The sequence below is a fragment of the Pituophis catenifer genome, unplaced genomic scaffold, assembly GCF_029215685.1.
Source record: "Pituophis catenifer annectens isolate HBS135680 unplaced genomic scaffold, rPitCat1.0.hap2 SCAF_16, whole genome shotgun sequence".
NCBI lineage: Eukaryota > Metazoa > Chordata > Lepidosauria > Squamata > Colubridae > Pituophis > Pituophis catenifer.
The window spans coordinates 4593800-4665606 of record NW_027256896.1 but is presented as its reverse complement, the minus strand read 5'-3'; the positions used below and the strand labels follow the sequence as shown (position 1 = coordinate 4665606).

The 71807-nt window shown below is 45.7% G+C and overlaps 2 protein-coding genes across 2 annotated transcripts in view; one reads left to right on the top strand and one right to left on the bottom strand.

Moving 5' to 3' along the window:
- Nucleotides 1–6292, bottom strand: part of LMF1 (lipase maturation factor 1) — a 149170-nt gene extending 142878 nt beyond the window's left edge. Inside the window, exon 1 of the mRNA XM_070955091.1 lies at nt 6133–6292. Coding sequence (XP_070811192.1) covers nt 6133–6292 — 160 coding nt within the window. The remainder of the gene's footprint in view (nt 1–6132) is intronic.
- Nucleotides 6293–16239: 9947 nt separating this feature from the next.
- Nucleotides 16240–53556, top strand: SOX8 (SRY-box transcription factor 8). Its single transcript, XM_070954889.1, has 3 exons — nt 16240–16670; nt 47417–47655; nt 52710–53556. Exons 1-3 carry the CDS (start codon nt 16240–16242, stop codon nt 53447–53449), a joined length of 1410 nt encoding a protein of 469 aa, XP_070810990.1. The 3' UTR covers nt 53450–53556.
- The last annotated feature ends 18251 nt before the right edge of the window (nt 53557–71807 follow it).

Genomic DNA, 71807 nt, shown 5'->3' with positions numbered 1-71807 from the left:
AAAGGCTTGATTTAAATCAACTCGATTTTACTATCTTACGATAGATTTTTACCCCAAAAGTTTTTTATTCAAATAAATTCGATAAAAATCAAAAAAATCCGATTTAAATAAAAAAAAATCTGATTTTTTTTTACTTTTTTAAAAAAATCATTGATTTTTATCCACCCTGGTCAGCGCACAACATATGTACAATGAGATTGGTTGAGTTCCCTCAGTGCACACACTCCCAATGCAGTGGTGGGTTGCCCCCAGTTCGCACCGGTTCTATAGAACTGATAGTAAAACCAGCGGGAGACCCTGCCCACCGACCCCGACGTCACCAAAACGCTTCTGCACATGCGCAGAAGAGCACGCGCACAGCCCCGCTGCGAACTAGTAGTAAAGGTAAGTAGAATCCACCTCTGCCCCAACGCAATACAACTCACAGTGAAGACAGAAAATCCCTAACCCAATAAATCATATTAACAAAAAAACATTTTTTCTTAATTTGATTTATATGCCGTCCTTCTCCGGAGACTCAGGGCGGCTTACAATGCGTTAAGCAATAGCCTTCATACTTTTGTATATTTATACAAAGTCAGCTTATTGCCCCCACAAACTGGGTCCTCAATTTACCTACCTTAGAAAGGATGGAAGGCTGAGTCAACCTTGAGCCTGGTGAGATTCGAACTTACAGTAATTGCAGACAGCTGGTGTTAATCACAATGCTCACAGTGAAGACAGAAAATCCCTAACCCAATAAATCATATTAACAAAAAAAAATAATTGTTTCCCATTTTTATCCCAAGAATCACACACACACACACACACACATATGGCAATTTGCAATAGCTGACAGGTGCAATAGCTGACAGGCTAACATCACCCCCCACTGATAAGCAAGCTAGGAGGGAGGAAACAGTAGGAATCAAGCTTCCATCATCCAGCATGACGACAGCAAAAACAACACAGCTGATTACAAGAGGGAGATTGCTGGAAGGGGCTATTACACGGGCAAGGGCTAAATTGATTAATGGCATATAAAGGCAGAGTTCTCTGTAATGGTAGTTTAATACTCTGACGATGTCAGCAGATAGCTGACGACAGCTTAGTTAAATAAAATTTTAATTCTTTAAAAATTTTAAAATCTTAAGTTCCGGAGTTCGCAGTATGTCTGTTTCTTTTTTTACTAATATACCTGGAACTCATATTTTTAGAATAGTTTGTAATATATATATTATATAGATATATATACCCAGCGACAACACATCACACAAGCCATTTAATGGGCTCCATCCCACTCTGGGTTCCCCAGACCTGCTGGCAGAACGATGTTTTCAGTGCCTTCCGGAAGAGTATTAGAGTGGAGGGCCATTCTAATCTCTGGGGAGATGATGTTCCAGAGAGAGGGAGCCACCACGGAGAAGGCCCTTCTTCTGGGTCCCACCAGGTGTTATCTCCCTAGGGGATGAGATCCGCAACATTCCTTGCCTCCCTGCTCAGGTGGGAATACCGGCAAGAGAAGATCCCTCAGATAACCTGGTCCAAAGCCATGAAGGGCTTTAAAGGTGACAACTAGCACCTTGAATTACACTGGGAAGTAAATCAGCAACCAATGCAGCTCCCGCAGGAGAGGTAATCCATGTGCACACCGAGGTCTACACAAAATCATGTGAGCTGCTGCATTTTGCACCAACTGGAGTTTCTGGATGCTCTTCAAGGGCAGCCCCATGTAGAGTGTGTTACAATAGTCAAGGCAGGGAGTGACTAGGGTAGTGATGATGAACCTTTTTGTCATTGCATGCCGAAAGTGCGAATGTGTGCAGGCAACAGCACGTGCACGTGTCTACATCCATAATGCAATGAGCACAGGAAACCCCCCCTGCCCCTACCCCACGTGCATGCACGCGAGACCCCTGCGTCCCTCAGCCCCCCTGCACATGCATGCGCGATCCCCCCACGCTCCCCCCACAAATGTACGTGTGACACCCCCCCCTGCCCTGTTTTGGGCCTAGCAGGCCTCCCTGCAGCCTCCTGGGACCAAAAATAGGCTGTGGCCTGTTTTTGGTTCCAGGAGGCTGCAGGGAGGCCTGCTAAACCCAAAACAGGGCAGGGGTGTGTGGCAATCCCCTCTGCAGCCCATTTTTGGTCCCAGGAGGCTCAGGGAGGCCTGCTAGGCCCGAAACAGGGCAGGGGGGTGCGGCAACCCCCTCTGCAGCCTCTTTTTGGTCCCAGGAGGCTCCAGGGAGGCCTGCTAGGCCTGAAACGGGCCACGGAGGGGCCTGCACTCCCCCCGCGTATGCGAGCGTGACCCCTCGCCCCCTGCACATGCGTGCACATCTCCCGCATGCGCCCCGTCCCCCGCACATGCATGGCAGAGACCCAAAAATCAGCTGGCCAGCGGGAGGCACACACGCATGCTGGGTGGAGCTAAACTGGGCGATGGCTCGCATGCCCGCAGAGAGGTGGCACGCGTGCCATAGGTTTGCCATCACGGGACTAGGGCATGAGTGCAGTTAAATAAGAGAGACTGGCCAAAGCAGTTTAAGTTGCTTCCTAGGTGGAATGATTACAAAAGTAACTTATTGGGGTCAACAGCCATAGGAATTTCCACACCAAAGTGACACAAAATGGGGAAAAAATGCAACATATTCAGACACAGAACATAATAAACAACTAAAATAATCCACTTAGCCTGCAGCCCACTGTTTACAAGTTTTCATGGCTGAAAACAAACCTAGCTTTTGTTTCTATAAGATCTTTATATTTGTGGAAAACAGCAACAGTTACCACTGCGAAGTCTGTAAGCGTATTTTAACAAGTGCCACAAGCCTTAAATCTGTATAAAACTTACACAATGAAAGGGATCCCACTTAAACAAGTCAGGTTATTTTTATTCAGGTGTATATACAGGTTGTCAACTTAACAATCATTCATTTAATCACCATTTAAAGTTACAATGGTATTGAAAAAACGTTATTTATGACCGGTCCTTGAACTTATGACCATCACAATGATCCAAACTTGTGTACAGTGATTGGCTTAACGGTAGCAAAAAGGGCCATAAAACTGGGCATGATTCATTTAATTGCCTTGCTTAGTAACATTAATTCTGGCCCTAATTGTCGTATGTTAAGGACTCCCTGTACTGTACTATGTTTGGTCACCGTTGTGCTCAATTTTCTGTGTTTCACAACTTTGGCAATTCTCCTGGACTTGCTGGCTGGGGAATTCCAGAAGTTTAAGTCCTCACATCGTAAAGCTGGCAAATTTGAGAAACATTGATTTAAAGCGAACAGCACCCAAATGTAGTAAGAGGCTGGGGGTTCATGGGAATACGGTGAAATCTCCACCAGGGTTATTCCCCTGAGCCAAAACTGCGGATAGCTAGATTTGCTGCTAATGCTCAGGGAGCCATCGAGACTCATATATAAGAACATGGATTGCTGCAAGAAAACAACAACAACACAGAGCACCTTGTTGGTGCACAAAAGTTGTTGTTAAAAACTGCTACAGTTTTGGCCCCCCAAAAAAGATGCCTTACAACCAGCTGATCATGGCAGAGCTTGGCAGGGTTGCCAGTTTGGCATTCAAGTGCAATCTTGCACTTCCTGGTAGCACTGTCTGGATTCAACCCTTATGCTAAGCCATGATTACTGAATGAAGTATAACTGGCTGGTTTGAGGTCACCTGCAACTCTTACATCCTGCAGTGGCTAATCCTGATCAACCCTTCAAGGCAGACCAGACCGCAACACCCAAGGCATGATGTACTGTATTGTATTGTATTGTATTGTATTGTATTGTGTATTGTATTGTATTGTATTGTATCATATAGTATTGTATTGTACTGTACTGTATTGTACTGTATTGTATTATTATATTAATTATATTGTATTGTATTGTATTATTATATTACATTTATTATATTACATTACATTATATTACATATATTACATACTATATTGTTTATATCATATTTTATATTATATATTATTTTAAATTACATTATAATTATGTATAGTATAGTAATAGTATAATATAGTATAGCATAATATAGAATAGTATAGTATAGTATGTAGTGTAGTATATTGCAGTATATTGTAATATAGTATATCTATACATTATAATACTATAATATATATAATATACATAATATATATAATATTATTTATTTATTTATTGAAGAATTTTTTATGGCTGCCCACTCACTCTCTGGGCAGAGCTTACAAAAAATAAAAACTCTGAAAAACGCACCATTGGGACAACCATGACCTGGATGACGGAGAATCTCTACAGACTTTTAGATTTAGTCTTTAGATTTAGTCTTCTGAGCTTTCAGATTCGTGCTGGAGCCCATCCTCAAGAAACTTCTGTATGCCTGTCCCAAAGGTGCTTTTTTTCAGGAGGCAACTGGACTTTCTTGTTTTTTCTTTTGAAGACGTTTCGCTCCTAATCCGAGAAGCTTCTTCAGCTCTGGTAGGATACTGAGGAATGGAAGAATTTATATTCCTTGCAGATAGCTGGTCATTTGGGACAACCATTTGGCACAATCCAGGTCATGGGACAACCATGACCTGAGAATCTCTACAGACTTTTAGCTATGCAATTTGGGATGAACACCCTTTGAATGGTGTGGGAGTAGGAATGGATTTTCAGAGGAGAAATTGCAGACTACAGGGACCATTTGCACCACTCAGGTGACCCTGAGGACACAGATAAACCTCCAAATGGCCTCAATGACTCTCTAAAAGGATGCAAACGACCAGCTGTCTGCAAGGAACATAAATCCTTCCGTTCCCCATCATCCTGTCAGAGCTGAAGAAGCTTCTTGGATGAGAAGCGAAACGTCTTCAACAGAAAAAACAAGAAAGTCCAAGAAGAGGTCCTACCTGTCAACGACTTCTTCAGCTTCAACCGCAATAATGCACGGGCAAACAATAAATACAAGCTTAAGGTAAACTACTTCAAACTCGACTGCAGAAAATACGACTTCAACAAGAGAGTGGTCAATGCTTGGAATGCACTACCTGACTCTGTTGTTACATCCTCAAACCCCCCAAAACTTCACCCTTAGTCTACTGTGGACCTCATCCCATTCCTATGAGGTCTGTAATGGGGCATGCATAACCAGCGTGACTACCGTCCCTGTCCTAATATCCCCATTTATATGTTTATATGCTATGTTTATACTTATACTTGTTTTCTCATACATGCTTGACAAACGAAAGACAGAAAGAAAGACAGAAAGAAAGAAAGAAAGAAAAGAAAGAAAGAAAGAAAGAGGGAGGGAGGGAGGGAGGGAGGGAGAAAGAGAAGATAGGAGGAAGAAGGAAGGAAGGGAGGGAGGGAGAGAGAGAGAGAAGATAGGAGGGAGGGAGGGAGGAAGGCTTAATTTACAAAGATAGGTCCTTCAATTTCATCAACCCCCCCAAAAAAAAAGAAAGAAAGAAAGAAAGAAGAGGGAGGGAGAGAAAGAGAGAGAATATAGGAGGGATGGGAGAAGGAAGAGAGAGAGCGAGAGAGAAGATAGGAGAGAGGGAGGGAGGAAGAAAGGAAGGAAGGCTTAATTTACAAAGATAGGTCCTTAAATTTCATCAAACCCCAAAAATCAAGAAAGAAAGAAAGAGAGAGAGAGAGAGAGAAAGAAAGAAAGAAAGAAAGAAAGAAAGAAAGAAAGAAAGAAAGAAAGAAAGAAAGAAAGAAAGAAAGAAAGAAAGAAATAAAGAAAGAAAGAAAGAAAAGTCCAATTGCCTGAAAGTCCAAAGTAACTCTGGGACTCCAGTGATGGAGAGCCCCCCACAGCTTCTGGAGGCAAGCTTGGCCAATGAGCTGCTGCACCAGGACTCCCCAGCCAAGTGGGGGCGGGGGGGGGGGGCTGCCATCCATTCCAAACCCCATAATCCCCAGCCCACATTGGCTCCAATTTAGGAGAGCCAAGAGTGGCCAGACTGAGCCTTCAACCTAAGTGGAGAGGCGCTTCCTCCGTCCCGGGAGGGAAGCCAGTAACGGGGAAAGGGGGGGGGTTGCAGTTGAGGGTGGGGAGGAGGCTGGGCTGCAAGAGGGGCGCCGGGGAGGGGGGGGGACGGAGGGGGGAGGAGGGGCAACCCCTGCCCGCCCCCCACCCACCCACCCACCCATGCCGGGCACTTACAGTAAATGAAGGCGGTGGCGCGCAGCAGCACCAGCCGCGTCAGCCAGAAGGTGCCGGGGCGCAAAGAAGGCGCCGGTGGGGCGCGCGGCTCCCGCGGGTCGGGGGCGTCTCCCGCCGGGCCCCCCCGCCGCCGCCTCAATTCCCCCGCGCTCGCAGCCATGCCTCCTGGTCTGGCCGAGGGGCGCATGCGCGCCGAGGGGAACGGCCACGGAGCGCGCGCTCATTGGCGGAGGCGCGCGCCAGCCAGAGCTGTCCGGGCTGGCGAGGGTGGGGGGGGCGTGGGGAGGGGGAGAAGGAGAGGAGGGGGCGCGCGACGGCCCTGCGCTCCTTTTTTTCTCTCTTTCCACTCCACGCCCCCCCGCCCGTAAGCATTGCTTCGCCCGGGCTTCCCAGGCTCGGTCCACGAGCAGGCGAGCTGCTTCCCCACGCCCGTGTGTGTCTCTTGCAAGGCTCGCTTTGCAACGGGGTTGGGGGGGGAAGGAGAAGCCCGAGCCGGGATCCGGAGGGCGCACGGTGGGAGAGATGGGGAAAGCATTACAGTAGTGGCCCAAATTAATCATAAGTTAATAAATAAATTGTTATTTTATTAAATTAATACATTTAATTTATAAAATTAATAAATTTTATAATCAAGGAGAGATTCAACCTGGAAATAATAAGAACATTTCTGACTGTGAGAACAGTCAATCAATGGAACAGAAGTTGCCTTCGGAAGTTGTGGGAGCTTCATCACTGGAGGCTTTCAAGAAGAGCCTTGGTAGTACAGTGGTCTAAGCACCCTGTTATTAACACAGCTGCCTGCAATTTCTGCTGGTTCGAATCTCTCCAAGGCTCAAGGTCGACTCAGCCTTCCGTCCTTTCTAAGGTAGGTGAAATGAGGACCCAGATTGTGGGGGCAATAAGCTGACTTTGTATAAATATACAAAAGGATGAAGGCTATTGCTTAACGCATTGTAAGCCGCCCTGAGTCTCCGGAGAAGGGCAGCATATAAATCAAATAAAAAATTTAAAAAAAAGAGTTTGGACTGTCATCTCTCAGAAATGGTGTAGGGTCTCCTGCTTGGGTGGGGGGTTGGACTAGAAGATGACCTACAAGGTCCCTTCCAACTCTGTTAATCTGAAATGAGTTGCCCTTGTGGAGAGCCACATTTTGCGCAGTGCAGGGACCTCTTGCCAAATGCATGGCCGTTTTCAAAGGCAGATGGATGCGGCTAAGTCAGCAGGGGAGCATGGGACCTGGAGTTGAACCGGTAAAACAGAGCAATGTGCTCCGATCACGCAGAGAGGGACTTTTCCTTTCAACTGAAAGTCCTGAATGAAAGGTTTATAGCATGCTTCAAACACTTTTTCTTAAATGCCACCTTCCTTATTTGCTTAAGCCAATCGTGTAAAAGTCACATCGTGGCATACAGGCAGAGTGACCTTGGGGTCAACCAAATTCTGCCAAGCATCTAGCCCACAAATTTCCTCTTTTCTGTGGAAGGCAAGGGGCTTTTTCCAGCTTCAGCGGAACAATCTCAAGGAAATAATTTTAAAGGGTTGGAGGGGGTTTTATTAATAGAAAAATCTCCAGTTTCTCAAAGTTTGGTGTGATGCTGAAACTGATGATCTAGAAATTGGGGGGTTCGGGGTTCTAGTCCTCCCTTAAGTGTGAAAGGCAGCAGAGTGACTTTGGACCACCAGTCCAAACCTGACTCGGAGGGTTGTTATTTTGGGGAAAGTAGGAAGGGGGAAGAGCATTAAGTACCTTACTTTGAGTTGTACAAATAAAGGTGGGATAAAAATGAAATTTAGGTAGTCTTTAACTTACCTGTCTTGGGACAAGAACTTCCGTTTAACAGATTTAACAGATTAACAGAGTCGGAAGGGACCTTGAAGGTCATCTAGTCCACCCCACCTCACCCCACTCCCGCCCAAGCAAGAGACCCAACACCATTTCTGGAAATTTATTTATTTATTCATTCATTGATCACATTTTTAAACAGCTCATCTCCCTCACAGAGCATTATACTAAGCAAGATGGCTGTTCAGTGAATGGTGCCCAATGTTGTGACAATTTTTTGCCGTGGTTGTTAAGTGAATCACTGCAGTTGTTAAGATAATTTGTCAGCTTCCCCCAGTGACTTTGGCTGTTGGAAGGTCAGAAATAGCAATCCCAGGACCATGAGACAATACAACAATTGTGAATGTGTGACAATTGCCAAGCTCCTGAACTATAGGGTTGCTGCAAAGGTTTGGAAATGAGACGGTCAGTTGGATGTCACTTTTTCCAGTGCTGTTGTATGGATGGAATGGAATGGAATGGAATGGAATGGAATGGAATAGACCCGATTCTATCTCCTAGAGAGTCTCTGGAGGCTGGGTACAGCAAAAAAGTCACTTCCTGTCCAACCAGGAGTTGGGAAATGGGCCGTTTCAGGCCTCCCAAGGGCCTCCGAGAGGATGGGGAAGGCTGTTTTTGCCCTCCCCAGATGCAGAGGATCTGGAGCCAGGTGAGAAAGAAAAATGGGCCTTCCCCACCCCCACCCCCCCCTCAGGCCCTCCACAGGCAGGAAACAGCCTGTTTCCCTGCTTCTGATGGGTCCAGAAGGCCTGAAAATCAGCTGACCACTGCGCGCATGTGCGCCAGAGTTGAGCTGGCATGCCCACTGATATGGCTACATAGGTTCGCCATCAGTGGAATAGGGAATGGGAATGGGAGGGAACAGAACAGAATGAGCTGGAAGGGACCTTGGAGGTCTTCTAGTCCAGCCCCCTGCTCAAGCAGGAGAATTTATACCATTTTTTAGACAAGTAACTGGTAGTGTCTTCCTGAAAACATAATTTTATGCTGGTTCTTGTTTTGTTTTTATAGTATTTAGTTGCTGTCCTTTTCTCTAGCATATCAATAAACTTAAGGAAATTTGTGTCAGAATCAGAGATCGTCTGAAGAATGTTTTTTTTTTTTAATTTGATTTACATGCCGTCCTTCTCCGGAGACTCAGGATGGCTTCAATGCGTTAAGCAATAGCCTTCATACTTTTGTATATTTATACAAAGTCAGCTTATTGCCCCCACAACTGGATCCTCAATTTACCTACCTTAGAAAGGATGGAAGGCTGAGTCAACCTTGAGCCTGGTGAGATTCGAACCTGCAGTAATTGCAGACAGCTTGTGTTAATGCTTTTAGTCTGCTGAGCTACCAGGCCCATGGGCACCTTTGTGTACCTGTGGGCACCGAAATGGCCCAGATAGATACCTGTTTTTCTTCCAGGCTCTGGTTCTCAGAAGATTCTTTGAATTAAAATATAATAACTGTCTTGCTGCAAAATAGGAGAGGTATAATTGGCTGCTAAACCTGATTGGGAACCCTACCCCCCAAAGTGTCTATGGAGATTCTCAGTCATCGGGGTCTTGGTTGTCCCAAAGGTGCTTTTTCAAGAGGCAACTGGACTTTCTGGACTTTACCGGAAAAGTCCAGTTGCCTCTTGAAAAAGCACCTTTGGGCCTCCCCCCCCTCAAAGGCCTTCCGGTTCTTAAAAATGGGGGGCCCAACTCAAAAGGAAACTCAAGATGCGACCGGAGATTCAAAGGTACAGCTCATCTGCCTGGAACCCGCACTGCATATCGGACATGAATACAATTGAGCGTGTCCAGAAATATTTCACAAGAGTCCTCCACCTCTCCACTCGCAACAAAATACCTTAGGCCACCAGACTTGAAATTCTGGGCTTAGAAAATTTAGAACTACGCCGCCTTCGGTCTGACCTAAGCCCGTGATGGTGAACCTATGCCACGCGTGCCACAGGTGCCATGCAGAGCCCTCTCTGTGGGCACGGCAGCAGTCAACCCAGCCCAGCTCCAATGCGCATGCGTGCGCACTTTCCACCGACCCACTGGTTTTTGGGTGTCTGCCACGCATGCAGGGGAGGTGCAGGTTGGCGCAGGAGGCTTTCCAGGCCCAAAATGGGGTGCAGGGGGACCTCAGGCAGTGCTCCCATGCCCCGTTTTGGCTCCCAGGTTGCTGGACGCTTTCCAGGTGCAAGCCTCTTGCACCAACCTGGAAGCCAAAATGGGGTGGGGGTGGGGGGCATGTGCAGGGGACATGTGCATATATGTGGGGGTGGGGCTCATGTGCAGGGGGGGCGCTCCCATTGCATTTTGGGGGTTCGGGCACACACACGTGCGCATGCTTTGGGCACTCGGCACCAAAAAGGTTAACCATCCCTGACCTAAGCATAGCTCATAAAATCATCTGCTACAATGTCCTACCTGTCAATGACTACTTCAGCTTCAACCACAAGAATACATGAGCACACAATAGATGCAAACTTAAAGTGCACCGCTCCAAACTCGATTGCAGAAAATAGGACTTCAGTAACAGAGTGGTCAATGCCTGGAATGCACTACCTGACTCTGTGGTTTCATCCCAAAACCCCCAAAATTTTAACCTTAGACTGTCTACTGTTGACCTCACCCCATTCCTAAGAGGTCTGTAAGGGGCGTGCATAAAAGCAGCAGCATTCCTTCCATCCCTGTCCTAATGTTCCCTTTAATTGTATTGATTGACTGTATGACTATAGCCTTGTTGCTTGTATCCTTACGATTTATATTGATATTGTTTCCTGATTGCTTATTTGTTCCCTATGACTATCATTAAGTGTTGTACCTTATGATTCTTGATGAACATCTTTTCTTTTATGTACACTGAGAGCATATGCACCAAGACAAATTCCTAGTGTGGCCAATCACACTTGGCCAATAAAGAATTCTATTCTATTCTATTCTATTCTATTCTATTCTATTCTATTCTATTCTATTCTATTCTATTCTATGTATTCAATTCATGCTTATACTTATATATATTATCTAATACGTACTCAACAAATAAATAAAATAAATAAAATAAGTAAAATAAATAAAATAAATAAAATAAATAAAATAAATAAAATAAATAAAATAAATAAAATAAATAAAATAAATAATAAATAAATAGCAGAGATTGCGGCTAGGGAGAGGTAGGACAAGCAAAGGGCTTCTTTGCAAGAGAGATGCGTTGGGAAACAGACCCCCGCTTCCTTCCTTGGGGTTCTATAGCGCGCTCACTCTAAGTGGGAGTTTAGGATCGCTGCCGCGCCGCGCTGGATTTGCCAATACGAGCCTCAGGTTGGTAGCCCCGAGAGAAACGGCGGCAACGAGCCTCCTTGCCTTCGCTTTCTACCCTCTCCGCAACCCACGCGCGGCTTAGTTGACTCGTTCTTGGTTCGCGACCAGCCCGGCCCCGCCCCGCCCCTTGCGGGTTTCTATGCCCTAAGCGAGGCACGGATGCTGAAGAGGAAAGGAAGCCGGCTGCGTTCCCACAATACGTTTATTTCAGAGGCCGAATTAATCACTCGGGTTAGAAAGACACGCAACTTTCTTTCAGCGAGTTTCGCCCAACCACTTCCTCCCCCAGCGAGGCAAAGGTAGCCCCCACCCCCAAACTTGTGCGAAGGCAGCTATTGGGGTCTCTCCCAGTGGTGAAATCCAAAGTTTTTTACTACCGGTTCTGTGGGCGTGGCTTGGTGGGCATGGCCGGGGAAGGATACTGCAAATTCTCCATTTCCACCCCACTCTAGGGGAAGGATACTGCAAAATCCCCATTCCCTCCCCACTCCTGGGGGAAGGATATTGCAAAATCTCCATTCCCACCCCACTCTGGGGCCAGCCAGAGGTGGCATTTGCCTGTTCTCCGAACTACTCAAAATTTCCACTACCGGTTCTCCAGAACCTGTCAGAACCTGCTGGATTTCACCCCTGGTCTCTCCCCATCCGCAAAAAAATATTTGCTACAACGAACTGGGGCACCACTTGGACTGGGAAAAAGATAGCCGGGTGGAAATTGCATGCCATTGTCATTTTTCCATGGTGTGGGAAGCTGGGTTCACACAAGACGGGTACCTCGCTGTTTCCTAATCGAGCACACGCGTACCCCGTTCAGGTTGCCAAGGCCAAACCCATATTTGCCAGGTAGCTTTTGAACCGTCACGATAAACACGCGGGCTTAAATGTGGTCAGTTTGTGTCTCGGGCGTTCTAGGAGCAGCCAGGCGCGTCAGGTGCGGCAAAAGATTTTCTGCATCACCAGGCTCAAGGTTGACTCAGCCTTCCATCCTTTCTAAGGTAGGTAAATTGAGGACCCAGTTTGTGGGGACAATAAGTTGACTTTGTATAAAATATACAAAAGTATGAAGGCTATTGCTTAACTCATTGTAAGCCGCCCTGAGTCTCCGGAGAAGGGCGGCATATAAATCAAAATAAAATAAAATAAAATAATAAATCTTTTCATTCTGCAAGGGAGTTTCTTGCCTTGCGGAAACTCTGCCGGGATCTTAACTTGGGTGCCCACTGAGGCAAAAATCGCCTGCTTTCCATCACTGGAACTTTTTTTTTAAAGAAAAGACGAGACAGTCACTTACATGAAATAGTATATAGGTTCTCCTGCTTGAGCAAGGGGCTAGACTAGAAGACCTCCAAGGTCCCTTCCAGGCAGCTCTACTCTATTCTAAACCGGTACATCCGTGCTAAGCTAACATTGTGGCGTGGGAGGCCTATTTAATAGATCGTGGCTCGATAAGGCGAGCCGACGAAGCTTCTGCAGAAATGGAAAACAGATCACAGGTTGAGCCTTGCCTTTTCTGTCCCCCTCCCTCCCCCGTTGGGTTCGCTGTCCCCAGATCTCTCCCTTCCCCTGTCAGTCTTTGGGCTGATGATGTCTGGGGGGGGAGGGGGCAGAAGCTGACTTTGCCCCCCCCACACCCACACATCTCCCCCCGTCCCAGTCTGGGCACCCCTTCAACCGGCCTGGCTCGGCACTTAGGTGCGCTTTGCTAAACCACGGTTTGTACACTAAATCCAAACGGGCTTGGATTGTGCGCAATGTTGCTGTGGTTTAATAGCGGGGCGTAAGAAGCTAGTTAGCCTAAAATCCCGGAGCCCTTAAGGTAGTCTCCCTTACAGGTAGACTACCCCATTCCAAGGCCGTTCCATTTCTCCTTCCAAAGAGGCGCCCGCCCTTCGTTTTACAGACCGCAAATCCCTACAGCCCCCACAGCCTTTGGGGGTGGGGGTGGGGGGTCAGAAAATTACTGAATATCGATAAATGCGTCTTGCTTCGAGGGAGAAAAAAAAAGTCAGGTATTATCCAATTCCTACATAACGAGCCTCCGTTTAGCGACCGAGGGGAATGAGGTGAAATATGGGGGATGAGTATTCACACCAGGAATTCCACCCACCTTCCTCGGCTTCCCAGAAGGTCTTTAATCGTGCTCGGAAACCGTACCAACGGCGGAAAGCGGAGCTCCGCGCCCTTGCTTGGCCCTTTGCTGCCAGGACCGAGGCTGATGTTGGACGAACGTAGTTTATGCCAGAGTAAACCTGGAGCGCAGCCTCCTGGGGCTGAACGAGGTCCCAGTCCGAGCCCTCCCTCCCCTCCCCTCCCCTTCCCCCCTCTCCCCCGAAAATCAGCCTCCTCTGCCAGCCAAACCAGACCTACCTGCACTCGCAAAAAACAACAACAACAACCCGAAGAGATACTGCATTCCCACAACATCCCTAACCGGGCGCTAGCTAATGACTTCTTCCCTTTGGCTCGAGGGCGTTTAGTCAAGGGCTCAGTGGCTAAGACACTGAGCTTCTGGGTCGAAGCGTTCGGTGGTTCGAATCCCTAGTACAAGGTCCCCTGCGTGAGCGGGGGGGGGGGGGGGTTGGACTAGATGACCTCTGAAGTCCCTTCCAACTCTGTTACTGGTATCCTGCGAATCCAAACAAATGATTAAGTTGGTTAATGGGCGGGGAGGGGGGGTAAGTGGGTGGTGGCAGTGGTGAAAACCAATTATTTTACTACCGGTTCTGTGGGCGTGGCTTGATGGGTGCGGTGTGGCTTGGTGGGGCTGGCAGGAAGGAAGAATACTGCAAAACCCCATTCCCACCCCACCCTGGGGCCAGCCAGAAGTGGTATTTGCCGGTTCTCCAAACTGCTCAAAATTTCCGCTACCGGTTCTCCAGAACCTGTCAGGACCTGCTGGATTTCACTCCTGGGTGGTGGGAACGTAGCAGAAGAACATTGAGGTTCCGAATCCCTTGTTACGGTTGGGCCCACCCCACCCAACTCCGATCGAGTAAGGAGATCCCCTGGTTTATTCCCACCCCAGGCTAAAGTGGCGAGTTTTGTGATTCAGCGGGTTTTGTGCGAACCAAGGAAAATTGGGAGAGCGCGGTCAGCCAAGTCTACTTAAGCGGGAGTCAGGGTGTCGTGGGAATATTAGAGCCTCGGTTGAGTAAATGTAATTACCCTTCGTTGCTCAGCGCCGTAATCACATCCCCGGCCTTTACTCGGATCCAAATTGCTGTGGACCGAGCTGGTCGTCTTTCTCTAATTTGACAGTGGCAGTAAAGCAATTGCCATTTGCAGAGATGAGTTCTCTGCAATTGGCAAGGGAAGGGGAGAATCTCCGGGGAAGGGCGAGGGTCGCCGGGCCCTGAAGCGACTCAGGAGGCCTCACTGGACCCTGTGAGTGTAAGGACGATTGGGGTTTCCTTGTTGATTTCCCTGAATTAGTCAGACACACCGTTCTGTCCAGTGGTGGGTTTCAAAATTTTTTACTGCCAGTTCTGTGGGTGTGGCTTGGTGGGCGTGGCAGCGGAAGGATACTGTAAAATCTCCATTCCCTTCCCACTCCAGGGGAAGGTTACTGCAAAATCCCCATTTCCTCCCGATTAGATGGGACTCAGGAGGCAGAGAATAGATGGGGGCAGGGGCAGTCAGAATTTTTACTACCGGTTCTCCGAACTACTCAAAATTTCCACTACCGGTTCTCCAGAACTGGTCAGAACTTGCTGAAACCCACCTCTGATTCTGTCCCATTGGGGAAGCTCCAGGCCAACTCAGGCCAATCCAGGTCCAATTCTAGATGTACAAAGCAAACCTGGGAAAGAATTTGATTGGCCACCGGGTGGATCCCATGCCGCCTTAGGTAGACTTCGGGAACCCCATCCGATCTAGCAAAGCTCTTTAACAGAGGATGTATGCCCATGCTCCATGGAAGTACGGGTGTTGATCCAGCATGTCTGGACAGCACAACATTGGAAAGAGGGGGTCTAGTAAATTTACTCCCCAAATAAGTACTAAGGTACTTTATACTGTACTCCCAGATTTTATACTCACAGTTCCTCCCCCCACCCCCACCCCAATTTCCTACCCAGGCAATCTGCAAGCAAATCCTCTGCCAACTTTCCACCCTCGGATTTTATTTTATATTTTATAAAATATATTTTATACAATAGAATAGAATTTTTTATTGGCCAAGTGTGATTGGACACACAAGGAATTTGTCTTTGGTGCATATGCTCTCAGTGTACATAAAAAAAAAAGATACGTTCTGTCAAGAATCATAAGGTACAACACTTAATGATAGTCATAGGGTACAAATAAGCAATCAGGAAACAATATCAATATAAATCGTAAGGATCCAAGCAACAAAATTACAGTCATACAGTCATAAGTGGAAGGAGATGGGTGGTGGGAACGATGAGAAGATTATATATTTTATATATATATTTATTTTTTATTGTTATTTTATTTTAAAATTCTATTGTATCTTATTTCATTTTTTTGTTTTCTATTTTGTTTTTATTTTATTTTTTTATTCGAATTTTATTTTTTTATTCGAATTTTATTTTATTATTTTATTTATTTTAAATTCCCGGGTCGCTTTAAGAAGCGGGGTGGGGAGGAGAGAGAGAGGGGAGGAAGAGCCGAAGCCCCGCCTTTTATGTAGAGTAGCCCGTTCTCAGCTGGCCAATAGAAAAGAGGGAAGAGGCGGAGTTGGCTCGCCCCGCCGGGGAAGCAAAAAAAGTCGCTGGCCGCGGCGAGTCGAAGCGTTTGGATCGAGCGGCGCGTTGGGGCAAGTTGCGCGCTCCGGCGACGGCGCGTTGGGTTCGCCTGGACGCTCGGCAGAAGAGGCGGCGCTGGGCGCTCGGGAGCCGGGCAGCGGGAGAAGGCGCCCACCCGGTGGCTGAGCCCGGATCTCCGACTGCGCTGGTGCTGCTGCCCGGCGGCGTCCCCCCGCTCGCCCTGCCCGCGCCGCCAATGCTCAACATGAGCGAGGAGCAGACCAAAGCCCTGGAGGCGCCGGGCAGCCCAGCCGGCACCGCCAGCTCCCTCTCGCACGTGGATTCGGATTCCGACTCGCCTTCCTCCCCAGCCGGCTCAGAAGGTCCGTCGCCGACTTCTTCGGCGGCTGCGGCAGCGCCGCGATCTTCCAAGGGCGAACCCGGCGACGTGGACGAGCGCTTCCCCGCCTGCATCCGGGACGCCGTCTCGCAGGTGCTGAAGGGCTACGATTGGAGCCTGGTGCCCATGCCGGTGCGGGGCAACGGGGCGCTGAAAGCCAAGCCCCACGTCAAGCGGCCCATGAACGCCTTCATGGTTTGGGCGCAAGCGGCGCGCAGGAAGCTGGCCGACCAGTACCCGCATCTGCACAACGCCGAGCTCAGCAAGACGCTGGGCAAACTCTGGCGGTGAGTGGCCGGGCGCGGATCCTACCTACCCCACCCCCGGGAAGGGGCGGCTGACCGGGCAGCCCTTGGATAGGATCGGGAGGGCGAGCGGCTGCGGGCCCCGGGAAGGGCGGATCGGCTCGGTTGGTGGATCTCCGCTGCTTTCCCAGGGATCAGGGCTGTCTTTTTATAATTGATTGATTGATTGATTTTTTTATAAACCTATCACATCAATGCGTGAACAGTGTGGCATCTGAGTGTCATACATTCCAATACAAATAAAACTAGTAAAATTAGTCATAGTTATTACATCGGGACTATCTTAAGGCATGGGCCTTGATGGGGGCCCCCCACGAGCATAGGGGCCCCAGACTCACCTGTGCAGGTTAACCCTTCCATGCACTTTGTGTCGTATAAATACAGCAACTGTATTATGGCTTAACTGAGTCTGATTGCGTTTTTCAAGCCTCGTGCATGTATTGTTCCGATGTTGATCGTGTTCATTAGTTTGTTCCTGCTGCACGGCATGTTTTTGAAATGTTGCAACACCGATTTTGTTGGAAGTGCCGATCAAATAAATATATGACCGTTTACATTTTTATTCCGGTGAGGAGTTGTCCTAGGGGCCCCAGGACACTGCTTTGCACCGAGGGCCCATAATGCTATTAAGACGTTAACCCTGTCCAGGGTTGCTATTTAATGCCTGATACAGACGACGATTTCTCCCACTTGGAGACTCGACTTGCCGGTTGCGTGTTTAGGTTGCGGGAGCCCCGAGAGGGATTGCAGTCGGTCCGGTTGGGCGCTTTGTGCTTTCGCTGCTGTTCCGGGACTTTCTCCAGCCGAAACTTGCAAGCGTTAAAGAATCGGAGCTTAATCCACCGAGGATGCCTTGGACCAAATTCTTTGGTCGTTGGCTTGCAAACAAGCCGTGTGTATGTATGGTCGGCTGTGGACGATGGGAGCTCCTTCCCCATCTGTTGGGAAGCCCATGCGTCGGGAGGAGTGGCCCGAGGGGGATTTCAAACCTTGGGTTCAAGAAGAGGAAGAAGTGGCGTTTGGGTCGAGTTGTCGAGATGAGCAGCCTGGGGGAGGTGATCGGATTTTATTTTTATTTTATTTTTTTGTCTGAATAAAATTGAAAACCGATTCGGCTTTAATTGGTTGTCTATCTGCGGCCAATTCCTGGCCCGTTGGGTGTCGGTTTGAGGAAGGCGGGGAGCTGCGTGTTTGGAAAGCTGAAAAATTAGGATTAGCTCCCTTGGATTTCAGTGGACACCATGTTGGAGGTCAGACAGGGACGAGGGTTATGTAGTCCAGGCATAAGTGTGTATGCAGAATCTGGCTCTTACGGTGGGCTTTCCAAATATTGGCTTACAACATCCAAGCCTGGACATGTTCTGACTTTTCAGGGCTACTGTGTGTGTGTGTGTGGGGGGGCTGCTAAAGTCTCTGAGCCCCCCCCCTTTCTCTTTGGGGGTTAAATCCTGAATTTAAGGAACACATGGAGAGAATCAGAAGTGCAGCCAGGGTAATGAAGGACAGCTGGAAGGAAATGAAGGGTCAAATCAGGGACATTCCTTGAAGTTCAAAGGGATTTACTTTAAGGCCCCTCCCCCCATATTCCCCTGATCTGAGCCTTTGAGGCTGCTGGGGTGTACCTGTTAGAAAGGTGGCTGTTTCAAGCCTTGGTGTCCCCCCTTGGTGTCTAAAATGCTTGAATGGCGTCTGATTTTCTAAAGCTGGAAACACGGTGCATTGTAAAACGAGACGGGAAGGGTTCTTTCTTTTCCTTTTTCTTTCTTTTTAGCCTTATTAAAGCATCACCCTAGTGCCAAATTCCTAGAATATTTCAGTATCCCGCCTTTTTACAGTAACAGAGTTGGAAGGGACCCTGGAGGTCATCTAGTCCAACCCCCTGCTCATGCAAGGAAACCTGTACTAGGGATTCGAACCGCCCGAACTGCCGACTTTTCTGATCGACAAGCTCAGTGTCTTAGCCACTGTTCTGGCTGGGGAGATACGAATAGATGTCCACTAAGTTAGAGTCAGTTTGGTACTGTATACAGCAGAGGTCTTCAAACTTGGCAGCTTTAAGACTTGTGGACTTCAAGTCCCAGAATTCTCCAGCCAGTATAACTGGCTGGAGAATTCTGGGAGTTAAAGTCCACAAGTCTTAAAGCTGCCAAGTTTGAAGACCTCTGGTATACAGAGACCCTTGTTCCCGGTCTCTTCCCAGCTTGTTGCCAATCAAGTGACAGTGTGAATAAACATCGGTTTTATTTTATGGGGAAAGAAGAGCCTGAACTCCTCAAAAGTGACCTACGTGTCACAAGGCGTAAAATGTCGTATGAAAGAGATGTGACAACCTACGCTCTTAGTCACAGGAATTAAAGCACCACACACGAATCGGTTTGCGGCGCCTTAGAGACGAACGATTTTATGATCCTTTTGAGTTCTTCTGGCTCATCCTTCTTCTCCATCGCTTTTTAAAACAACTCTTTTCTTGCTGCCTCTGGCGGGGTGTGTGTGTGTGTGACCCAGTGGCCGGTTGTCAGTTTTACTTAGAGAAAAAGGATACTTTAATGTCCAACGTATTTATTGTGGCAAAAGTTTGCATGGACTAGAACTCGATGCCCCCAGAAACTGACGCCTGGCTGCAATTCCCCCCCCCCCAGGTGCCACAAGACTTCCTTTGTTTTGCTGGAGCTAGCTGAGAGCAGCTGCCCCTCTGGAATTTTCTATTAGCTTGGCTTCTAAGGTTTGCTGCGAACCTTCCTTGCTCTTGAGTTACAGGGAAGCCCGGTTGAGATTTTAAGTAGCACATTGGAACAGATCTCTGTAGGCAGAAAAAGGCCTATGTTTACCATTGCCTGGTTTGTACTTTGCAGGGAAAGGAATACCGGCTGACCTATGAAAACCGGTTTTCAGCCGGTATTCTTTGCCTGCAAAGTACAAACCAAAATGTGTGTGTGTGTGTGTGTGTGTGTGTGTATTTCTATTGATATAAGTTTTTAGAAACTCATCCTTTTCCTAAACCTGGCAACTCAGTCAGAAATTACCCTATTTTCCAGAGTATAAGACGCACCTTTTTCCCCCCTAAAAGGAGGTGGAAATGTTGGTGCATCTTATACACCGAACACAGCTAGTTTTGGCCTCCCAAAGCCCTGCTTCGGGACAAGGAACAAATGTGCTTTCATAATAATTCAATGCAAGAATCCTATTTTTGCAAAAAAACAGGCCCGTTTTCCACCCAATTTTTGCAAAAACAGCATTTTTTGCCCTCCCCCAGCCCCCAGGAGCACTCAGCAAGCCTCCCAAACCCACTGCACACCCCCGTTTTTTGCCAGTTTTTGCAAAAAACGGTGCATGCAGAGGGTTTGGGAGGCCTGCAGAGTGCTCCTGGGGGCTGGGGAGGGCAAAAACTTTTTTTCCCTTACTTACCTCTTCGAAATCTTGGTGTGTCTTATACACCGGTGCGTCTTATAGTCCGAAAGATACGGTAGATTTGAGTTTCCAGGTTTAGACAAGTGATAATGAGCTAAAACTATCCCTAATAAACGAATGGGATAGTTAGAACTGTCGTTTTGTTGTGTTTTGTTTTCATTTAATTTTTTATTTTATTTTTGCTACATATAGAAAGAGTAACGGTTTCAATGTCTATATAAGCAGTGTGTTGTCTGGTTACAGTTAATTTGAGCAATCTTCATAATATTCATTAGTAGTAATCATATAATAACAGTGTTTCCTCTTCATCATATTGATACTTATTAATAATTAATACTAATTAATATTTATAATAACCATATCATACTAACTAAGGCCTCATGTTAAAGTTAGCCCTTCTCCTTTAAACGTTCTAACTTCTGTTTCTATTAGTTAAAAATTGATAAGACAAATCCCATATTTCAAAATATTCCGTATCTTCCTTCTCTTTAATTTCAAGTGTTCATCTATCCGTTTCTGCAGTTTTTAGTATTTTATTTTATTTTTAATTTTTGGTGCAGAACTGTCATTTTGGTGCAGTTCAGTATGCTTCAGTTCAATGACAACGCTGTTCTTTTTAGTTCTTGGGCCACTGTCACTCAAACACCCTTAAAATTAAAAAGTCAGAGGCCTTCGTTATCTTCACTTTTTGAAACAACTTTTTCAAACCCGGAAAGAAACGATTTTGTTTTTACACACTAAATGGCTTCCCTTGGATAGGAATAATGGCTGTTGTTGTTTTTTTCCTGTCCCCCAGTAGAGGTATTTTACTGTTTTAGTGTTCTTTGAAAATGGATTATTTCCAAGCCACCTAGGAAACCTCTTAGCACAGAGCAGATTCAAAATTAATAAATATATAGGGGGTATGCCACCTGTTTTTCCCTAGGCCCAAGGTTTGTGGTCAATAATTTTTAATTGCTTTAATTTATTTTTTACTGGCTTTTGCTACCGTTGGGGTGTGTGTGTGTGTGTGTGTGTGTGTAATTTATTTATATGTGTTTTGTTTTTAGTTTTGTTTTTAGTTTTTAACTTTGCGGACCGCCCAGAGCCGCATATATAAGATGGACGGCTACATAAACGAAGCGAACAAACTGGAAGATTAAAAGAATGTTATTATTTGGCATCAGGATAGGACAGATCATGGGATTACTGTATCTCTGTCCACTCTCCTCATTTCCTTTGGTCTCGAACAAGCATGTTGCAGGACTCCAGCTCTGGTGGGGTTTTTTTCATGCTCTGTTTATGGAGCATGATGTGCCATGGCATCCATATGGCTTGCTTGCACGCTGCAGTTCAAGCCTGCCACGGCTTGGCGTCTTGTCTGAACCCAGCCAATATTTCCATAAAGCAGTGTTTCTCAACCTTGGAAGCTTGAAGATGGGTGGACTTTAACTCCCGGAATCCCCCAGCCAGCGCTGCTGGCTGGGGGATTCCGGGAGTTGAAGTCCACCCATCTTCAAGCTACCAAGGTTGAGAAACACTGCCATAAAGCATCCCCCGTCCCCTGTTATTATGCATGCATTATATCTCGCCTGACTCGGAGCAAAGCAGGAGGCCACCCAGCGAGTTCACTATTCGGAGGATATTTTATTCAGGCATTCCTTGCCTCGCAGCTCCCTCCTAGAGATGGTTTGATTCATGATCCTCTTTTTTCTGGAAGGCACAGAATTTGCAGAATTTTTTTGCTCCCTCTGGAGGAAATTCCAGGCTCCCCCCCCCAATTAATTCTCTGCATGGAAGTACAGGTCATGCTTGACTTAAGACCACAACCGAGCCCCAAATCTCTGTCGCTAAGCGAGACGTTTGTCAAGCGAGTTTTGCCCCATGTTACGACCTTCCTTGGCGTCATTGTTAAGTGAGTCATTGCAGTTGTTATGTTAGGAACATGGGTTCTTCGGTCAATCTGGCTGCCGCATTAACTTTGTCAGAAGGTCACAAAAGGGAGTCAATCACCTTGACCCTTGAGACACTGCGACCGTCCTAAAGATGAGTCGGTGGCCAAGTGTCCGGATTTTGATCACGTGACCATGGGGACAGTGGTGGGAGTCAAGTAATTTAAAACCGGTTCTCTGCCCTAATGATTTCTTCCAACAACCAGTTTACCAAACTGCTCAGAAAGTTTACAACCGGTTCTCCCGAAGTGGTGCGAACCGGCTGAATCCCATCACTGCATGGGGACCATCCTGCACTGGTTCTAAGTGCGCAATAAAGTCACTTTTTTTCAGTGCAGTTGTAACTTTGAACAGCCGCTGTAAATCGGGGACCATCTGTACAGGCGTGTATTTGCCTCGAGCAGGATAGAGAAGATTAGAATCAGAATAGAGCTGGAAGGGGCCTTGGAGGTCTTCTAGTCCAGCCCCCTGCTCTAGCAGGAGACATTTCAACATTTCAGACAAGTGACTGTCCAGTCTCTTCTTAAAAACATCCCATAATGGAAAAGAAAAGGAAGGGAAGGGAAGGGAAGGGAAGGGAAGGGAAGGGAAGGGAAGGGAAGGGAAGGGAGGGAGGAAGGAAGGAAGGAAGGAAGGAAGGAAGGAAGGAAGGAAGGAAGGAAGGAAGGAAGGATATCAGAGTTGGAAGGGACCCTGGAGGTCTTCTAGTCCAGCCCCCTGCTCAAGCAGGAGACCCTATACAATTTCAAACAAGTGGCTGTCCAGTCTCATCTTAAAAACATCCAGTGATGGAGCAACCACAATGTCTGAAGGCAAGTTGTTTCACTGATTAATTCTCCTCACTGTTAGGAAATCTCTCCTCAATTCAAGGCTGTTTCTCTCCTTGATCAGTTTCCATCCGTTGCTTCTTGTCCTGCCCTCTGGTGCTTTGGAAAATAAGTTGACCACCTCCTCTTTGTGGAAACCTCTCAAATACTGGAAGACAGCTATTGTATCCCTCCCTGGTCTTTCTTTTCTCTAGACTAGCCAAACAACAAATCCTGCAATCGTTCTTAGTTGCTCTTCTTTGCACTTTTCCCCAAGTCTCAACTTTCTTTTTTGTAATGTGGTGGATGCAAACTGGATGCAGTATTCCAGGTGTGGCCTTACCAAGGCTTTATAAAGTGGTACTAATAGAGTGGCTGTTGCTTCTTTTACCACCAGTTCACGAAGCCCCTTGCCCTGCACGTGTGAATTCAGGCAGGTCATCCCGGTTTGCAGTTTTCTCTTCCAACCCTGGCTTGTGATTTCCAGTGAAGCTGGGTTGCTGCACGATCAGCAATGACCTTATCCATATACACTATACGCCATCGCTTGTTGAACGAGTCACACCGGTTTTTACAATCTGCGGTCGAGAACATATGAGAAGCAGGGGTGAAATGCTCCCGGTTCGGATTGGATTGCCCAATCTGGTAGTGATGGAGGCGGGTGGTTTGGAGAACCAGTAGCAAAAATCCCTGCCCCCCCCATGTCCAGCTGAGCTGCGCGATCATCAGAGGCTTTTTTTTTTTTTTACTTTTAAAAGAATTTTTTCTACAACCTCTTTGGCCGAAAAGTATTTTTTACAGAGGCTTTTAAAAGCATTTTTTCTACAACCTCTTCAGCCGTAAAAAAAAAAAAAAAAAAATGCTTTTAAAAGGCTCTGACGATCCCAGCTGAGTTGCCTGATCATCAGAGGCTCTTAAAAGCTTTTTTCTACAGCCTCTTCGGCCGAAGAGGTTGTTGAAAAATGTTTTTAAAAGTTAAAAAAAAAAAAAAAAGTTGGCCACGCCCACCCAGTCACATTACCCCCACAAAGCCATGCCCACAGAACCGGTAGTAACAAATTTTACATTTCACCACTGACGTGAACCAAAACCCCAAATCGTCTGATGGCTTAAGTGTCATTGCTGAGGTTAGTCGGTGAGAAATTCAAAGTGAAAAATATCACGTGGGACCCCAACTTACAAATACATCTCAACATCCCGTTGCATGATAAACCTACATCTTCCTAGTTAGTAGTTACAAATCAAGAAATGCTTTTGGTAGAACCGTTTGCCCTGGCAAAGCCCCAGTTGTTGTGTGAGATTGGAAGTCTTTGTGCTTTGGGACTGCATCTCCTTTGGGGGCATAATTTGGCTGTTGCCAAAAGGGCATGTTCTTTCCAAAGATTAAAGGGGATTTTTTTCTGGATGCAAAGCTTTGTACTTTGCTGATGCAATATGCTAGGAGGCAATTCTAAGGCTCAAAGTGACCTTTTCGTTGAGCCAAGAAATAAGCTTGTCCAGCTTAGAAATGGGGGCCCTGGGACATTTTCACATTCAGAAGATAGAGAAGTATCAGTCTTACTGCAATTTTTTTTTGTGTTAAATTTATATTTACCGACAAAGAAATAAAGGGAGACTAGTATAGATCTAATGGTGGCTCAGTGGCTAAGATGCTGAGCTTGTCAATTGAAAGGTGGGCAGTTCAGCGGTTCGAATCCCGAGTCCCGCGTAACGGGGTGAGTTCCCATTCCTTCTCCCAGCTTCTGCCAACCTAGCAGTTCGAAAGCAGGTAAAAAAGTAGAAAAATAGGGACCACCTTTGGTGGGAAGGGAACAGCGTTCCGTGCGCCTTTGACGTTTAGTCATGCCGGCCACATGACCACGGAGACGTTTTCGGACAGCGCTGGCTCCTCGGCCTTGAAATGGAGATGAGCACCGCCTCCTAGAGTCGGGAACGACTAGCACATATGTGCGAGGGGAACTTTTACTTTTTTAGTATAGATCTATTTCAAGCTATTAGCTCTCATCAGCTAGCTATACCCTTCTGGGATTCAAACCCAGGGCATATTAGGTACTGGTAGATGTGTTAACCTCTAAGCCACAGATTCTCCTCGCTTTGTCGGCTGTACCAGGGGAGAGATTTTTTATTAGGCAGCCTGGTCTACACAAATATGGGACGGAGCATCCAAAAATGGAAGCAGTATGCTCCGTCTCATATTTCAGTAGACCAGGTTGCCCTGATAAAAAAAAACACTTAGTCTTACTGCAACTCACTTTGGAGCAGAGGGACATCAGGTGTGAAATGGGTTTGAATCCTTGCCTGGCTCTCAAGCGTTCTCACGATTTACTCAGCCATTACACACTGCAGAGAGAGAAAGAAGTAAAACAAGAGAAACTCTATTCAGTCCCGAACTCTTGTGTGGCAAGTTGGGGAAGGGGATGCGAGATAGGACAGTTATCAAAGTAGATGCAAATATTTCGTTGAAGCATTTGCAAAATACATGCAGATGAATCTCTTCCAGGTTCCCCGGTGTGCCGTAAGAAGTCACGTACATACGACTTTAAAAAAAGCTTTCCAAATCATGAGATATGAGATGTCAGCTCTAGTGATAAGAAGGACCTGCGGTGACACGATAGCAATGTTCTAATATTTGAGGGGCTGCCGCAAAAATGAAAGGGGGCAAACTAAGAGCCTTGGTAGTACAGTGGTCTAAGGCACCCTGTTATTAAGCTGGTTATTAAGACCAGCTGCCTGCAATTACTGCAGGTTCGAATCTCACCAGGCTCAAGGTTGACTCAGCCTTCCATCCTTTCTAAGGTAGGTAAATTGAGGACCCAGTTGTGGGGGCAATAAGCTGACTTTGTATAAATATACAAAAGGATGAAGGCTATTGCTGAGCACATTGTAAGCCGCCCTGAGTCTCCGGAGAAGGGCGGCATATAAGTCAAATTAAAAAAAAAAAAACTATTCTCCAAAGGCACCAAAAAGAAAGATGAGAAACAATGGATGGAAACTAACCAAGGAGAGAAGCAACCTGGAATTAAGGAGAAACTTCCTAACGGTGAGGATAATCAACCGGTGGAACAGCTTGCCACCAGAAGTTGTGGATGCCCCATCACAAGAAGGGACTGGACAGCCATTTCTCTGAAATGGTATAGACTCTTCTTGCTCGAGCAGGAGGTTGGACTAGATGACCTCTGAGGTTACCTTCCAAATCTATTATTCTATGTTCTGTGAGATGCCATTGTTTCTCTCTTCTGGGCTGGTCAGACTCCCACATCTTAACCAAGATTCAGAAAAACTGGGAGAGGGGCTAAGAAAAGCAGAGAAAAGACATCAGGAGGACCAGAGATGTCTTCAGTCGAAGGGAGGTTGAAGGCAGTGGGTAGATGTAGCCTTGGGCAAGCTGGCTAGCCTTTTTCTGAATCTGAAATGCTAGATAAGATTCTGCTTTTCATCATTCCCAAATTTGGAACGCAGAAGAATGACCTTGAGCTACCAGAAAGCAGATACTGAGGAAAAAAAATACTAATGGCAAAAAGAATTCTGTGTGATTCAGAAGGTTAAAAGGTAAAGGAAAAGGTTTCCCTCGCACATATGTGCTAGTCATTCCTGACTCTAGGAGGTGGTGCTCATCTCCATTTCAAAGCTGAAGAGCCAGCGCTGTCTGAAGACGTCTCCATGGTCATGTGGACAGCATGACTCAACGCCAAAGGCACACAGAACGTTGTTCCCTTCCCACCAAAGGTGGTCCCTATTTTTCTACTAGCATTTTTTACGTGCTTTCAAACTGCTAGGTTGGCAGAAGGAACGGGAGCTCACCCCATCACGCGGCACTTGGGATTCGAACCGCTGAACTGCCGACCTTTCGATCGACAAGCTCAGTGTCTTAGCCACTAAGGTTAGCGGGCTTCTTTTTGCTGGATGTATTGAAAAAACAACTAGACAGCTGTCGAATGGGGATGTTTTAATTTGGGGTCTTAAAAGTGGTCTTAAGACCCCAGGGACCCTTTTCAATGGCTAAGCTTTCCCCTGAGGGAAGATTCTTCTACATAGGTAGTCCTCGACTTACAACGGTCCATTTAGTGATCGTTGCAAGTTGCAACAGCACTGAGAAAAATGACTTATAAGTTTTTGACACTTAGAACATTGCAGCATCCCCACAGTCACATGATCAAAATTCAGACGCTTGGCAACTGACTCATATTTATGACGGTTGCAGTGGTCCTGGGGACACATGTTTCCCTTTTGCGACCTTCTGACAAAGTCACTGGAGGTAAGCCAGATTTACTTAACAACCCTGTTATTAGCCGTGATTCACTTAACAGCGGTGGCAAGAAAGGTCAAAAGATGGGGCAAAACTCACTGAACAAACATTTCGGTTAGCAACATCAATTTTGGCACTCCCTTGTGGGTCGTAAGTCGAGGTCTACTCTGTATAGTTTCTCAGAATAGGCCTTATTGACCTCAGTTGGGCTTACTGCCAGCTGGGAAGATGGGAGCTTCAGTTTTTGGGAAATGAAAACGAATTTGCGGCTGGCAATCGGCAACAAAATAAGAAGGACACAAGTTGCAACTAGTTTTCCTGATAGAAGCTACTTTTGCAATTTCTGGATGAATCCTTGAAGCTGCCGGAACGCATCCGGAGGAGTTTTGTGCCACTGTATTTTAAGGCAGGCTATGAATGCCAAACTCTCTTTGAAATAAAACGTAATTTAGCCCTTGCAAAATAAATGTGTGTGTAGAGTAGACCAGGGCAAGGGGTGAAATTCAGCAGGTTCTGACAGGTTCTGGAGATCCAGTAGCGGAAATTTTGAGCAGTTCAGAGAACTGGCAAATACCACCTCTGGCTGGCCCCAGAGTGGGGTGGGAATGGAGATTTTGCAATATCCTTCCCCCAGGAGTGGGGAGGGAATGGGGATTTTGCAGTATCCTTCCGCCAGGAGTGGGGAGGGAATGGGGATTTTGCAGTATCCTTCCCCTAGAGTGGGGTGAGAATGGAGATTTTGCAGTATCCTTCCCTCAGGAGTGGGGTGGGCATGGGGATTTTACAGTATCCTTCGCCCAGGAGTGAAGTGGGCATAGGGATTTTGCAGTATCTTTCTCCTGGAGTGGGGAGGGAATGGAGATTTTGCAGTATCCTTCCCCCAGGAGTGGGGAGGGAATGGGGATTTTGCAGTATCCTTCCGCCAGGAGTGGGGAGGGAATGGGGATTTTGCAGTATCCTTCCCCTAGAGTGGGGTGAGAATGGAGATTTTGCAGTATCCTTCCCTCAGGAGTGGGGTGGGCATGGGGATTTTACAGTATCCTTCGCCCAGGAGCGAAGTGGGCATGGGGATTTTGCAGTATCCTTCCCCTGGAGTGGGGAGGGAATGGAGATTTTGCAGTATCCTTCCCCCAGGAGTGGGGAGGGAATGGGGATTTTGCAGTATCCTTCCGCCAGGAGTGGGGAGGGAATGGGGATTTTGCAGTATCCTTCCCCTAGAGTGGGGTGAGAATGGAGATTTGGCAGTATCCTTCCCTCAGGAGTGGGGTGGGCATGGGGATTTTACAGTATCCTTCGCCCAGGAGTGAAGTGGGCATGGGGATTTTGCAGTATCCTTCCCCTGGAGTGGGGAGGGAATGGAGATTTTGCAGTATCCTTCCCCCAGGAGTGGGGAGGGAATGGGGATTTTGCAGTATCCTTCCCCTAGAGTGGGGTGGGAATGGAGACTTTGCAGTATCCTTCCCTTGCCACGCCCACCAAGCCACGCCCACAGAACCGGTAGTAAAAAAAATTGAACTCCACTGGACCAGGGGTCTCCAACTTTGGCAGCTTTAAGACTTGTGGACTTCAACTCCCAGAGTTCCTCAGCCAGCAAAGCTGGCTGAGAAACTCTGGGAGTTGAAGTCCACAAGTCTTAAAGCTGCCAAGGTTGGAGACCCCTGGAGTAGACCCTCTAATGGGGAGAAATTTATTTGGGAAGCTGACATGGCCGCCAAAGGCCTTGTCAGTGACTCCTCTCTTCCTATCCCCAGTCCAACGGCTTCAGAATATTTATATTGGGTCATTACAGTTCAGCCTTTCACAGCACGGACTCCTTACAAATATTTGAGATGTGGGTTTTTTATCATCTTCAGCCGGCCTGGGACCTTAAAGTCAACACAACCAGAAAGCACCGGATTGGAGAGAGAGATGGCAAGAAACGGGGGCATGCCTCTTGTTTTTTTTTTCCCCAGCAAGAACAAATTGATGTAGGATCGTAGTCAAAAAGTGTTTTATTTTCCCATTGAATTAAAGAATGAATATATCCAACTGTCATTTGTTTTTTTGTTTTTATGAATCTGAAACGACGTGGCTCATTTTACAATGTGTGTGTGTGTGTGTGTGCAAGAGAGAGAGACATGGTGTTTGCGAGAATGGAAAGTCTCTTTCTGAATGTGCGTTTTGTCATTTCTGTCTTCTGTGCTAATCACCCACTCACAAATCCTTAGTAATGTCAGTGAAGTTATTACGCCCTAGATAAACTCTGAGCTTGTCGATCGAAAGGTCGGCAGTTTAGCGGATTGAATCCCTAGTGCCGCATAACGGGGTGAGCTCCCATTCCTTGTCCCAGCTTCTGCCAACCTAGCAGTTCGAAAGCACGTAAAAAATGCAAGTAGAAAAAATAGGGACCACCTTTGGTGGGAAGGTAACAGTGTTCCGTGCGCCTTTGGTGTTGAGTCATGCCGGCCACATGACCACGGAGACGTCGTCAGACAGCACTGGCTCTTTGGCTTTGAAATGGAGATGAGCACCGCCCCCTAGAGTCGGGAACGACTAGCACATATGTGCAAGGGGAACTTAGAGAAACTCTGACATTCAAGTCTCTATAGTGTTACTGTGTGGTTTGGAGGTATTACTGCTTGGGACAGGAAGTCCATGCAGAGAGTGGTGAGGACGGCAGAAAAGATTATTGGAGGTTCACTTCCTTCTATCCAGGACATGGCATGTAAGCCATGCTTGACCAGGGTCCGAAGGATTGTCTGGGATGCCACACGTCCTCTTCGTTTTTTCCTTGTTACCTTCTGGAAGGAGGATTCATAATGACCAAAGCAGAACAACTAGATGCTGTAATAGCTTTGTACCATGTAGTATCAACCTTGTTAACTCTCAAGACTCCTTTTTTCCGCTATATATATCATCTCTCTCTCTCTCTCTCTCTCTCTCTCTCTCTCTCTCTCTCTCGAGAGAGAGAGAGAGAGAGAGAGAGAGAGATCCATATATATATATATATATTTGTGTGTGTGTGTGTGTGTGTGTGTGTGTGTGTGTGTGTGTGTGTATACATATTCATAACTTTTGAGAGCAGGCATCATGATTTCATTTTTTAATGTGTGCCAGTGTGTTCAGATAAAAAATGACAATAAAGCTTTCCTCTCCTCTCCTCTCCTCTCCTCCTCTCCTCCCCTCCCCTCCCCTCCCCTCCCCTCTCCTCTCCTCTCCCATTTCCCTTCCCTTCCCTTCCCTTCCCTTCCCTTCCCCTCCTCTCCTCTTCCCTCTCCTCCCTTCCCTTCCTTTCCCCTCCCCTCTCCCCTTCCCTCTCTCCTCCTCTTCCCTCTCTTCTCCTCTCCCCTCCTCTCTCCTCTCTTCGGCATGACAAAGTGCCATTTTGGGCTGAAGACATGCTGTTGCACTAAAATAAATTCCTTTTTCCTTCTCAGCTAACCCCAAATCAAACTGCTGCTCTGCAGAGCTGAGGGTTTTTCCTTATTTCCCACCAGTTCTTTGGAATAGACCTGCATCAGTCCACTGAGTCACTTAAAGTTCTGAAAAAAAAACATTGAAACTTCTTCACAAGCTCTTGTGAAATTGCTTTAAAATAAATGTTTTCTTCCCTTTTTTTTCCTTTTGAATGTATAGAAGTGAATATTATATGCGATGGACCTTTTTAGTTTAGGAGCTCCTGATTTTATATTTTGGTGTCATAATTGACTATAACATACTATATCAATTGTTTTTTTTCCCCATGCCTAGAAAATACCTAGTGATAAATGCTTAATACATAACTAAAATTAATCCTGCTAGCATTTGGGGCTGTAGTTGGATAAGAAAAAAAATAATAATAGTGTATTAGCAGAGTTTTTAAGCATTTGAGTAATTGTAACCCTGTCTTTGCTGGCAACTCAAATCACTCTGCAGAAAATAGCGTCAGAATCAATCAATCAATCGGGGAATCTTGGACCCTTTTACAAAACTTGGAAACATTTATTTTGTGGTCTTCGTGGATTGCCCACAGTACGATGGATGGTGTCATCCAGAGATGCCAGGAAATACCAGCGGGACCTAATGGGAGCAGAGCTTTTGAAAGGCATTTTGAGATGAAGCACATACAGAAAATAGATTCCACCCCCCCCCAAGGGTTCAGAATGAAATGGGGGTGCGTCATTTAAGAACTTTTCTCCCACATATGAAGAACAATTGCAGGAATTGGGTATATCGGTCTAGTGAAAAGAAGGACTAGGTATGACATGATAGCAGTCTTCCAGTACTTGAGGGGCTGCCATAAAGAAGAGGGGGGTCAAATTATTCTCCAAAGCACCAGAAGGCAGGACAAGAAACAATGGATGGAAACTAATCAAGGAGAGAAACAACCTGGAATTAAGGAGAAACTTCCTAACAGTGAGGACAATCAACCAGTGGAACAGCTTGCCACCAGATGTTGTGGATGCCCCATCACAAGAAGAGACTGGACAGCCATTTCTCTGAAATGGTATAGACTCTTCTTGCTCGAGCAGGAGGTTGGACTAGATGACCTCTGAGGTTACCTTCCAACTCTGTTATTCTATGTTATGGGACAATTGACCAGTGGAACAGCTTTTGCCTTCAGAAGTTGTAGGTGCTCCATCGCTGGAGGTTTTTAAGAAGAGACTGGATAACCATTTGACTGAAATGGTATAGGATCTCCTGCTTGAGCAGGGGGTTGGGCTAGAAGACCTCCAAGGCCCCTTCCAACTCTGTTACTGTTGTTGTTATTCCCTTTCACCTCATCTGCTCCAACCTTTAAACATTTATCTGCCTCTTTCATCTGGAAGGTGGGCCAGGTCAGGCTTTTGCTGCTGGGTGGGTGGGGGGCAGGTGGAATTGAAAAAAAAAATGTTCTGATCCACGCTTTGCATTTTTTTCAGTTGCAATTTGAACAGTATATTTATTGAGGCCCGGGTTTCAGTCTGTGCCAAGGTGGTCCTCGCCATGCCCAGTTCTCTAGGCTGGTTTTCTAGGCAGTGGTGGGTTTAACACGCTTTACAAAAGCTATGTTGGTCAGATTCGGTACTGTGTTTCATATTCAAGTGCATCTAACTCAGGGGTGAAATGCTCCTGGGTCGGACCGGATCGCCCGATCCGGTAGCGATGGAGGCGGGTGGTTCGGAGAACCGGTAGCAAAAATCCCTCCCCCTCCCCCCATGCCCAGCTGAGCCGCACAATCACCAGAGGCTTTTTTTTAACTTTTAAAAGCATTTTTTCTACATCCTCTTCTGCCAAAAAAATGCTTTTAAAAGTAAAAAAAAAAAAGGCTCTGATGATCGCGCGGCTCAGCTGGGATCGTCAAAGGCTTTTTCTTTTAAATGCCTCTGATGATCCAAGCTGATTTAATAGAAAAAAAGCCTCTGCCGATCAGGCAACTCAGCTGGGATCGTCAGTCCCTTTTGGAAGCATTTTTTTACAACCTCTTCGCCAAAGAGGTTGTAGAAAAAATGGTTTTAAAAGTAAAATAAAAAAAACTGGCCACGCCCACCCAGTCATATTACCCCCCCACCAAGCCACGCCCACAGAACTGGTAGTAACAAATTTTAGATTTCACCACTGATCTAACTGATATGAACGTATGGAAATCAACTGTTCGGATGTATTTAATCTGCTATTTTATTTGCCTGTTGTAAAAACGCCCCAACAGTTTCCTGGAAAGGATGTAAATTTTGTAAGCAAAGAAAGATACACCCCAGATACTGGTGTTTAGACATTTTAAAGCACCTTTCTTTACCTACCCTGTTTCCCCTAAAATAAGACCTCCCCTGATAATAAGCCCAATCAGGTTTTTGAGAGCATGCACTAAAATAAGCCTCCCCCCCAAAATAAGCCCTCCCCGAAAATATTTAAATGTATGCACACTTGGTCCCCGCCCTTTCCTCTGGTTAGGGTTAGGAAGACAGAGCTGGAAATCAGGTAAGACTGCAAGAGGAGCCCCATCTTGCTCCATGTGCCCCAAAATAATAAGACCTCCCCAAAAATAAGGCCAAGCACTTATTTTGGAGTTCAAAAGAATATAAAACAGGGTCTTATTTTCGGGGAAACACTGTAGCCTTGCTGCCTTCTAACACGAACAGTGCAATTTTGCATGTGTCTCAGTTGTGACCTGGACTGACTCATCGGGGTTTATTGCTGAGTAGATACATGAATTAAGAATTAAAGTTGCAATTAAGAAATATCAACAACCTCAGATATGCAGATGATACCACTCTAACGGCAAAAAGCGAAGAGGAACTAAAGAGCCTCTTGATGCAGGTGAAGAAGGAGAGTGCAAAAGTTGGCTTGAAACTCAACATTAAGAAAACTAAAATCATGGCATCCGGCCCTCTCAATTCCTGGCAAATAGATGGGGAAGAAATGGAGGTAGTGAAAGATTTTATTTTCCTGGGCTCCAAGATCACCGCAGATGGGGACTGCAGCCAAGAAATTAAAAGACGCTTGCTCCTGGGGAGGAAAGCCATGGCAAATCTAGACAGTGTACTAAAAAGCAGAGACATCACCCTGCCAACAAAAGTGCATACAGTCAAGGCTATGGTTTTCCCAGTTGCAATGTACGACTGTGAAAATTGGACCATAAGGAAGGCTGAGCGCCAAAGAATGGAGGCCTTTGAACTCTGGTGCTGGAGAAGTTTTGTGCGAGTCCCTTGGACTGCAAGGTGATCAAACCGGTCAGTCCTAGAGGAGATCAACCCTGACTGCTCTTTAGATGGCCAGATCCTGAAGATGAAACTCAAATCCTTTGGCCACCTAATGAGGAGGAAGGACTCCCTGGAGAAGAGTCTAATGCTGGGAACGATGGAGGGCAAAAGAAGAAGGGGACGACAGAGAACGAGGTGGCTGGATGGAGTCACTGAAGCAGTCGGCATGAGCTTAAATGGACTCCGGAGGATGGTAGAGGACAGGAAGTCCTGGAGGAACATTGTCCATGGGGTCACGATGGGTCAGACACGACTTCGCAACTGACAACAACAAGAAGAAGATATGTGAAAAGACTTTATTGCAAAGGTGTTCAAAATGTATGGCTTCAATTACTGAAGGAATACAATACAACATAGAACATCAGAGTTTGAAGGGATCTTGGAGGTCTTCTAGTCCAACCTTCTGCTCGAGCAGGAGACCCTATAGCATTTCAGACAAATGGCTATCCAGTCTCTTCTAAAGCCCACCCCCAAATTGGAGATTTTAAAGAAGAGACTGGATAGCCATTTGTCTGAAATGATATTGGGCCATGATGGCGAACCTATGGCACGCATGCCACAGGTGGCACACAGAGCCATATCGGTGGGCACGTGAGCTCAGCTCTGGCGGGCATGCACGTGCCAGTCAGCTGATTTTCGGGCCTTCTGGGCCCATTAGAAGTAGGGAAACAGGCTGTTTCCGGCCTCCGGAGGACTTCCGGGCAGGTGGAGAAGGCCGTTTTTGCCCTCCCCAGGCTCCTAGAGAGGCTCTGGAGCCTGGGGAGAGCAAACAAACGGGCCTACCAGGCCCACTGTGCCATCGTGCGCCAGAAGCAGGGGGAGCAGGGGGGGCCACGAGCGCATGCGTGGGGGACAGGGCGCTTATAAGTATGGGTGTGGGCACGCGTGCGCGACCCTTCCCCCATGCTCCCCTGCTTTTGGCACGTGATGGCAAAAAGGTTAGCCATCACTGATATAGAGTCTCCTGCTTGAGCAGGAGGTTGGACTAGAAGACCTCCAAGGTCCCTTCCAACTCTGTTGTTCTATATTCTGTGATGTATTGTATTCATTCAGTAATTGAAGCCATACGTACATTGGAGCATGCACAACTTCTGGAGGCAAATTGTTCCACTGGTTAATTCTCATTGTCAGGAAAATCCATTGCTTCTCTTCTTGCTTTCTGGTGCTTTGGAAAATAGATTAACCCCAGGGGTGAAATGCTCTCGGATCGGATTGACTGATCCGGTAGCGATGGCGGCAGGTGGTTCGGAGAACTGTAGCAAAAATCTCTGCCCCTCCCCTCCCCATGCCCCCCGAGCAGCACAATCATCAGAGGCTTTTTTTTTTACTTTTAAAAGCATTTTTTCTACAACCTCTTCGGCCAAAAAATGCTTTTAAAAGTTAAAAAAAAAAAAGCCTCTGATGATCACGCGGCTCAGCTTGGATCGACAGAGGCTTTTCAAAGCATTTTTTTCTGCAACCTCTTGGCTGAAGAGGTGGTAAAAAAATTGCTTTGAAAAGTCTCTGACGATCCCAGCTGAGTTGCCTGATCGGCAGAGGCTTTTCAAAGCATTAGAAAAAATGCTTTGAAAAGTTTTTTTTTTAAAAAATGGCCACGCCCACCCAGTCACATTAAAACCCCCCCCAAGCCACGCCCACAGAACTGGTAGTAACAAATTTTACATTTCACCCCTGATTAACCCCCTCTTCTCTATGACAACCCCTCAAATATTGGAAGGCTGCTATTAAATGTCACCTCTGGTCCTTCTTTCACTAGGTTAGATCTACCTCATTCCTGCAACCGTTGTTGGTTGAGCATGTTTGGCTGAACGTAGCGTTTTCATTTCAAGTTCAGCCATCAAAAAACAAATCCAAAATTTTTATACGAACAGGAGAAATAACAAAGAGAGAAAAATATTAGCAAACATGATTTTTTCCCCAAAAAGCGTAATTTACAGATGTTCCCATTTACTTCTACATTTGTGCTTTGGAAAAGGTTAAAAATAATACCCGGTACTGATATTCCTCGAGGGGGGAGCATTATAATAAATGATAAAAAGTGAAGCGGCAGGAAACGAAAGTGCAATGATATACAAATGTTCTGACTGTGTGCCATCTGAAAGACAGATGCATTTTTTTTTTTAAAAAAAACAAGTTTTATTGGTCCCACACCCCCCCCCCCCCCCGCATTCACTCACATCTTTTTTGAACAGAGTATAGGCCATATCTCATCTTATACAATTTATCAAGTTCAAATACATTTTACTCAATTACAATTTTTGCCACAGTTTTCTTTTTTCCCTTTTTTAAAATCATCTCTCAATATTTCTTTGCTTACTTATATAAACAGCATCTTCATTCGCCCTCAAATTCTAATTTTCCTGCTTCTTCATATTTATTCTCTTTTATTTTTTAACCATTCATTCTTTATCTTAATATATTTATATATGTTCGGGGTTGCCTTTCTTCCATTTCATCTTTTTTGTTGTACAGCAATCTTTCTTCTCAATCCTGCCATCTCCCTCTCTTCTTTCCTTCTTACTTTCTTTTTCCCTCTTCTCCTACTGAGACAGATGCATTTCAAGTGCTTTTCTCCTGGCTCCAGCAGGAATAAAACACATTGCCTGACTAGGTGGCTCAGTGGCTAAGACACCGAGCTTGTCAATCAGAAAGTTCGGCGGTTCAAATCCCCAGTACAGGTCTCCTGGGTGAGCAGGGGGTTGGACTAAATGACCTCCAAGCTCCCTTCCAACTCTGTTACTGTTACATTGCAATACAGTAGACCACAATGGAGACCTAATTTCAGTTGCTAAGTGAGGCCAGTTCAATGAATTTTGCCCCATTTTACGACTTTTCTTGCCACCATCGTTAACTGAATCACTACAGTGGTTATGTTAGTAACCCGGTTGTTAAGTGAGCCTTGCTTCCTCATTGACTTTGTTTGTCAGAGGGCCGCAAAATGGGATCACATGATTCCCGAGACCCTGCAACCTTCATACGAGAACAGTTGCCAAACATCTGAATTTTAATCAGTGACCATGGGGAAGTGTGAAAAATGGTCATAAGTCACTTTTTTCAGTGCCGTTTGAAAACGGTCACTAAATGAACTGTATTTTTTTTTTATCCTGTCATCCAAGCTGAAGATCTGAACTCTAAAACTGAGGAATTATACTGTTCGGAAATCTCCAGGCTGGTGGGTTTTGTTTTTTTTTTTGTTTGTTTGTTGTTGTTGTTCCCTTTGTGGGGCTGCACAACCTAAAAATGTGTCGGCTGCTTGCAAATGCTTGCAAATGCTGCTCAGACACGTGCAGTTGGGCTTTGTAATGGAGAGGGTGTTTGAGGTCAATGTCCGAAATGGGCAACTCGCCCTCCCACATGAAGACGATTGTCAAAGGGACTGGGGAAGGTTTTGGGTTCTTTTTTGGTTTTTTTAAAAAAATCTTTAAATGGGGTAGTTTTCTTGAAGGGATCTTTGGGGATTTTCCAAGGGCTGCCAAAAGGTGAAGAAAACATGCTCGTGGCTCAAATTTATATTTATCGACAAAGCAGGGGTGAAATGCTCCCGGTTCGGACTGGATCGCCCAATCTGATAGCGATGGTGGCGGGTAATTTGGAGAACCGATAGCAAAAATCCCTGTGCCCCCCCCCATGCCCAGCTGAGCCGCGCAATCATCAGAGACTTTTTATTTATTTTTAAAAGCATTTTTTCTACAACCTCTTCAGCCGAAAAAATGCTTTTAAAAGTAAAAAAGAAAAAAAATGCCTCTGATGATCGCACGGCTTAGCTGGGATCATCAGAGGCTTTTAAAAGCATTTTTTTTTACAACTTCTTCGGCCGAAGAGGTTGTAGAAAAAATGTTTTTAAAAGAAAAAAAGCCTCTGCCAATCAGGCAACTCTGCTGGGATCATCAGAGGCTTTTAAAAGCATTTTTTTTACAACCTCTTCGGCCGAAAAAATGCTTTTAAAAGTAAAAAAAAGCCTCTGATGATGGTGTGGCTCAGCTGGGATCGTCAGAGACTTTTAAAAGCATTTTTTTACAACCTCTTCGGCCGAAAAAATGCTTTTAAAAGTAAAAAAAAGCCTCTAATGATCGTGTGGCTCAGCTGGGATCGTCAGAGGCTTCTAAAAGCATTTTTTTCTGCAACCTCTTAAGGTTGTAGAAAAAATGCTTTTAAAAGTAAAAAAAAAAAAAAAAGTTGGCCATGCCCACCCAGTCACATTACCTCCTACCAAGCCACGCCCACAGAACCGGTAGTAACAAATTTTACATTTCACCATTGAACTAAAGGGACTTATTTAAATATAAATGACCCCAAAAAAAGTTTGTTGCGAAAGTAACTGCCTGCGAAGGCCCCTGGATTGGGGCTGAAAGGCAAAAGCGGAAGCAGTAGGCTCCGTCCCGTAATTGGGTAGACCAAGTTGCCCTGATAACACTTAATAGCAATAATACTTAGACTTATATACCGCTTCATGGTGCTTTTACAGCCCCCTCTAAATGGTTTACAGAGTCAGCCTCTTGCCCCCAAAAATCTGGGTCCTCATTTTACCCACCTCGGAAGGACTGAAGGCTGAGTCAGCTTTGAGCCTGGTATGATTTGAACTGCTAAACCGCAGCTGGCAGTCAGCTGAAGTAGCCTGCAGTACTGCACTCTAACCACTGCACCACCTCGGCTCTTGTGGCTCCGTGGGCTGCCTGCAAAAGACCTCCGGTGGACTGCTGCATTACAGTTGCACTGGGAGAGAGATATAAATATGGCAACTGAGGCGGTTTCTGTGGCATATTTGTGGAGGATAACAGCACAATACACTTTGATTTCGGAATCAGTTTGGTTCAGGACAGAGAAGAGCAACAAAGATGATAAGGAGTCTGGAGGCTAAACCATGTGATAAACAGCTAAGGAAACTTGGTATGTTTAGCCTAAAGAAGAGAAGGACTAGGCCAGGGGCGTCAAACTCAAGGCCCTTGGGCTGGATTCAGCCTGTGGGGTGCTTAGTGCTGACCCACGGGGCCACCCTGGAAACAGCAAAGGACCAGCCCGCAGTGCCTCTGCCAGCAAAAATGGAGTTGGGGAGAGCCGCGCATGGGGCCCCCGAGCTCCGTTTTCGCTGGCAGAGGACCAGCAAAACAAACTAAAAACAAAACAAAATGAGAAATGTGTGTGTTTAACGTGAAACATTTATGTGTTGAAGTCTGGAAGAGAAAATATATACCTTAGTTCCTGCCCCAGGACTCACTCTGAAGTACATCCTTGTTTATTTAATGCGCCTTGTTGAAAAATGTAAACTGAAGGTTGTGTTCTTGTGGTCCTCGAGTCCAAAACAACCTGTGCTGAGTTCAGTCAGTTCTTCGACTTAGTAAATAACTACAGGATTGCAGGATTGTAGCCAAGCCAGTTTCTCTCCTGTTCAAGATTTGGACATTTGAGAAGTAGCCAGTAACCTCTCTCTTTCTTTTAAAGAGAAACGGAGCAAACAAATATTTTCTTCAGTTTTTTATTGCAGTATTTTTAGGGTCTAGGTAGTGTGGGAAGCTGCCCCCCCTCCCCCCCGAAGAATGAAATATTTGGGGAAATATTAAAAAGAAGCAGAATATTATATTTCCTGAAAAGGAAGAAATGGAGAAACATGCTCTTAAAGGAGGCAGAAATCAGCCCCAGTTTCCCTGCCTCAGGCAGAAACTGAGGAGGCCAGCTTTTAGAAATGCAGATTTGGTAATCCATTCAGAAAGACTGGGCCAGATAGAAACTCCAGATAAGCAACAAGCCAAAAGTTGACATGATTAGCTCAAAACTAGGATCTGCAATTCCCCTTTTGCCTATAGAGCCAGCCGTGACCTCTACATGACCCCATAGGAATCCAGAAGATATAAAACCGACCCACTCTAAACTCCATTTTGTCAGCTGTCCCAGAATCGCATGTGGCTAGTGGTTCTGCTTCATCAGTAAATCAACTTTCTTTCCAATCAGCCTCCATGGTATTTCCAGTTTCTTTCTCCCGTCTTGGAACTGAACCAGATGGAATGAAATGCAAGTAACAAACATTAAAATAGTTTTAAAAATTATTTTAAATCATTAAATGGAATTATTGAATTGTCTTACAGCAAATGGGCCATAGTGGTGAGTTGGCCCATTCTGGTATTTTTATTCATTTATAAAGGAAAAAAATTCTCTTGAACTTGTCATAAACATTTTAAAAAGTGTTAAAAACACTTAAAGCATAGCACTTAGCAATAGCATTTAGACTTACATACCACTTTACAGTGCCTTACAGTCCTCTCTAAGCGGTTTACAGAGCCAGCCTCTTGCCCCCCAACAATCTGGGCCTTCATTTTACGCACCTTGGAAGGATGGAAGGCTGAGCCAACCTTGAGCTGGTCAACTTAAGGTCAAACTGCTGGCAGCCAGCAGAGTTAGCCTGCAATACTGCATTCTAACCACTGGGAGGGAGGGAGGGAGGGAAGGAAGGAAGGAAGGAAGGAAGGAAGGAAGGAAGGAAGGAAGGAAGGAAGGAAGGGCAATAGCAATAGCACTTAGACTTATATACCATTTTACAGCCCTCTCTAAGCAGTTTACAGAGTCAGCCTCTTGCCCCCAACAATCTGGGTCCTCATTTTACCCACCTCGGAAGGACAGAAGGCTGAGTCAACCTTGAGCCTGGTGAGATTCAATCTGCCAAATTGCAGTCAGCAGAAGTAGCCTGCAGTACTGCACTCTAACCACTGCGCCACCACGGCTCATAGAAAATCTGAAAAAGGCTCATTAGTCCAAATGTTTTCATTTCAATTCTGTCCTTTAATTGGGGCGAAGTTGGAGTGAGATAGTGTTGTCAGTAGAGCTTTATTTGGGTGTCAAACCCGCATCGTCACGGTGTCATCACATGACGTATCATGACTTTTTTCCCCTTCGCTAAACCGGGTGTGGGCGTGGCCAGTGCATGATGCATCCAGCCCGCGGGCCGTGAGTTTGACAGCCCTGATTTATGGGATTTCAAGTCCAGGTCAGATTCTGGAGCAAAAAAGTAAACATCTGTGCTATATCCCAAAGAATGTTGGTTATGGTGGTCTTCCCCAGTTTGATATTCTTCAGATGTTGCAACAGTTGGAATCACAACAATTCCAGCCATGGCATTCACAACATATCTGGATTGGTACAGGGTTGGGGGGAAGGCTAAAATTAAGTCTTGGTCATAAAATCCAGCCAAAGTTAAATAGTTCTGTTGATTTCAGATAGAACCATGTACATGTTGAGATACTCCTTGGTTGTATTGCTTCTTTATTTTTTGCTACTGGCAGCATATTATCTTCTAGTTCTGTAAAGGCGAAGCGATTTATGATTCTGAAATGCCTTTGACAGTTCTGGGTTTTTAAAACTGTAACCATTGATTTTTCCAGAAACCATCTTTATTGTTTGTTACATAATTTGTCCTGTAATTTGATAAAGAATATAGAGTAGAGTAGAGTAGAGTAGAGTAGAGTAGAGTAGAGTGGTATAGGAATAGGAATAGGAATAGGAGTAGGAGTAGGAGTAGGAGTAGAAGTAGAAGTAGAAATAATAGAAGAAATAGAAATAGAAATAATAGAAATAGAAATAATAGAAATAGAAATAATAGAAATAGAAATAGAAATAATAGAAGAAATAGAAATAGAAATAATAGAAATAGAATACTTCATTGGCTGTGTGATTGGACACACAAGGAATTTGTCTCTGGTTCATAAGCTCATACTGTACATATAAACAGCAAGTAATAGGTCATAGATCATAAATCATAGTTACAACTAGAGAGCATTTCACCCAGGCTGCCATCAGCGGCGCCATCTTTAATGAAAAAAAGCAATATTAAAGCAATATAACAAAAAAAATGGTGACCATATTTTTTATGTGCTACTGGAGAATGGGGTAAAACATAGTGATGTAGGCCATGTGGAATTGATGTGAGGGCCTTTGAAGTACATCTCAAGTTTTTAAAAGTGAGTTAAGGGAAGCGGAAACACCAGCTTGGTGAGTTGCTTATTTTTATCAAATGAAAATATTGAGCTAAGCGTCGGAGGTAATTTCCCATTTGGGCAGGCAGTTGAAATCTGATGGAGAAGAAGGATGGGGATCTTGCGTCATATTTACCTGGGGCCAAAAATTCTAATCACTTGTACAAACAGAATGAGATCAGAGCCTGCAGGCATCAATGGGGAAAGATTTTAGAGAAATGATAAACAGTTCAAGGTACATACGACGTTCAATGAAGGTATTAGCACAGTGTGTATCCTGTACGTAAAAAAGGACCAATTGTGTGCTTGGGATAATGAGAAATGAGATACCCTCAAAACGATGCTATAGGGCAGGGGTGAAATCTACTTACCTTTCCTACTGGTTCGGAAGTGCGTGCACGCGAATCACATACAATTTTAGACGCTGCGCATGCGCAAACCTGTGCATGCGCAGAGGGTCAAAAACAGGTTACTTCCTGGTTAAAACCAGGAAGTAATGACGTCCGAGCGGGTGGGCGAAACCTTGCGCTGCCACTGCTACCAGTTCACCAAACCACCCGCCACCACTGCTATCAGTTTTCCTGAACCAGTGTGAACCGGTAGTATTTCACCCCTGCTATAGGGCACTGCACACCAGAACAACTAGACACAAGTACAGTTCCCCACCCCCTGCCCCGCCATGCCATCACTCTGCTAAACAACTACCATATTTTTGGGACTATAAGATGCACCTAGATTTAGAGGAAGAAAACAAGAAAAAAGTAGTTTTTGGATTCTGCACATCCCATTTTCACTCTCCCCGGGCTCCAGAAGCACTTTGCAGGCCAAAAACAGGCCCCTTTTTGGCCTCCTGAACACTCCGCGCATCCCGTTTTCACCAAAAACATGCCCATTTTTGGCCTGCAGAGTGCTTCTGAGGTCCGGGGAGGGCAAAAACACGACATGCGGAGGGTTCGGGCCGTGCAGAGCACTGCAGAGTGCTTCTGGGGGCCGGGGAGGGCAAAAACTTCCTTTCCTTTCCTTTCCTTTCCTTTCCTTTCCTTTCCTTTCCTTTCCTTTCCTTTCCTTTCCTTTCCTTTCCTTTCCTTTCCCTTCCCTTCCCTTCCCTTCCCTTCCCTTCCACTCCACTCCACTCCACTCCACTCCACTCCACTCCACTCCACTCCATTCTATTCTATTCTATTCTATTCTAAAATGATATTGACAAGAGAGGCGCTAATATATCAGCCTTATAAGGTAATGTCAGCTGCCATCTAGCGTGAAACTGCTGCAAGCTACATGGCCGGTAGTTTACAAGGCATTGGATGGAGCCAGAGAAACGTATAAGAAGTACGCTGACAAGAAGAGGTCTCCCTCAGAAAAAAAATTGAAATAGGGGATGAGGTGTATTTGTCCACTACGTATCAACAATCTAGACAACCCTTGAAAAAGCTGGGAACAAAACTTGTAGATGCTTTCCCCATTGTAAGAATTATCAAGCTGGTAATGGTTGAACTTAAATGACCAAAAAACCTTAAGAGGGTACATCCGGTCTTCCACCGTAGTCTGCTTAAACCAGAAAAATCCTCCCCATTGTGACCAGGGGAGGAAGCCCCTTCTCCTCCTGATCTCATTGAGGGCGAGCAATATTTCAAAGTGAAGGAAATAATGGACTCACGTATCTATAGAGGCAAACGCTTCATCTGATTGGTTTGTGTGTGTGGTCAGCGATGGGAGGCAACTAAGGGAGAGAAAAGTTGAACGTAGGGATTTTACCGCACGATTCTCGGTTCTGGCTATACATTACTGCCATGGTGGCGCAGTGGTTAGAGTGCAGTCCTGCGGGCTACTTCTGCTGACTGCCGGCTGCCTGCAATTTGGCAGTTCACATCTCACCAGGCTCAAGGTTGACTCAGCCTTCCATCCTTCCAAGATGAGTAAAATGAGGACCCAAATTGTTGGGGGCAAAAGGCTGACTCTGTAAACCGCTTAGAGCAGTAGTGGGTTTCAAATTCCGCCACTACTGGTTCACTACCAGTTTGCTCCGCGCGCGCGGGGTGCTTCTGTGCATGCACAGAAGGTTCTGCACATGCCCAGAGCATTTTTAATGATGTCTAGGCAGGTGGGCGGAGCCTCCCACTGCTGCTACTGGTTTGCCCGAACCGGGGAAAACTGGTAGCAACCCACCACTGGCTTAGAGAGAGCTGTAATGCATTGTGAAGTGGTATATAAATCTAAGGGCTATTGCTACTTGACTTCTAATAAACTATACCTTTCTCAAAGAATGGAGTCAATGGTTGTTACTATTTAGAGGTTTACCCTGTGGCAGGTCTAACAGGTAGGCCAAATAGTAAACAGGGCCAGATGAGTTAATTCTGCTTTATTTGTAAGGTTACATTAACAGAATCGTGCAAATTCAAAAGTATATCCCATCCCCCTTTACAGCCCAAAAATCCAGGGAAACCAACTCTACTTCTTGCCTCACTCCCGTTCCTGCTGGTGGCTAAGCTGCCTTTTATCTGACCGTTTCCTTGGGTGCGTCACTTCTCCCTGTCTCCCAGGGTCATTCTCACTTACCATTACCCAATATTATAATGTGTCAGAGTATGAATATCCATAGCTGGAACAGACATGGCAACAGGTCAGCCAATGGGGACTGTTTGGATAGACATAGTAACAGATTGGCCAATGGGGTCTGTTTGGAAACTGAAACAGAGTATTTGTTTGTATGGGGCCATAAGAAACAATTTGGAGTCTGGGCGTGGCTTAGACTTGCTGAACTGTATATAAGTAATGGGAGCCTCTGTACAATATATTAGCCTCTGTATCTCTCTACTCTGTAATGATTTGCTTCTATGAATATTACTTCTGTGTTCCTGATATTGTATGCTGAATTCTGCTGTATAAAGAAGTTTCTTATATGTAAATTGAATCCTGCTGAATTGTCTGGTTGTGTGTGCTGCAACCATCTGACCATTTCCTTGGGTGCGTCTCTTCTCCCTGTCCTCCCAAGGTCATTCTCACTTACCATCACCCAATATTATAATGCCCTTAGATGAATCAGTAGCGTGACCACCTCTGGAATATTATGCACAGTTCTTGTCAGAGTATATTCATGAATTGGAATAGGGCATAGCAATAGGTCAGCCAATGAGGGCTGTTTGGTCACTGAAACATAATATTTGTTGTATGGGGCCATAAGAGACAGTTTGGAGCCTGGGCGTGGCTTAACTGTTCTGTATATAAGCTTGAGAGCACTAGCTTCTCCCTCCTCCATTTTGCCTCCATTTTGTGCTGGGTCTGTACTTGATATTTCTTTCTCTATAACGTGGAAAAACCTACAAGGTTATATTTTATACAACGTGGAAAAACCTACAAGGTTAAGCAGGATTCAAAAACGTATATAGAGATGTTTTTGAATCCTGCTTAATAGTCTGCTTGTGTGTGCTGCAACAAACTCTGACAGTTCTGCTCAGGGCATCTTGTAAAAGACATAATAAGGGAACTTGGAGAAGGTCAGAGGAGGTCAACTCAGGTGATCAAGGGGATGGAACATCTTCCCTGTGAACAAAGGTGGCAGAAAGGAGGTGAATGAGATGACAGAGTTGTATAAGATTAGACGTAGACTGGATAAAGAGGACAAGGGGAAGTTATTTTCCCTCTCCTCAGATACTAGAACCAACTAATACAGTTGAATCATGGAAGAATTGGGACATACGTAACAACACAACTCATCACAGGTTTATTCAAGTTTGGAATTTGTCACCACGAGATGTGATGCTCGCTGTACCAAAAAGTTTGGTTAGCTTCAAAAAAAGGATTGAACAGATTCATAGAAGTTCTGGGGGGGGGGCTCAATGGCTCTTAGCTTTGATGGCAGTGGGACTGCCTCTGAAGGCCATTGCTGGAAGACTGGTGGATTTCCTTGTGCAGTTGGTTGGCCACTGAGAGAATAGACTGCTGGATTAATCAATTTATTTTATTGATTAGCCTGTAGGCCATATCAGCGTACAAGATTCGAACACGGGTTACCAATAAAATCCTATACAAACAATTTAAAATTAGAGTAGGGTAAAATACCATAGTTATAGGATAAAATACAATAATTGAATACATAAATATGTAAATCAATCAATCAGTTTATTACAGTCTTAGACCAGAGATCAGAACAAATAAAAACTCTCAGAAAATATACAATTAAAAATTCTAGTATAAAATAATAAATAACAACTAAAATCTATAATAAAATCCAGACTGCCAATTATTCACGTAAATATATATATGTAAAATTGAATAAAACAACATAAAATAATATTTCTGTATCACCCCTGCATTCTACCCCAATCAGGCCCACATATGCTGAGCTCAGTCAGACCATTTCAGTCAGAAATTGTGCTGCATTAAATGTCACTTTCAAATTCTGGCCACACATGAGGTATGTTATTTTAATATGGGCCATATGGTTAATATGTGGATCAAGGTACTTATCTCTCGCCTCTTTATACAAAAAGCAATCAAATATGAGCCAGATCTTCTACCTCTTCAGCTCCACAGATACATGTACGTTCATTGTCTGGGATAGTATGGGATAAGATTACTATTAATCTTCTCATCGTTCCTATCACCCATCTTCTCCCACTTATGACTGTATGACTGTAACCTTGTTGCTGGTATCCTTACGATTTATATTGACTGTTTCCCTATGACTATCATTAAGTGTTGTACCTTATGATTCTTGACGAATGTATCTTTTCTTTTATGTACACTGAGAGCGTATGCACCAAAGACAAATTACTTGTATGTCCAATCACACTTGGCCAATAAAGAATATTATTCTATTCTATTCTATTCTATTCTATTCTATTCTATTCTATTCTATTCTATTCTATTCTATTCTATTCTATTCAGTGGAATCTTCCAAATCTAACCACTGAGAGAACAGACTGCTGGATTAGATGGGCCCTTTGATCTGATCCAACAGGGCACTGATTATGTACAGCAGTGGCCAAAATTGTGGAGAACTTTTGGGAAAAGTGTATTTTTGAGGTTTGGTGGTTAATAATACCACTTTTTTTATTATTATTATTATTTGGAGTTTCAAGATAATCCTATTCCACCGCTGGAATGGCCTGGCAATAGCCGAGACCTTAACCCAATTGAAAATCTATGGAGCCAACTAAAGAAACTTGTTAGTCAGAAGCTACCCAGCAATAAAACCCAGTTAATAAAAGCAATCCTTCAATCTTGGTTTCACATGATAACAGCTGCAGAACTCAAAGACTTGGTTCACTCCATGGGAAGACGTTGTAAGGCCGTCATTCATGCTAAAGGTTACCCACCTAAGGATTAACTGACATGAGGATCATTTTTGTATATCTCGTTTTTCTACGTGTTTCACTTTTCTTCTTTATACTGTAACTGCTATTCTAATAGCAAATCCTTCATAAAAGTTATTGCATTACATTCTTGATTAAATTATCTTTCCATTGATATATAATTTTATGGTACTACTCCCAAATAAAGGGGTGTTATTAGTTAGTTTTAGAAAATACACTTTTCCCAAAAGTTCCCCACAATTTTGGCCACTTCTGTACTTGGGTTTTTAGGCCACTTGGAGACTACATAAGAGTGTTAGACTTAAATTGGGTTAAAGGCATACATGAATGACTCATTTAATTTTCCTCTCTCTCTCTTTTAAGCTTGCTGAGTGAAAATGAGAAGCGTCCCTTTGTGGAGGAAGCTGAACGATTGAGAGTTCAACATAAAAAGGATCACCCAGACTACAAATACCAGCCACGTCGGAGGAAAAGTGTCAAAGCTGGCCAGAGCGATTCAGATTCAGGAGCTGAGCTGAACCATCATGGAGGATCCCAGATCTACAAATCAGACTCAGGGCTGGGCTCGATGAGCGAAGTGCATCACCCCAGTGACCACACAGGTGAGGGAAGAAGAAAAGGGTTTGTGTCAGACCTGCCCCAACTTGGACATTTAGGGAAGAAAGACCCTCGACTCCATTTGGTTGAAGCGATAGGTTCTTTTACTAAAGTTAAGTGGCTGCAGTGAAAGTAAATCTAGATCTAAATATTCCCGCACAAAGGTTACAGTTTTTCACCTTTCCCTGGCCCTCCCCACTTGACTAGTCCATCAGTGTCCAATAGAATGCCTTGAAGATGTTTTGGGGACAGCTTGAAGCTTGGGGCCTCTCAATCCAGTTTCACATTCAGTCCCCAGGCCAGGTGTCCTTGGATATTGGTTTATTCTGGTTTGGCACCTCTGATTCTTGTCAATGTGTCTCCCCTCCCCGTTCGCTTTCTCATTCCCAGGCCCACATTTTACTACCCCAAATTCCTTCCCCCTTCCTATGACAGGATGCCAGAGAAGCAAAGAAGATGGAGATGGCAGACCTGACAGTTTGTTCAAGGCAGAATCCTTAACCCAGAATCCTTAATTAAATCCAGAACCCAGAATCCTTAATTTGCTTTATCTTGGACATCTCAGGAGAAAAAGAGCATGAATGTAGGTGGAGATTCTCCACCTCTGCCCATATTTCAGGTTCTCCTGTTTGGTGCATTTCCTAATTTGGGATGATGTTCCTGGGAAAAGAAAAGCTCAGTTCCAGATCCCATAGGAACATTAATTAATTCATCCATCCATCATGCTTGATAGAGTAGGTGTCCTTCTCCATGAGATCTCTGCAGCCTTTCTCCTTCCTCAGTGCAGAGCAGAACTGTGGCAGGACGCGTCCCATGGACTCCCAGCTTTCCTTTGGAGCTGTCCCAAATTCCTTTGCCAACATAGGCTACAATCGGTGAATTTTTCCCCCCTTTTTCCCATCTACAAAATTGGCAGTTTCTTCTCTGCTTCTGTTCTACTCACAGTTTTTTGGGGTTTTTTTTTTTTTGCAAGAAAGCTGGGATTTTTCCATTCCTGGCTTCTGCTCCTGGGCATAAAGCCAAGGCCTTGGAGATCTATGCTCAGTTCCACAGCTGAAGGCTAAAAGTATATTTGCGTTCAGAAATTGGTGAGCTCTGAACACGTTTGTGGAAAGCTCTTGCACGTGGGTCTCCTTCTCTCAAGGGGTCTTGGGAGCAGGAATCCCCCTCCAAGGCATTCTGTGGGAGACCCTATAGCAGGGATGGGGGAAATTATGGCCCTTTTATGACTAGTGGACTTGGAGACTTCAACTCCCAGAATTCCTGAGCCAGCCATGCTGGAAGTTGCCCAGCGTGGCTGGCTCAGGAATTCTGGGAGTTGAAGCCCACATCATAAAAAGGCCATAGTTTCCCATCCCTGCCCTATGGCAACCAGAGATCAAGCATAACTCTGGGACCAGCAGGAGTGCATGTCACAATAGGTTGCAATGCATCATTGCCATTCATTCATTCATTCATTCATTCATTCATTCATTCATTCATTCATTCATTCATGATAGCAGTGTTCCAATATCTCAGGGGCTGCCCCAAAGAAGAGGGAGTCAAGCTATTCTCCAAAGCACTTGAGGGCAGGACAAGAAGCGATGGATGGAAACTAATCAAGGAGAGTAGCAACCTAGAAGTAAGGAGAAATTTCCTAACGGTTAGAGCAATCAACCAATGGAACAGCTTGCCTCCAGAAGTTGTGAATGCTCCAACACTGGAAGTTTTTAAGAAGATGTTGGATAACCATTTGTCTGAAGTGGTGTAGGGTTTCCTGTCTAAGCAGGGGGTTGGACTAGAAGACCTCCAAGGTGCTTTCCAACTCTGTTCTTCTCTCCTCTCCTCTCCTCTCCTCTCCTCTCCTCTCCTCTCCTCTCCTCTCCTCTCCTCTCCTCTCCTCTCCTCTCCTCTCCTCTCCTCTCCTCTCCTCCCCTCCCCTCCCCTCTCCTCCCTCCTCCCCTCCCTTCCCTTCCCTTCCATATTCTACTCTACTCTACTCTACTCTACTCTACTCTACTCTACTCTACTCTATTCTATGCAGGGGTCCCCAGCCCCTGAGTTGTGGCCCATTTGGAACTGGGCCACACAAGCGGTGGGCAAGCACACTCCAGCACGCAGCTCCACTTGCACAAAAGGTCACCCACCACTTTTTTTTTTAATTTGATTTATATGCCGCCCTTCTCCGGAGACTCAGGGTGGCTTACAATGCGTTAAGCAATAGCCTTCATACTTTTGTATATTTATACAAAGTCAGCTTATTGCCCCCACAAACTGGGTCCTCAATTTACCTACCTTAGAAAGGATGGAAGGCTGAGTCAACCTTGAGCCTGGGGAGATTCGAACTTGCAGTAATTGCAGGCAGCTGAATGTTAATAACAGGCTATTAGCCAGCTGCGCCACCAGGCCTTGCAAAATGAAGCTGCACAATCAAGTGTGCATGACCACTGCTTGTGTGGAACCATCCCTTCCCTGCCCCTCCCCCCATGGCTGGTTCACAAAGGCAGAAAGGTTCGGGATGGCTGATATAAGGGATGTGTGAGGCTTCCATGAAAAAGTTAAGTTCAAAGGCCATTGTCCAAATTCACCCAGCTTCGCCAGATGAAGCAAGCAAGAACTAGCTAGAGGTTCAACCAGGAAATGAGAAATTTTTTGACAGTGAGAGCAATCAACCAATGGAACAGAAGTTGCCTTCGGAAGGTGTGGGAGCTTCATCACTGGAGGCTTTCAAGAAGAGACTGGACTGCCCTCTGTCAGAAATGGTGTAGGGTCTCCTGCTTGGGCGGGGGGTTCAACTAGATGACCTACAAGCTCCCTTCCAAATCTGTTAATCTGTATCTAACTAGCCAGATTCCAACAAAGTCTCTTTAAATGCTAGAATTAGGGGCCAATGCAGAATCTTGGATCCTGCAAGAGTAATTTCCCAGCCTCCCTTTATAAGGAGTTCATTTGCACGATTGGAAATGCTTCTCCCCACCTGGGTTGCTGTTGATGAGAAGAACTGCTGATATAAACTCACTTTTGTCTTTTGATTCCAGCCTCTCCTTCCTTGCATTCCTTTCCCAACCTCCCTAGAATGTCTCCTACATTTCATTCAAATCCACAGAATGGATTTGGGGCTTCTGGTCTGGCACCTTTGAATCAGTGTGAAGATTTGATGGACGTTGGCATGTGTTTGCATCCCGTTTATGTTAAATTGGCTTCTTACTCCGGGCAGTTTTCATCATAAAAACAGAAACACCAATTAAAACACACACACACACACACACACACACACACACACAAAACTACCATAAAACAATAGGCGCACTCAAATTGGCCGTTCACAAATTTGGACTAATTTCATTGATCGAATCAAAGGGCACACTCGGTTTCACTCTGCAAAACAAGTCAAATCAGGCCTTGATCAAGTCACATAGTCCTGACAGATGTGTGGTATAGACCTTCCAGCTGTGCTAAATGGTTTGACAACTTCTTGTTTTCCTGGTAGCTTCTGTTTCTCTCCGTTGCAGCTGCTTACACCCGGAATGGCTTTTCCAAAACTTTCCGCATATGCAGTTTACCAAATCAACCTGCAGAGTTGGGAAAGCTATTAGGAAAGCACTTGCTTTGCAAGCCAGGGGTGCCAGATGTTATCCTTAACGTCTGGTTGGTTTGGAGAGACCCTTGCTCGAATGTAAGAGAATCCTTTCCCTGTCAGATGAGACGGTTTTGAGATAGCTCAGTGTCTCCCATCCTCAGCCATTTTAAGATGCGTGCTCTTCAGTGCCAGCTGGGATATTCTGGGAATTGAAGTCCACGCATCTTAAAATTGCTGGGCCACACAACTAGGTGGCCCAAAGGTGGGAGTGGTAGAAGTTAAAGCTTTGGATATTCCACTCATTTTCTAATGAGTACACTGTACAGTGAACCCTTATAGAATAGAATAGAGTAGAGTAGAGTAGAGTAGAGTAGAGTAGAGTAGACTAGACTAGACTAGACTAGACTAGACTAGACTAGACTAGACTAGACTAGACTAGACTAGACTTGAATTCTTTATTGGCCAAGTGTGATTGGACACACAAGGAATTTGTCTTGGTGCGTACGCTCTCATAAAAGTACATAAAGTACATAAAAGAAAAGATACATTCGTCAAGAATGATAAGGTACAACACTTAATGATAGTCATGGGGAAACAGTCAATATAAATCTTAAGGATACCACCAACAAGGTTACAGTCATACAGTCATAAGTGGGACGAGATGGGTGATAGGAACGATGAGAAGATTAATAGTAATGCAGACTTAGTTATGTGGTCTCTCCCACGTTCTTTGTGTTTATCACATCTGGAATTCTAAATTCACACTATAGGTGCACTGCCAAAGGGTTGCTTGTCACAGGAGTATGGCCCATCAGAAGCACACATTGACCAGAAAGTGAACTTGTCAATTACTCCTTACCTTTTCTTAGTCCCTCAAATATAGCTGTGTTCCAATATTTGAGGGGCTGCCACAAAGAAGAGGGGACTCAAACTATTTCCCAAAGCACCTGAAGGCAAGACAAGAAATAATGGATGGAACCAATCAAGGAGAGCAGTAATCTAGAGCTAAGGAGAATTGTCCTAATAGTGAGAACAATTAACCAGTAGAACAGCTTGCCTCCAGAAGTTATGGGTGTCCCAACATTGGGTTTTTTTTTAAAAAAGAGACTGGACAGCCATTTTTCTGAAATAGTTTAGGGTCTCCTGCTTGAGCAGGGGGTTGGACTAGAAGACCTCCAAGGTCCCTTCCAACTCTGTTATTAAACCTGGCCCTCCTGTTCCTCACCATGCCATCTTAATGTCATTTTCCTGGTAGCTGGGTCCATCTAGAAACAAGGGACTGGGCTGGGCTGCAGCCAAGTGTCTTTCATATTTTGATAGCAGGATTTCCAAAGTTGATTTCCAAAGTAGATGATCCTTTGCTTTCCTGCAGGTCAACTTCGTGTTTCCTCAATTTTTATTAAGTAAAATCACCATACATCTTTCAGGGCTGGTGTTTAAGCTAAACCATCTTCCCTTTGAAGATGATGACGACTTTGTTTTCAATACACTTTTCTCTAGGGCAGCCCCATGGACCTCCTACCCCACCTACCACCCCTAAGACAGACCTACACCCTGGGAGCAAGCAAGAGTTGAAGCACGAGGGCCGGCGCCTCATGGAAAGCGGTCGGCAGAACATTGATTTCAGCAACGTGGACATCTCCGAGTTGAGCAGTGAGGTCATCAACAACATGGAGGCTTTTGACATTCACGAATTTGACCAGTACTTGCCACTCAACGGCCACTCTGCCATGCCAGCCAGCCACGGGCAGAACTCCACTGCAGGATCTTATGGGACTTCTTACTCTCACCCGGCCAACGGCAGTACCGGTGGGTCCTCCCAGGTATGGGCTCATAAGAGTCCTGCATCTGTCTCCCCTACTTCCAGTGAAAGCAGCCAGCAGAGGCCTCACATCAAGACCGAGCAGCTCAGCCCGAGTCATTACAGCGACCAACCTCACAACTCTCCAACCCATTCGGACTACGGATCGTACACTGCGCAGGCGTGTGCCACCACCGTGTCCCCGAGCTCAGCCACTGGATCTTTCTCCAGCTCCCAGTGTGACTACACAGATCTTCAGAGTTCCAACTACTACAACCCCTACTCGGGCTACCCTTCCAGCATTTACCAGTACCCGTATTTCCATTCCTCTCGCCGGCCGTACGCCACCCCTATCCTTAACAGCCTGTCCATCCCTCCTTCTCACAGCCCCACGGCGAACTGGGACCAGCCAGTCTACACAACCCTGACAAGGCCTTGAGCAGATGGAAGGAGCTGTTTCTCGAGGTCTTTTCCCCCACCAGCCTTCAAAAGTATGCACTACACAGAAACAAAGACGGAGCGAAGAAGTGATGATAATTAATAACAGAGAACCCTAACGGAGCATCATTGCATAGTGCCAAAGTGCCTCCCGTTTTGTCGGTGTGCCTGGGCATTCTCTCCAGAATCTCTTAGATTTTTTCCAAGGCAGAGTTCTATTTTGTTTATCCTGACTCGTAAATAACATTAAATAACATCCGGACCAATGAATGCTCCTGAATAGATGAAGGACGATCCATTCAAACTCCTCGGTGAGAACTTTGCAATGAGTTTGGTTTTAAACCCAAGACTCTGAAAAAAAATGGAGGTGAAGATGGTGCTTGAGATTTTGTGGCAAACTTGGGACAGATCAGCCTTGCACAAAAACCCGCGTAGGATTTATGTTTTAAATCCTAAGTGTTCAATTAACAATACTGAGGGACCATTCAAGAATCTTTTGGGACCAACCAACCACCCAACCAACTAATGTCAGCATTTCTTAATTTTAGTTGAAAGTTCTGAGCAAGGTTTTTGCAGAAATTAACATTTTTGTTGGGAAGCTTAAAAAGTGCGTCGATATATATATATTTTTGTCATTGTTTGAGAGTAAATCTGTTAAATATGTATTTATGTTCCATGTAATTTTTGTCCTTTTAATTAATGAAGTAATTCTGTGCAAGAGGTAGATTTAAATAAAGACTTTATAGTGCATAAAGTAGTGGAGGAGTTTTCCCATCTCCCCAATTACACTAATTAAAAAGAGGAAAAACAGCATTTGAAGGTCCGTCAGAAAGGAAAATTAGAAATGCTTTCAAAAGAACCAATGATAATATAGGAACCTAAGAGGTGGAGAAATAGCAGAGTTCCCACTGGGTTTCAACAAATGTGCCAAGTTGCTTCTGGCTAACATTCACTTTCAGGTGCTGTGAAGGTGATGGCCACTCCATATTGTTTATCTCCAACATAAGGTAGACTGCCACTGGAATCACAGAACACTCATCTATAGTAGCTCTTCCAGTTGATGACCGGAGCTTAGTTGTATGGCTTCTAAACAATTATTTACAGCAGGGGTCTTCAAACTTGGCAGCTTTAAGACTTGTGGACTTCAACTCCTAGAATTCTGGGAGTTGAAGTTCACAAGTCTTAAAGCTGCCAAGTTTGAAGACCTCTGATTTATGGCTTGGTAAATTGGGAGAAACATGGTTGATTTTGCATAGCCTGGTTAGAAGAAGAATCCCCTGGGGAATTCTGGGAGTTGAAGTCCACGTGTCTTGACATTGCTGAGAAACATTGCCTCAGAACAGGGGTGTCAAACTCGAGGCCCGTGGGATGGATGCGTCACATGCTGGCCACGTCTATCCCCTGTTTAGCGAATGGGGGAGAAGGTGCAATACATCACGTGACGACAACGTGTCGTCGCGAGTTTGACACCCCTGCCTTAGAATGTAGTGGGAGCCCACCTCCGTCTGATCCTGGTTTTGGCAGACCTGTTGCCACCTGTGGGTTGCGGAAATGAATTCCTGGCACCGACTTGTTTTTTCCATCTTTTCCTGAGTCAGTGGGTGACCTTGGTATTTGGTTTTCCACATCAAGAAGCAACGGGTGGAAACTAATCAAGGAGAGAAGCATCTTAGAACTAAGGAGGAATTTCCTGACAGTTAGAACAATTAACCAGTGGAACAACTTGCCTCCAGAAGTTGTGAGTGCTCCAACACTGGAAGTTTTAAAGAAGAGGATGGATAACCATTTGTCTGAAGTGGTGTAGGGTTTCCTGCTTAAGCAGGGGGTTGGACTAGAAGACCTCCAAGGTCCCTTCCAACTCTGTTATTCTGTTAAATGACATGTTTTCCTCTTGATGGTTTTCCAGCCACAAACAGGCTATGCGCCTATGTACTGGTGCTTTCTAAATTTTTATTTTTAAAGTATCTATTTAGAGGGGGGTTCATGGAGTTAACCTTTTCTAAACACTTTCTTATCTATTGCCCGTCAAATCACAGGGGGCTGGAACAAAGCTTGCACTAATGGAATTCAGCATAGATATTTTTATCAAGCGAATTGAACGAGCTCAGTTTTGAATCTCCACAGTGGCATCTCCAAAGTGCCTTTGTATAACCCAGCTTGGCAAGCCAAATTCCACAGCTAGGAATTCCACACGTGCAAAAATATTGTGCAAGGTCTGTTGCCCATCGGAAGAAAAATGCAAAAATCTTACCTGGTGTGAGGTGTGAGATGAGCTTTCTGCCAGAATTTCTCAAGGAAAGCAAAATCGCCTCAAGAGTCTCAAAGATGCTTTCTCAAAAGGCAACTGGACTGTTTTCTTCCTTGAGAAGAATAAGATATTTCGCTTTTTTTCCTATTAACATTTTTATTCAATTATAAAGTATTATACAAAATACAAAGGAACTAGAAAAGCAGTAGGGGGGAGGGGAAAGAGAAGTGAGGAAAGATAAGAAAGAAAAAAGAAGCATTGACTTCCATCTCTCTCTGTAATAGTAAAATAAAGCATTAACATCAAATCACAGCTTTTTGCTTTTTTTAATAATATTATGAACAAGCCATTTTTATAAAGATCTATCAGTCTAATCAGTAAAACCCAAAGTCAGAAACATTTCACTTTTCATCCAAGAAGATTCCTTGGTTCGGAACTGATGAACCTCCTCCTCCTCCTCCTCCTCCTCCTCTTCCTCCTGTTGCCTTTTGAAAAAGTACCATTAAGATAATTGTGACCTGGATGACTGAGAATCTCCACAGACACCTGCAGGAGGAAACAGGTGCAACCTGGAATTTTGCACTGTGATTCCTTCACTGGAATTTCTGCTCTGTCCTGGCAAAATGTGAATTTAGGGCAAATAAACTCCATCTTGAGTGAATTTGTATGAAATCAGATATGGAAAAAAAAGGAAAGTGAATAGGTTCACCTCCCATTGTAAGCCAATTTCAAACTACAACATTATTTTTGAAAATTTAAAAATTGGTTACAGCTTATTCTTTTTAAAAAGAAATACCAGCTTTAGCAGGATTGACACCTTGAGTTTCACTTTTAATATTGCCCTATTTAAGAACCACATCTTATTCATCAAAGCTGTGAAAATTAACATTCTCCACTACATTTTGGTTAATCCTTAGGTGTAGGCTAATAATTCTGTTGCTATCTTTTCCTTTGTATGCTGAGCATATAACAACCATCTATTCTAATGGTAACTTTGTGCCTTTTTAAAAGAAAAAACAAATCTTTATAAAACTTTAAACTTTCAGAGATTATCTAGCTTATCTTTTCTATGTTTCATATTCTTGGGTTTGTTTTTGTTTTCACGTTTTCCTTTTTAAAAAAAGTGTACTTGTGGGACTGGGTGGGCTTGGAACACAAAAGGGGGGGGGGCTAAAGATGGAATACTTATGCAATCTATTTTTCTGTATAAAGTTCAAAAGTTGTCAGTTTATCTGTTTTTGTTCACTGGCTTCTGACTAATGCTAACTTTTGTACAGATCTATTTGATAAAATTAAAAAAAAAAAAAACAGCCTTTATCCCTGTTACTGGCCTGTTCATTCAGTGTCTCAATTGTTCAAGCAAAGAAAACCAACATGGAAGGAAAAAAAATGCCTTTACTTCCCCAGCAAAGAGGGTTGTATGGGTTTAGCAAACCTTTTGTTATAATTGGGTAGAAGACAAATTATTGTAAAGGGAAGAGAAAGGCCAGGTAGGTTCTTATTAAGCCCCAAAACCTTTGTCAAAGTTTAGAATTCAAAATGAGCAAAATGTGTCTTCAGAGCATTTCTTGAGTTTGATCTGCTCTGAAATTGTTGGACTATTAGCTTGACCTATACCGCTTTACCACTTTATAATGCCTTGGTAAGGCCACACTTGGAATCCTGCATCCAGTTTTGGTCGTCATGATGTAAAAAAGATGTTGAGACTCTAGAAAGTGTGCAGAGAAGAGCAACAAAGATGATTAGGGGCAGTGGTGAAATCCAATTTTTTTTTATTACGGGTTCCGTAACCGTGGTTTGGTGGGCATGGTGTGGCTTGGTGGGTGTGGCAGGGCAAAGATACTGCAAAATCTGCATGCCCACCCCACTCCAGGGGAAAGATACTGCAAAATCTCCATTCTCACCCCACTCCTGGGAGAAGGATACTGCAAAATCTCCATTCCCACCCCACTCTGGGGCCAGCCAGAGGTGGTATTTGCCGGTTCTCTGAACTACTCAAAATTTCTGCTACTGGTTCTCCAGAACCTGTCAGAACCTGCTGGATTTCACCCCTGATTAGGCGACTCAAGGATAAAACATGTAAAGAACAGTTGCTGGAACTGAGAATGTCTATTTTAATGAAAAGAAGGACTAAGGGGTGACATGATAGCAGTCTTCCAGTATCTGAAGGGCTGCCACAAAGAAGAGGGGGTCACAACCTATTCTCCAAAGCACCTGAGGGTAGGAGAAGAAGCAATGGGTGGAAACTAATCAGGGAGAGAAGCACCCTAGAAATAAGGAGAAATTTCCTGATAGTAAGAATAATTAACCAATGGAACAACTTGCCTCCAGAAGCTGTGAATGCTTCATCACTGAAAGTTTTTAAGAAGAAGTTAGGTAAACCATTTGTCTGAAATGGTGTAGGATTTCCTACGTAAGCAGGGGGTTGGACTAGAAGACCTCCGAAGTCCCTTCCAACTTTGTTATTCTATTCTAGTGGTGAGGGCACCAGATTAGAAACTAGGAAAATTTGAGATCTAGTCCCGCTTTAGGCATGAAAGACAGCTGGGTGACTTTGTGCCAGTCACCAGGAGACAGGGAGTTCTAGTCCCTCCTTAGGCATGAAAGCGGGCTGGGTGACTGGGCCAATCACCAGGAGACAGGGAGTTCAATCCCGCCTTAGCATGAAAGCAGGCTGGGTGACTGGGCCAATCACCAGGAGACGGGGAGTTCAATCCCGCCTTAGCATGAAAGCAGGCTGGGTGACTGGGCCAATCACCAGGAGACGGGGAGTTCAATCCCGCCTTAGCATGAAAGCAGGCTGGGTGACTGGGCCAATCACCAGGAGACGGGGAGTTCAATCCCGCCTTAGCATGAAAGCAGGCTGGGTGACTGGGCCAATCACCAGGAGACGGGGAGTTCAATCCCGCCTTAGCATGAAAGCAGGCTGGGTGACTGGGCCAATCACCAGGAGACAGGGAGTTCTAGTCCCACCTTAGGCATGAAAGCGGGCTGGGTGACTGGGCCAATCACCAGGAGACAGGGAGTTCTAGTCCCGCCTTAGGCATGAAAGCGGGCTGGGTGACTGGGCCAATCACCAGGAGACAGGGAGTTCTAGTCCCGCCTTAGGCATGAAAGCGGGCTGGGTGACTGGGCCAATCACCAGGAGACAGGGAGTTCTAGTCCCGCCTTAGGCATGAAAGCGGGCTGGGTGACTTTGGGCGAAGCAAAAATGGAATCTTATGCAAGAGTTATTTTCTCTTGGTTGATAAGAGAAGTTGGTTGAAATGGCTGTTAAATCTGACTCCACAGTAGCAGCCTTTGTGAGGGAGCCTGGAAGAAGAAGCTGCTTGTAATTAGAGAAGGCGATGGCATCCAGGCTGAAGGATCATGAGGGTTACTACTTGAATAAGAAACCACCATGAAATCTAAGGGATGCACGCTAGATTGAGAGTTGAAAACAATAACATGGAAGGAGTCATTAAAAACCATTGTCCTCTTGTTCATTTGCTGAGGTACCCAGCTCCAGAGACATGGGAGGCTAAGCACTCTTATGAGAATTCATAAAATAAGATAACTTTTAGTATAAAAATAAGGAAAAGTCTCCTAAGGGTTTAAATCAATCCATGCCTCAATCCCTAATCTCCAAATGCTCTCTTACTAAGAGGCAAGTCATCTGCTTTGTGGAAACATGGGAGTGTGGAGGTCATATAAACGAGGGAGGGAGGGAGGACTATGCCATAAGAATAGAGCAGCTGTGGAGAACATTGTTTCTCAATCTATTCTCCCCTCCCTCAAAGACACTTTATTGCCAAGAAATCTTCCTTGTGTTCTGCCCCAGCTATGGACTCCAAAGAACGCAGCACACACAAAGTCTGTACAAAACTTAATTTACTAAAATAACTCAGTCTTTTTCAAACAAAGGCTGTTAATAAACTTTCTTAACAGCCTACAAGAATCCTAAGATAAAGTAATCACAATCTTACTATGGTTGGCAGAAAGCCCAGAAGCTATTTTGCAGAGAATCCAGACGAGAAGGAGATTGAACTAAAGTTGTTCCCTACAACTTGCTGCAATCAGCGTTCCTCCTTAAATAGGCTAAGGGAGTGGCCAATTAGCCCCAAGCCTTACTCTCGAGGAGACCTCCTCCTGAGGAGCCACTCCTGCCTTTTGGCAGCTCTGCGCGCCCGTGCATCGAGAAGAGGCTCCTCCTCTTCGCCCTCTTCACTTAAAGGAGCTTCTGGAGGTTCTGAAGGCCCTGGCTGAATCCCTGCCTCTGGCACCACATCTTCACCAGCCTCCTCACTGTCCGACTCGAGCGCCAGCTGCACAGGCTGATGGCGCAGCACCACACCAGCCTCCTTGCTGTCCGAATCAGCTACTAACTGTACAGGCGCTGACGGGCCACAACACCTTGCTGGGCACTCATGAAGTCACCAAGAGTCCAGCTCAATTCAAAGGAGACATGAGAGAAGAAAAGTTTCAGGCAGATCGGAATGACAAAAGAAAAATCCAACAGAAGATTTAAACTGACCAACTTTGGAAATAATTTTACCTCAGCCAGAATAGTTAAACTCTGATGCTCGGCATCGGTGTTTTGTGCAATCCTAACCTTCAATACACCAGTGGGGGTTCAAAAGAGGGAAGGTGCAGGCCTTAACTGGGCACTTGAAGCCCTGCCCTGTTCTTACATGCCTCACTCATGCCATGTGATGCATGTAAAAAGAGGGTGATGGTTTTTGTCATGCCATGGCGAGGGGTGTCTTTTTTGTGACCCCCTCATTGCAGATGTGCCTGTGGTTTGGCAGTGATTGAAAGCCACTGTTCCAACACCTCTGCCAAATCTATGTTCTATTATCCCCTCAAACTAACATCCTGGTTCCTGTAAGGAAGCTTTCTAGATATCTATAAAGCCTTAGTAAGACCACACCTACAATACTGCATCCAGTTTTGGTCACCACACTATAAAAAAGATGTCTAGAAAGAGTGCAGAGAAGAGCAACCAGGATGATGAGGGGACTGGAGGCTAAAACATACAATGAACGTTTGCAGGAACTGGGCCTGGCTAGTCTAGTGAAGAGAAGGACCAGGGGAGACATGATAGTAGTGTTTCAATATTTGAGGGGCTGCTACAGAGAGGAGGGGGTCAAGCTATTCTCCAAAGCACCCGAAGGACAGACAAGGAATAATGGATGGAAACTGATCAAGGAGAGATTCAACCTAGAAATAATGAGACATTTTCTGACAGTGAGAACAATCCACCCACAGAAGTTGCCTTCGGAAGTTGTAGGAGCTTCATCCTTTCAAGAAGAGACTGGATTGCCATCTATCAGGCTATGACCTACAAGATCCCTTCCAATTCTGTTAATTCTTAATCTAATCTAAGTCTAATAGCAGGATTTAATTTAAAAAAACCTGTACAGGTAATCCTTGACTTACAACCATCTGTTGAGCAAGCTTTGGAAGTTACAACAGCACTGAAAAAAGTGACTTTACAACCGCTTTTCACTTCTGACTGTTGCAGCATCCCCCATTCGGACTTTTGACCACTGGTTTGTATTTATGATTTCCATTTGCAACATCCACAGCCGGGTTCCTTGGGGAGAGCTGGATTCCTTTAACGAACGTGCAATTCACTTCTGAAGTGATTCGCTTAGCAACCGCGGTCAAAAAAAGATTGCAAAACGAGGCACAGCTCACTTACCAATTGTCTTGCTAAGCAATGGAAATTCTAGTTACCGTTGTAGTTATAAATTGAAGTCTACCTGTACTTTGAAGGTTTTGGGGGATTGTTTTAGTGTTAAGCGGGGGAGACGTGGTGGCTCAGTGGCTAAGATGCTGAGCTTGTCGATCGAAAGGTCGGCAGTTCAGCAATTCAAATCTCTAGTGCTGTGTAACGGGGTGAGCTCCCGTTACTTGTCCCAGCTTCTGTCAACCTAGCAGTTCAAAAGCAGGTAAAAAATGCAAGTAGAAAAATAGGGACCACCTTTGGTGGGAAGGTAACAGCGTTCCGTGCGCCTTTGGCTTTGAGTCATGCCGGCCACATGACCACGGAGACGTCTTCAGGCAGCACTGGCTCTTTAGCTTTGAAACGGAGATGAGCACCGCCCTCTAGAGTCGGGAATGACTAGCACATATGTGCAAGGGGAACCTTTACCTTTATTTATTTATTTATTTATTTATATTTATTTATTTATTTATTTATTTATTTATTTATTTATTTATTTATTTATTTATTTATTTATTTATTTAATTTAAGGACTCAGGGCGGTGTACAGCCAGAATAAAACACACAGATATAAAATTTAAAAAACAATTTAAGAAATAGTAAATAATTTGGCCCATATTTAATTAAAATAAAACTACCCGTTTTGGACATTTAAAAATTAAGAGTTAATGATTAAAAAATTTAAAAATTAGACCAGCCCGACTTGTTGGAATAAAAGTGTCTTGAGGGCCCGGCAGAAGGTGCGTAAGTCGGGAATCCTCCGCATCTCAGGGGGCAATTCGTTCCAGAAGGCAGGAGCCCCCACAGAGAAGGCTCTCCCCCTGGGGGTCACCAGCTGACATTGCTTGGCTGACAGCACCCGGAGGAACCCCTCTCTGTGGGAGCGAATTGACCAGTGGGAGGCTATTGGTAGCAGAAGGTGGTCTTGTAAATACTCAGGTCCTAAGCCATGGAATGCTCTGAAGTTGGTAACCAATATCTTGAATCGCACCTGGAGGACCACCGGAAGCCAGTGCAGCTCGTGCAGCAGAGGTGTTACATGGGAGCGCCATGATGCTCCCATAATCACCCGCGCAGCCGCATTCTGGACCAGTTGGAGCCTCCGGGTGCTCCTCAAGGGGAGCCCCATGTAGAGAGTATTACAGTAGTCCAAGCGAGAAGTGACGAGGGCATGAGTGACCATGCGTAGGGAGTCCCGATCCAGAAAGGGACGCAACTGGCGGATCAGGTGAACCTGATAAAAAGCCCCCCTGGCCATGGCTGTCACATGTTCTTCTAAGGACAGCCATGCATCCAGGAGGACACCTAAGTTGCGAGCCCTCTCTGTGGGGGCCAACAACTCGCCCCCAATAGTCAAAGATGGCACCAACTGACTCTATCGGGACGCCGGGAGCCACAGCCACTCGGTCTTGGATGGGTTGAGCTTGAGCCTGTTTCTCCCCATCCAGATCCGCACAGCCTCCAGACACCGGGACATCACGTCAAGGGCATCAATGGGGTGGTCCAGGATGGAGATGTACAGCTGAGTGTCATCAGCATACTGGTGGAACTGCACCCCGAAACCATGGATGATCTCACCCAGCGGCTTCACATAAAAGTTGAGCAGAAGGGGCGAGAGGACCGACCCTCGCGGCACCCCACACACAAGGCACTTCGAGGTCGACCTCTGGCCCCCTGTCAACATAAACTGCGACCAGTCAGAGAGAAAGGAGGAGAACCACTGCAACACGGTGCCTCCCACTCCTAACCCCTCTAATGGTGCAGCATGATACCATGGTCGATGGTATCAAAAGCCACTGAGAGATCTAATAGGACAAGGACAGAGGAAAAACCCCTGTCCCGAGCCCTCCAGAGATCATCAACCAATGCGACCTTTTGTCAAATATAAATGCCTTACTCATGCCAGGGGTCAACAGGGACACAGTAGTGCAGGGGTTAACATCAACACCCACTTGGTCAGCTCCACCCACAAACCACTCCTTACCTGAGTCTCCGCCCACAGGTATAAAAAGCAGACACACTCTTCCCCGTTCCTCACTTCCAGATGCAATATATGATGTAATGATGAACCTGTAAATAAAAGAGACTTATTCAACCAATTGACTCATGTCTGTTATTGGGCCTGATCCATGGATCCTGTAACAAATATGGTAGCAGAGGATGGTTTAATGGCCCAATAACCTCCAAACCCACAACGAGGACACATCACTGCCTACGAGATGGCGACTCCACCGAAACAACAGGAAGGCAACCCAGCGGGATCGCCAGGGAAGGCAGAAACCACGACAGACCCTGGTGACCGGGAGGAAGAAAGACTGCGGCTCGACATCCTACGACTGCTAAAGGAGCAAGCCAGCGACAAGAACCTCCTCGCGGACCTGCGAAGCTTCATCATGGACCGCGAGGTGGCAAGGAGCAAGGAAGACTCGGATCCGGAGCCCACAGCAGTCACCAAGCCCCACAGCCCCGCTCAAAATTCAAAACGGTGGCCATCTTTGACCACGTGGTCGGACAAGATGGCCGACCCCCGCCCAATCGGAAACCGGAATTTAAAATAGCCGGCGCGCGAAAAATGCCCGACCCTAAGCGGCGATGAAAGCGACTGGGGTGAGGGGGCAGAGTCCGATTCGGACCACGGATACATCCCAACCGAGCGGCAAGTCGACAAGGCCATGAAGACCCTTGCCGCCGCCTTCGGCCCAGGCCTCAAAGTCTCTAAAGGGGAACCGGAAGGGCCCAAGCAAAAGGGAAAGCGAGGAGAGGGGCACCGGAACACCCACTCGAGGGTCGAGGATACCCACGCCAGCGTACCAACCCCCCTGCGCATCCCAAGGACACCGCAACACCGATCGCCCAGGCCGCGCACCCCAGAACGCAGGGATTGGGGCAGCTACTTACTTTCGTCGCCGAGACTCCAACACCGTCAGGATCTTCACCCCGAAGAAGCCGCTGCAAGTCGACACCATCCGGAGCGCACCTGGACCCCCAAGACCGAAGCCGAGGCCTACCCGACTGATAGAGACCTCTACGCCAGAGCTGCGATGAACAGGTCCTTCCATGACAACAGCAGAGCAGAAATGGACTTCGCGCATGCGCTGTTTCGCCTAGAGGAAGAAAAAAGAAAAAAACTGCAGAGAGGGACTTTTAAACTACCGGCAAGCGTTCCCATGCCGTATTGCTGTTATAGACACATAAAGAACCATGGACAGCAGCCTGCAGTAAGTAATTTTACAAATAATGCTGGGAACTTACCAAGTGACTTTCCAAAGTTGAGGATGGATGGGGGCAACATCCTAGAGTGGTCACAGCAGCTTCAGGTGGTGTTCCTAAAAGAAAGCATGCCACATTTTATTAATGACCCCCCAGAGAGACCATGGACTTTAGAGTTGGACTGTATGCACCATAGGGCATTTTACCTTTTAATTTCTAGCATATCTCCCACAATTTACCACAGTGTCGGAAATCATACAAAAAATGTTTGGGTTATTTTACAGTGAAAGTGTGGCGACCACCACCCAGATTTCCAAAGATTTCTTCTCTGCTAGAGTCAAACCAGGGACCCCCATAAGTGAGCACCTGGTGTCCCTAAACGCTACCAGGGCAGAACTTCACCTTAGGGGGGAGGTCATATCAGATCAGATCATGAAGAGTGTAATAATTAACTCTTTAGATCACTCATGAGACAGTTTCTTTGCACACTTAGATACCGTTAGTCTAGGCCTACTGTCCATTGAGAAGCTGTCCAACAAACTGATCGCTGAAGACAATTTGAAAAGGAGCCGCTCTGGCTCCTCCAGGGAACATAAACACGAAAAGAAAGTAGCCTTCCAAGACATGCAGCATAGCGCAACAGAGTGCTATAGCTGCGGGTCAAGGGGACATCTCAAGAGAGACTGCCCCAAGAACTACAGAGAGAGAAGCAGACCAGAACATAGGTTCAGACAGACAGAGAGACACACTTCTGAGGAGAGATACAGACGTAGGGACTCACCCAACCCCAGAGACAGGAGGGGGAACAGAGATAGCTCACGTGACAGCAGAACAGGATCATTATATGGGATAGGGGAGCGCACCCACATAACATGTCAGGGTAGGGAGGCCAACTCGTGGCTTCTGGACTCTGGGGCCTCCAACCACACAACCTATAACCAAAAACTGCTCTCCTCATTCACAGAGGAGAACTTTTCAATCAAGGTTGCAAACCAAAGCGAGGTTAAGGTAACAGGCAAGGGAGTGGTTACGCTACCAGGCATAGGAAAAATAGAGGGGGTACTACTGGTCCCGGAGATACCCCACAACATATTGGCCGCATTAAAACTCAGTGAAGAATCAGGGATTAAGGTAACCTTCGCAGAAGGGAAGGCTCACGTTAGCAAGGGTAGAGAGAATGTAGGGAGAGTGACAGTCAAGCAAGGGCTACCATACATAACATTCTATGAGAGTAACACACCCAGCATATACACCAACTCAGAATGCACGAAAGACACTAACCAGGACAAAGCTGAGGAAGAACAGGTGAATGAGGGAGAGACGGAGAGCGAGGAGAACATGACACATGAAACACACACCACCAAACACACCCAGAGAAGGCCATCGATAGGCAAGCTCATGCACGACGACTGTGCTCACCTACTACACCGGAAACTAGGGCACGCCAGTTTCCCCGTAGTCCAAAAAATGGCCAACTGTACCGAGGGCATCAAAATAAAGAGTTGTGAAAATTACCTCGAGTGCTCGGTGTGCAAATGTTCTAAGTTAAAGGTCAAACCCAGACCTAAGAAATCATCACGCGCCGCCAAACAAGTATTCAATTTAGTCCACATGGATCTGGTGGGGCCCCTAAGGCCATCTATCAAATACAAGAAAAGATACTTCCTCACCATCGTAGATGATTATAGTCGTTATGGCTTCGTCTATACTCTAAAACGAAAGGATGAGGCTTTCCAAAAATTCAAAGAGTTCTACAAAAGGGTAGAGACCCAAAACAACACCTAAATCAAACAATCATGACAGACAGAGGGTCTGAGTTCCTGTCAAAGGATTTCTCCCATTGGCTCAGATCCAAAGGCGTGCTTCACTTTACGTCGTCCCCGTTCTCGGCCTTCCAGAACGGTGCTGTAGAACGACGGAATTCCACGCTACAGACCATGATCAGGTGCGCCTTAGAGGACGCGGGAATTGGTCAACATTTTTGGTCTGAGGCCTTAGTTTACTCAAACTACACACTCAACAGAACCTGGTCCAGTGTAATAGACAAGATGCCATATGAACTCATGTACAACAAAAAACCACAGATAGCACACCTACATGTATTCGGTGTAACTGCTGATGTCCATATACCCAAACAGCTGCGCAGGAAGGGGGACAAAGTATCCAGAAGACTGAGATTTATGGGGTACGAGCCAGGTACCAAGGGGTTCAGATTTGTGGACAATAACGACAGATTCGTGGTCTCTAGGACAGCGGTATTCCATGAGCAAGCTAACTGGTCCAGGATACACCTCAACGAGGTATCCACCAGACAGGAGACTAGACTAGACGAGCAAGCGCAAGACAAACATGAAACGACAGATAGACAGGATAGGAAGGAACACAAACCCAAGCGCCAAGGCATCAAGGTTGAGGAATGGAAAGGGAATCACCCCAAGATAAGTGTAGACTCACTAACACAAAAGGAAGCCAGGTACTTACATGACATCGAACAAACGACAGATAGGCCAGTCAGAACAACCAGGAACCAATTACCCAGAAGGTTAAATGACTACGTGATGCACATACACACGAACCACATCACACCCAACTCATATGAAGAAGTATTGAGACTACCACAAGAGGAGAGGTTGAAATGGGAATCAGCCATGGCCAAGGAAATGGACAGTCTGAGAGAGCTAGAGGTTTACACCCCAGCCGAGGTCCCAGAGGGCAAAAATACGATAGGTACCAGGTGGATCTTCAAAATCAAAAACCTAGAAGGCGGTCAAAACCTGTACAAGGCTAGGCTGGTTGCCCAGGGATTTGCCCAGAGGTTCCCAGAAGACTACACTGACACTTACTCACCTACCGTAAGGACTGAAAGTGTCAAGAGTGCCCTGGTCATCGCCTCCCTGCTAGGACTAGAGGTACATCAGTTCGACATGCAGACAGCTTACCTGCACACCAACCTAGATAAGGAAATATATGTTAGGGCACCACATAGTAAAGAGACCAACAGGGGGGACACCTGGCTACTTCACAAAAGCCTATATGGACTGAAACAATCCGGCAAACGCTGGTATGAATGCCTAGTCGAGGTCCTGAAGTCAATGGGGTTTACTGCAACCATAGCCGACAACTGTTTTTTCACTAGGAGAGAGGGGGATTCACCAGAATACATCCTAGTCTACGTGGATGACATACTTTACATCAGTAAACACGAAGGGAACCGTAACGCCTTCGCCAGTAAACTAAGTGAACACTTCACATTAAAATACCTAGGGAAAATAAACAGATACCTAGGCGTGCAAGTCAACGAAACCCCCAAGGGTTTTCAACTGTCCCAGAAAGAAAAGATAGAAGAAATACTACACAAATGCAACGTGGCAGATGCCAAGGGGTGTGAGTCACCCATGCAGCCGGACTTCCTAAAAAATACGCATGGTGAATCACCCGAATTTGAAGACAACACACTGTACAGGTCAGTCATAGGCTCCCTTTTATATATCGCCAACTGGACTAGGCCAGACATTGCATTATCAATTAATCTATTGTCCAGGCACGTAGGCAAACCTACCATGTACCACTGGGACGCTGTAAAGATGGTACTGAGGTATCTGAAGCAAAGTGCCGATGCATGCCTAGTCCTAGAACCAGAATCGTCCAACGAGCCCGTCCTCTCCTGCTATGCTGATGCTGACTGGGCTGGGGACACCAAAAGCCGGAAAAGCACATCAGGATACGTATTCTACTTGAACAATAGCCCGGTGCATTGGTACACAGGTAAACAAAACTTGGTGGCCACTTCAACCACAGAGGCAGAGTATATATGCCTATCCAAGGCCGCAAACAACCTCATCTGGTTCGACGACCTACTCACCAGTGTGTGGTGCGAACCAGCGTACCCGATAAACATCTACGAGGACAACAAGGCCGCTATAGAAATCTCCATGGCCGACGCGGTAGGACAGAGATCAAGGCATATTGACATAAAGTACAAGCATGTGAGGCAGCTCTCCAAAATCGGGTTCGTAAAGGCCATACATTGCGATACAGAAGAACAGACAGCAGACATACTCACAAAACCACTACAGGGCAGGCAACACTCACACCTGGTATCCAAACTCAATATCCGCCCTTGGGCAACATTCAAACAGCCAGATCCACAGCCACAGGTCAGGCATTTAGAGGGGGATTTGTCAAATATAAATGCCTTACTCATGCCAGGGGTCAACAGGGACACAGTAGTGCAGGGGTTAACATCAACACCCACTTGGTCAGCTCCACCCACAAACCACTCCTTACCTGAGTCTCCGCCCACAGGTATAAAAAGCAGACACACTCTTCCCCGTTCCTCACTTCCAGATGCAATATATGATGTAATGATGAACCTGTAAATAAAAGAGACTTATTCAACCAATTGACTCATGTCTGTTATTGGGCCTGATCCATGGATCCTGTAACACCTTTATCTTTACCTTTAGTGTTAAGCACTGCTTGCAAAACACTTGGATGTTTCACCTACTTGAAAAATTGGATAGAAGCAGGCATTTGAGCAGAGTAAATAGAATAATTTTTCTCAGGCAGTAATTATGAAGTAAACTCTGCCAGACACCATAAAATTGCACCCAAATCTTAGGAAGAGTTCCTTTTTTTCCCCCAATCCAAAATAAAACAACCTTCCTTTGTATTTAGGGTGATTTCAGCAAATTGGATATCTTTAATAACATATACAGTTTTTCTGAACTTTTAACTGTGGAAGGAATCTATTAAAAATTTCTTTTAAAACACCTGTTTTTATAGTATTTCCTGTTCTCTCTTCTGGTAGCTTTTACCTTACGACCAACATTTATTGGAAGTTTTAAGAAGTGAAAAAAGGAGAGATTCAACCTAGAAATGAGGAGGAATTTTCTGACAGTGAGAACAATCAACCCATGGAACAGAAGTTTATTTATTTATTTATTATATTTCTATACCGCCTTTCTCCCGTAGGACTCAAGGTGGTGTACAGTCAAGAAAAATATAGACACACAAACATCATAAAATTGCTAATTAAAATTATTACTTAGTTTGGTCAATCAAATAAAACCCAGAATTAGATAACATTTAAAAAATCATTCACATGTTCATATGTTTAGCCCCGCCTGTTGGAACATCAGGGTCTTGAGGGCACGGCGGAAAGCACGGAGATCAGGGATATTCCGTATCTCCGGGGGCAGTTCATTCCAAAGGGTTGGAGCCCCCACAGAGAAGGCCCTCCCCCTGGGAGTCGCCAGTCGACATAATTTGACTGACGGTACCCTGAGTAGTCCCTCCCTGTGAGAACGAACTGGTCGGTGGGAGGCTATTGGTGGCAAAAGACGGTCTCGTAGGTACCCAGGTCCTAAGCCATGGAGTGCTTTAAAGGTGATAACTAACACCTTGAATCGCACCCGGAAGACCACCGGGAGCCAGTGCAGCTCGCGTAGGAGAGGTGTTACATGGGCGTAACGAGCTGCGCCCATAATCACCCGCACGGTTACGTTCTGGACCAGTTGGAGCCTCCGGGTGCTTTTCAAGGGGAGCCCCATGTAGAGAGCATTACAGTAGTCCATACGGGAGGTAACTAGGGCATGAGTGACCGTGCGCAAGGTGTCCCGATCCAGAAAGGGATGCAACTGGCGGATCAGGCAAACCTGATAAAAGGCACCCCTGGCCACGGCCGTCAAATGATCTTCTAAAGATAACCGTGAATCCAGGAGGACACCCAAGTTGCGGGCCCTCTCTGTGGGGAGCAAGATCTCATCCCCTATTGTTAGTGATGGTACTAGCTGACTATACCGGGACGCCAGAAGCCACAGCCACTCGGTCTTGGAGGGGTTGAGTCTGAGCTTGTTTCTCCCCATCCAGATCCGCACGGCCTCCAGGCAACGGGACATCACAGCAAGGGCATCATTGGGGTGGTCTGGGGTGGAGATGTATAGCTGTGTGTCATCAGCATACTGATGAACACTCACCCCAAAACTACGGATGATCTCGCCTAGCGGATTTACATAAATGTTGAACAGAAGGGGTGAGAGGACTGACCCTTGCGGCACCCCACAAATAAGGTGCCTCGAGGTCGATCTCTGCCCCCCTGCCAACACAAACTGTGAACGGTCAGAGAGGAAGGAGGAGAACCACCAAAGCACGGTGCCCCCTATTCCTAACCCCTCCAGATGGTGCAGTAAGATACCATGGTCGATGGTATCAAAAGCCGCTGAGAGATCTAATAGGACCAGGATAGAGGAGCAACCTCTGTCCCGAGCCCTCCAGAGATCATCCACCAATGCGACCAATGCCGTTTCCGTGCTGTATCATGACCTGAAGCCCGACTGGAACGGATCCAGATAGACAACTTCATCCAGGTATCGGGGTAGTTGTCACGCCACCACACTCTCAACAACCTTCGCAACAAAGCGAAGATTGGAGACTGGACGATAATTTGATAATATAGCCGGGTCCAGGGAAGGCTTCTTGAGGAGGGGCTTCACAACCGCCTCTTTCAAGGTGGCAGGAAAGACACCCTCACTCAGAGAAGCATTTATAATCCCCTGGAGCCAGCCTCGTGTAACCTCCCAGGAGGCCAGTACCAACCAGGAGGGACACGGGTCCAATAAACATGTGGCAGCGTTAAGCTTGCCCAGAATCCTGTCCACGTCCTCAGGAGCCACAGAGTCAAACTCTTCCCAGATAACGCTCTCAAGACCTGCCCCCGTCTCCTCCCCTGGATCTACCCAATCGGAGTCCAGGCCTTCCCGAATCTGAGCGACTTTATCATGCAGGAATTGTACAAAATCTTCAGCTCGACCCTTTAAGGGATCTTCCCGTACCCCCACCTGAAGTAGGGAGCAGGTCACCCTAAACAGTGCAGCTGGGTGGTTCTCTGCAGATGCAATAAGAGCGGAGAAGTAGCTAGACTTCACCGCTCTTATCGCCACTAGGCAGGTCTTAATATAAGATCTCACCTGTGTTCGGTCAGATTCAGATCGGCTTGTCCTCCAATCGCTCTCCAGGCGTCTTTTCCGACGCTTCATCTCTCTCAGCTCCTCGGAAAACCAAGGAGCTAGACGAGATCGGCATCGGGTCAGAGGCCACAAAGGCGGTCCAAGGCCCCAGTAGCCGCCCTGTCCCAGGCGACCACCAGGTCCTCAGTCGAGTTGTGAGCCAGAGTCTCAGGAAATGGCCCAAGCT

Coding starts and splice junctions, on each gene's coding strand:
- SOX8 (XM_070954889.1), top strand. CDS start 16,240: ATGCTCAACATGAGCGAGGAGCAGACCAAAGCCCTGGAGGCGCCGGGC. Junction 16,671..47,416: donor ACGCTGGGCAAACTCTGGCG/GTGAGTGGCCGG, acceptor CTCTCTTTTAAG/CTTGCTGAGTGAAAATGAGA. Junction 47,656..52,709: donor TCACCCCAGTGACCACACAG/GTGAGGGAAGAA, acceptor ACTTTTCTCTAG/GGCAGCCCCATGGACCTCCT.